Here is a 50,607-nt window from a genome sequence, read left to right as displayed (position 1 = left end):
GTTGATTTGTTCACTTAAACCAATATTCATTTTGTTTAGTTACGGGCGCAAGTTTCGTTGTTTTTAACGGAGCTCTGAAAACGTCCTCAGGATTTCTTGCAAAGTCCAGTATAGTAGAAGGTATGTATATGGTTTAAACGTGTATCATTTCACATGACTTTGCCTTCTTGTAATTGAGTTAGATTACAATTCATTACAATGAACCTCGTACTAAAATAACAAGTCACTGAGGCGTTTAATGACCTTATAATATACAAGACCCATTAATAATCTGTATATACATATATAATATACATTATACTTTACATTATACATATTGTATATACATATATAAGTCACAAATTATGCCACTTGTATATTTAGAAAAATATCATATGCCCTGTTGTAAAATATAAGGATATTAGACATCATTTTAGAATTTCATGACCTGTATAAAATCAATTTTCCTGAAGTTTTGTGCCTTTATATAGTCACGGAACCCCACTGTATACACCTGTGTATATTTTAATGTAGAGGTTATGTTATTCCATGTATAAAACAGCAGTGACCTTCTTGATAGCTGTAGTGAGCTAGAGGTGATTGTTGATGTTACAGCAGCCCATGAATAAATCTGTGAATAAATAAAGTGTGAGCTTGAGTGCACCCATGATTTATTTTATTGATCCAGTGGCTGGGAGGAATTAGCAGGCAGATGTGGTATATATTGGTAATTGGTTTTGGCATGTCCATGAATGGCCTGTAGAACTTTTCCTGCAAAACTGTGAAAATGTGTGCGGTTATTTCTACAAAATACCTCTGCAATTCCTTTACTGGCCACAATTATATTTAGACCCTGCCAGCTTTTTGTAAGGAGATTCTAATACTACACGAGGGGACATTAGGAAGTTTGTGTGACAATAATAGAACCCTAAACAACACTATGAGGCTTATTTATCAAAGTCCGAATTTATTTTAATTATTTTCTGAAAACTGCTTAACAAAATCTGTACGGGTTTTTTCCCGTTATTTATCAATACATTTTCACGAAAATTTCCTGTGGGGGGGAAGAAACACAAAAAATTCGGACCGTATGGATTTTTTGGATTTTCTGCACAAAAACTCAAGACTTTTTCGCATTTTTTCCTAAGAATCATGAAATCTTCTGATTACTACAACTAACCCAGCTCAGATCAGATTTTAAATGGGCTTTTTCCAATTCAGACTTTAATAAATAACCCCAGTTCAACCAGTTTCCAAAAAAAAAAACACCTTACCCCCCACCCCAACTTTATAGAGGCCCTGTACAAGGTTTCTCTATGCAGAACCATATTAGCCATTCTTTGCAGTGTGAAGCACTTCGGGTGAACAAGTCTCGCAAAGCTTAAAGCATTCAAAGGACAACAGTATTAGCCTGTAATTAGTTCTTTTAACTTATTAGACGGCCTTATGTTACAAATAATGCCAGACATGATGGAATCGTTGAGGCAAGCACTCAGAGACAAGAAGGATTTCCGAATTGCATGTGGAAAGATTGATTCTACAGACTCGACGGAAGAGGTTACTATTTGTTGGGTGGAGACTGAAGAAAAGCAAAACAAAGGGTAAAAATCAAAACTTCCTTGAGATGTGATGACACTTGCACTTTTTGCTGATATTGTTTCTTTGGCTTTACTGGGCATCCTATTTCTATTTAGTGAGCTTCTAACTTTGTACACTCTGTATGTGTGCCTTATAAATGACTGTTTTTTTTGTTTTTTTGTGATCCATAAAAACACAGCCCTCAATGTGTCTGGTCAATCAGTTACGGTGGCCATACATGTGCTGATAAAAGCTCCACAGGCTATGGGAATAAAAAAACAAATAACAGAACCTAGTGCAATATTGTTAATATTCAGTGCAGTCACCAAAGTGTTACAGCACTGATCTGTGTGTCCAAAAATTATATATGGATCAGCGCCTATGACCACAGAAAAAAACCCAAAAATAGTGCAGTATTGCGGCAGTGCCAGGATCTATTTCTAGGTGTAGTTCCCCTTTAATCTTTCACTATTAATTGTGACATGCAAGATTCCTTTACATCCAATCTTTTTCCACCACCATATGGCTAAATTGCCTACTCACAAGACGATAACTCAATATGATGCCCGTAGAATTAGCAGATCTCCGTTCCCTTCTGGGTCGGCTCACGTGTTCCAATATGGAAAATACAAATCCAGGATAGTGTAATACCATTTATTTAAAAAAGATTTTTAAAAACAAATTTAACACTCACATTAGCTTGAAGTAAATCACACATGTAATGTACAGGAACTAATATGTGTGTGTCTTGAACCATAATAAGTCTATACACAGATTTTTCTTGTGTGAAAAAGATCGGCCAAGGAAAAAAGGGTTACTTTTCCTATCTTGCAAATTTAGTTTTTTTTTTCAATTTTAACTCTGTTATGCCGATAAAAGCTGCCTACACACTGAATCTGCATCTTATTGTTCCTTGCATGAAGCCCTCCGTCAGGATTCCCCGATCAATATCTTGCTGATAATTTGCTAGATATCAATTGCACAGGTTTAATAATCCCATCAACATTAGTTTGTTGATGAGGTCCTTAATCTGGCAGCCTGTATACCTGTAGTATTGATCTGATCATTGGCCAATATTGCCCGATATTGGGCATTTCAGGGAGAGATTGCCGAACAAGTATATGTATGGCCAGCTCTTCAGTGCAGATTAAGGAATTTGTATCTAATCTGTCACAATAATTCACCTTGCATTGCATGTTCTGTGCTGTTAAACTGCATCTTTTTTGCAGAATTACAAGCCCTATTGATGGTCAATCTATGGAAGGAATTCCAAGTGAGAGAATTTATCAGGAAACAGACTTTGAAGTCAATGATAAAACTGTGAAATGTACAGAGGTAAGATGATTAAGGAATAATGGATCATTGGTATGTCTTTTTATTTCTTGAAACTATAAGACTGCTGTGGGGCCTTTTTCAAATGGCAGCCATTGCATATTAAAGGGATACTGTCATCTCATAATTAGGGATACACCGAATCCAGCCAGGGATTCAGCCAGGATTTGGCCTTTTTCTGCACGATTCGGATTCGGCCGAATCATTTTGCCTGGCCGAACCAAATCCTAATTTGCATATGCAAATTAGGGGCAGTGACGGAAATCACGTGACTTTTTGTCACAAACAAGGAAGTAAAAAATGTTTTCCCCTTCCCACCCCTAATTTGCATATGCAAATTAGGATTCGGTTCGGTATTTGGCCGAATCTCTCGCGAAGGATTCGAGGGGTTCGGCCGAATCCAAAATAGTGTATTCGGTGCATCCCTACTCATAATTACCCCCTTTATAATAATAAAAAATTTTCACACAAGCCTTTATGTGGGCTCAACAACATTGTCTGCTTTTTGTAAACATGTATTTTAGGATAAGCACCAATATTTCTTCCCTCTGCACAGCCATTTTACATAAGCTGCAAAAGCCATGGTGTGTGTAGTGACCATAGAGGTGGTGCTTTTTGTTCCCGGAATTTTAGGAACAAATTATATCTTAGCTCTTGCTCATATGCCTAATCTCACTTTACTTTTATTACGGTGTGTTCTATGAGCATATCGAAAGGACAAACCTAAAGACTAGACCCTGATGAAGATACATGGAATATAGATCTTTTTCCTGTGTTTTTAGGTGTTTTATCTGTTAAGAGAACGAGAGCCAAACAGTGGGGCGGGTCATTCTCAGTTTGCCAAGGAGATAGCCACAGCCTGTGCTGCTGCTCTTTGTCCTCACATCAAGACGTTGAAGAACAGTGGAATGAATAGGATTGGCCTGAGAGTCTCTATGGATATTGACATGGTAAGCCCCATTCATTATGACTACTGACTAGGTAGCAGTTTGGAATGCATTTCTGTGATTGTTTTGTTTATTCCCAAAAGATATTGGCTTGTCTTTTGTTTGTCTCGCTGTATTTTTGTGCCCTTAAATAAAATTAAATACAATTTTGCCTGATGAAAGCAAATGTCTTTGTAAGCAACTTTTCATTAAAGGGGAACTCCACAAAAACATAACTTAAACTTTTTGAAAAGTAAACATAATTTCAAGCAACTTTGCAATATACATCATTTAAAAAAATATGCAGACTTTTCATGATTTTTAATGGTTTCTGACCGCTCCCTAAGCCTAGCCTCCTGCTCTCCTGCTGATCTTTCTGACTACTTTGCTGAGCTGGCTGACTACTGTTACTTTGTATCAACAGCCAGCTGTCCTTAGCCTGCATCCTCCAAACCCCACAATTCCCTGCACACATGATTTCAATAAGGAGCGGAACATCACAGTGCAATGCATTGTGGGTTATGTAGTTCCTGCATGCTGTCTGTAAGCTGTGGAGAAGTTGTTACAATTTGTATCAGTGTTTAGTCCCTCCTTCCCTGCCAGGATTCCAAATGATGCAGAAAGAGAAGAACTGTTAAACAGCTGGATTTCAGCATAGAAATGGCATTTATTCATACTTTTTGAAGAAACGGGTAACTGTGATGGGTATATTAGGGGTTTCTGTGTTATGTGGGCCTCTTTATCAAATTTTGGTTTGTAAGTCAGGGTTCCCCTTTAAAAAAGTTCAGTGGTTTTAAAGGAAAACTTTACCCCCAAAATTAATACTTTAGCAACATATTATATCATAATCAGTGGCATATTAAAGAATCTTACCAAACTGGAATATATATTTAAGTAAATATTGCCCTTTTACATCTCTTGCCTTGAACCCCAATTTCGTTATGGTCTGTGTGCTGCCTCAGAGATCACCTGTCCAGACATACTACAACTCTAAAGGTCGCCATAGACGCAAAGATCCGCTCGTTTTGCGACATTGCCAAACGAGCGGAGCTTTCCCCGATATGCCATTAACAAGCATGGCTATATTGGGGGTATTCTGAACGTTCGGCCGTATTGGCCGAACGATACGATTTCGATGCGCAATGGGCTCCGCCGGACGAAAGATGTCAGCACTCTCCACACACAATCCGAAAATCATACGAATCCTCGATTCGTACGATAGGATCTGTGCGTCTATGGCCAGCTTAACTGTAACAGGAAGAAGTGTGGAAGCAAAAGACACAACTCTGTCTGTCAATTGTCTCATGTGACCTAATATGTATAGTTTGTTTGGTTTGTTTCTGTGCACAGTGAATTCTAGGATCCCAGGGGACGACCCTTATTTTTTAAAATGGCAATTTTCTATTTATGATTACCCAATAGCACATACTACTAACAAAGTATATTATTATGAAAATGGTTTATTTGCATGAAGCAGGGTTTTACATATGAGCTGTTTTATGCAATATATTTTTATAGAGACCTACATTGTTTGGGGGGTATAGTTTTCCTTTAAAGTTATTTGTGAAAGTAATTGCTATTGAATGCAGTAGCTCTTTGGCCCTTGTTTTTCTCTGTTCTGCCGCCTCTGAAAATTAAAAAATATTTGGCAGAAATCTGCGAAAAAGAATGCAAGGCAGCGTGAGAAATTGTTGCAGCAGTATAACTTAGATGGCGCACAGGAGGCAGGCTACATAAAAATCACTTTTGTTTCCTTTTTAAAAATATATGAATATGTGTGGGGTATAGAAGAACCAACACTTTACACGTTTCATGGCGTTTTGCTACTTTCAGAACTACTTGCTTCTAGGAATGCACCGCATCCACTATTTGGGATTTGCCCGAATCCTTAGTGAAAGATTTGGCCAAAAACCAAACCGAATCGGAATCCTAATTTGCATATGCAAATTAGGGATAGGAAAGGAAAAATTGGAAAAAATTCTTTTTGTGATGAAAAATCACGTAATTTTCCATACCCGTCGCTAATTTACATATGCAAATTAGGATTCAGATTTGTTTGGGCCAGGCACAAGGATTTGCGGCGAATAGGCTGGTTTTGCTTCCAATAAGGATTAATTATCTTAGTTGGGATCAAGTAGAAGCTACTGTTTTATTATTACAATGAAAAAGGTAATTCTTTTTAAAAAGTTGGATTGTTTGATTATAGTGGAGTCTATGGTAGACTTCAGTATTACGGGTTTCCGGAAAATGGATCCCATACCTGTACCTTTCATAATATCATTAAAATGTCCATTTTTGACAGTTCTTCCGACCAGACTTGCATTTCTCTAAAACAGAGCCAGCAACTGATCGGTCTGTATCATGCTGTACAAGCAGCAGTTGCAACTACCACAGTATATTTCTTTTATAGTTAGAATAATACTAAGAATGGGGACCTTATACTGCCTGCTTCCTGCAGTCTTCCTGAAGGGATATTTCTGGGTGTATTATTGCCGTAGGTCAGCATTTTATTTTTTTTTAGAAGTGACCCTCTATTTGTAATTGATCTGCTAGCCCTGGCTTGGACAGAATGTAAACATTTTGCTGCTTTACTACAGTGAGGTCCTTAGTGAACCAAAGACATTCGTAACTTCCCCAGACCTTTATTGATAGTAAACATTTTACCTGATCTGAATGCTTGGAAATGGAAAGCATTGAGTTAGACAGATACATTTGGGTTCAGTGTATTTATTTCTTTACTGTGTAGCTTGTGCTTGTGAGCTCAGATTTGCTCCGGCAGTTTGACCGATTTTGACCAGACTGCCCAAAAATCTGGGCAGGGGGTCCTTTGGATGGGTGAAAATCTGTCCTGATGAAAACTATCTGTTGACCACTGCTCTTCAGTTCCTTCTCTTCCGATCATTTGGGTAGTCCGCTACGAAAAAAAGGATGGAACAGTTGCTAAGTGGCCATGCACATATGCAGCCCCTCATACAGTATTCATCTTGGGCTCTTTCATCAGAATATCGTAAGGGTCCACTCTTTAGACTAATAATCCTACATTTCTGGTTGATCAAAATCATCTCTCCTGATGGAAAATTTCCATTGGCCAAAATGAAGTGAAGTTTCCCGCTATTCTTTTATTATTATTATTATTATTATTATTATTATTATTTAGTGGTCTATTCAGATGGATGCAAAAGAGGTGGTGCATGTGTATGGCCCCTTGGCCCTCGGGGGCCAGTGAACCTCATGGAGAAGCCCGTGTATGGCCACCTTTAGGGTTATTGTTGTGCCATGTTTGTATTCTGAGTGTAGCTTTGTAATCCTCTGTTTTCTTCCAATATTGTCTATTACTAGGTTGAATATCGAGCAGGATCAAGAGGGCAGCTTCTTCCTCAGCTCTACTTGAATGATCTAGACTGCGCCCTCATTCCAGTCATCCACAACAGAACATCAGACACAAGCATTTTACCTCTGGTGATGGAGCTGATCTTTTTCTTAATTGAAAACCTGAATTAACCTAGATCAAGGAATTCAGTGTATTGCCTGTGTGAAACAAGGGTCGCTTTTCCCCAGGCTTTCAAGCTCTCCATCTGTATCTTTCTGAGGAACATGGCAAACTAAACCAGCTTCAGTGTTTTATTTAGTTTAGTTATAAATAACTAATATAATGTTCTCCTATGTTACCCATCCGATCATTCTTATTGTTTTCTATACTTTGTGTTGCGTCACTTTTTCCTTCTTCTTTTCATTCTTTGTCACTATATTTATGTAGGGAAGGCTAACACTATAGATAACTGTCTGTTATTGGCTGAAAGCTGACTTGGTGAGTGTTTTATAGCAGCATTTACACACAAGGTCACTATTGATTGATATACTTGGTGACTAAGCAATATTTATATGAATATATGATATGGAATTTCTAGACACATATGTAAAGCATTAATATAGCAAATGGTCATGTGGTGGGTATATTAAATCACATAGGGTAAGTCTGATAATATGAGGTTTATATAGTTAAACAGGCATCATCTTGAAACCTATAACCAACAGCCAATCAGATGTTTACTTTCCTAACTCTTAGAGGTGCATTTATAAAAGGTTGAATTTCGAGTTCATGTGATTTTTTACAAACTTCCATAAATTCTAAATTCGACAAATTGAAATTTATTAAAAATAAATACATTTTTTAAACTCGGATGAATGCAATCGACCTGAAAACTGGAATTGAATTGGATTTGAATTTTAAAAACTCGATTCAAGGTTTTTTTCTCCGACAAAAAATGTGAATGTCGGGAAGGCTGCAAACAACTCAAAATCGATCCCTAGACGTCTCCCATTGACTTAAACAGCAATTCGACAGGTTTTAGGTGGCAAATAGTCAAATTTGAGTTCAGAGGCCAGAGTATGATAAATCTCGAAAATCAAATGCGAATTTTTTAAAAAACTTAAATCGAATTTCATTAACTCCCTAGTCGAATTTGACAGTTTTGACCATAAGAAAATACGAATTTTCAATTCGACCCTTGATAAATCTGCCCCTTAGAGTACACTGGTCCAGTAAAAGTTCACCAATTATTGGATGCTTTTGGTTACAAATCATTGCCCATTTTTCTTTATGAACCACAATATGATAAGTGGATTCATGGCATATTAGCTGGTATATAGTAGCTATAGCAAGAAGATGCCTGGTGCCAAACATTCTGTCTGCAGCTTCACTACCTGGGAGTAACAAGGCAGGTGATTATTCATACTTTATTCCACAGAATAAAAATAATTGCATATACCATTTAACTAAAACAATGCTTAAAGGGGGACTCCACACAAACTTAATTTAAGCTTTTTGAAAAGTACATAATTTCAAGCAACTTTGCAATATACATGAATTAAAAAATATGCAGACTTTTCATGATTTTTAATAGTTTCTGACAGCTCCCTAAGCCTAGCCCCCTGCTCTCCTGCTGATCTGTCTGACTACTTTGCTGAGCTGGCTGACTACTGTTACTTTGTATCAGCAGCCAGCTGTCCTCAGCCTGCATCCTCCAAACCCCACAATTCCCTGCACACGTGATTTCAATAAGGAACGGAACATCGCAGTGCAATGCATTGTGGGTTATGTAGTTCCTGCATGCGGTCTGTAAGCTGTGGAAAAGTTGTTACAGTTTGTAACATCAGTGTTTAGTCCCTCCTTCCCTGCCAGGAATTCAAATGATGCAGAAAGAGAAGAATTGTTAAACAGCTGGATTTCAGCATAGAAAATGGCATTTATTCATACTTTTTGAAGAAACCGTAACTGTGATGGGTATGTTAGGGGTTTCTGTGTTATGTGGGCCTCTTTATCAAATTTTGGTTTGGAAGCTGGAGTTCCCCTTTAAGTAAAAATGAAAAACCAAAATTAGAGTACAGTATTATATTATTATTCCAGTAACTGTACAGAGAGTCCTAAAGATGGCAGTAGAGTACAAACATACTGAAATTATTGCTAGGGTCACACTCCTTATAATATGTCACCAAAGCTCAGTAAGGTAACACTTGCTTTGTTCCTAGTGAAAATGATGTTGGAACACATAAGAGGACTGTATTTTGATAAATTAGGTATGAGAGAATACAAAGGACTTTATTTGCTCCCATGTTGTGTTCTTCACCTCTACCACATTGTGCTAATATATCTGCTGTATACTTGTACCTGATAAGGCAAGGTATTTAGCCGGAATTCTTTTTTTTTTTTTTTTTTTTTTTTTTTTTTGCCAAGACATTTATGTGTAGCAGACTTTTGCTTTCCTCTCCTTACATCAGTTAATAAGTTTAGCGTGTTATTCTTTGTCCAGTTAGTCACAGTGTGTTGTGTGGTATTGGCCATTTACCAAGGGGATATTGGTGATACAAGTGTGTTAAGGCCAGGACAAGGGAGGGCGAGACTGGGTTTCTAAAGGGCAAGTCAACCCCAAAGTAAAAAATTGCCTAATAAAGAAAATAAGAAAATATTATTCTAAGCAACTTTGCAGTATACATTCATTACACATTTTCTATGGTTTTTAATTTATTTGTATATGTATTGCTACTGAAAGCAGCGTTTGTCTGTCCCTTTCTATTCTCTGCCTTGATGGCTAAGACTGCTGATACAATGTAAGACAAGGCAGCTGATCACCTTCCAGCACTTTTTTTAGTTCAGTTGGTTTCAGATTGTTCACCAGAAATAAAGACTTTTTCCAATTACTTTCTATGTGTGACTGTTTTTCCAATATTCAAGTGTTTTGTCCTTTTTTACTTTCTAAAGCAGCTCTGAGAGGGGGGGTCGCCGACCCTGTAAACTGTTCTGAATTGATACATTTAGCCGAAACATTTCTTATCTTTGTCCCTGCTGAGCAGAATCCCTGAGTTTCATTACAGGCAGCTGTTAGAATTGATACAATAGTTACTAATATTCCACAGATGCTGCTGAGAAATGTATCAACTCAATGTTACAAAAGTGTAACAGTTCAGAATCTGCACCTGAATTACTGAGCTGCCAGACTCAAACACCAGAGACAGGAACATTCAACTTTAAACTTAGATTTTGTAAAAACTGTAAAAAATAAAAAAAGAATATAGAAAGCAATTGAAAAAAGTCTTTATTTCTGGAGAACAATCTGAAATCAAATCAACTGAAAGATGTGTTTGGAATATGAACAACCCCTTTAACAGACCTGACTTTGTTGGGGAACCAAGGCTTTTCCATCATTGTTTAACAAGTAACAAGCAGGTTAAACAAATGCTGCTTTTAATAGCAAATGTTTTCACAAATAATTATAAAAGCACTGGAATTTTTTTTAATAAATGTATATTGGAAAGTTGCATAGAATTGTAGAATAATTTTCTTTTATTAGACAAATTTTTATTTTGGGGTTGACTTGCCCTTTAATTGTCCATTTGTTTGTGAAATAGCAGGAAGGTGGTCTGTCTGTATGCCAACTTTATTCATTATACTAATGTGATGCAGGAACAGCAGCAGAGCAAATAAACTGTGTGCCTGGGACACATTTAGGGGCCCAATTTTTCATGCTGTGCAAAAAGTATTGTGAAGCTTTACCGGTGATGTTGCCCAGAGCAACCAATCAGCATTTCAGGTTAGAAACAAAAGCAAATAACTGATTGGTTGCTATGAGCTCCACTTTTTACACAGCATGATAAATAGACCACTAGATGTGCTTTAAGGCCCAGGGTAGCTACTGATCTAGGCAATAAAATGGAGTGTCACCTGTTTATTCTTATAGTGCTATTGTATTGTGGTCAGGCCTAGGAGCAGATCTAGCACTGACTTCTATTGTATTCTGGTCAGGCATAGGAGCAGATCTAACACTGACTTCAAACCTTGAAGTTATGAACTGAAAGGAAAATCTGTTTTAATTCTATATTTTCAGGTTTCTTGTTAAATTTCATATGCTCACAAATAATGCTAATTCTGCAGTTTCTTCTAAATTGTAAACATTCTTCTCCAGCCTCTTTACTTGGACACTAACTAAGGGTAAGGCAGCCCCTCTGTGGTGCTTAGGGCGTTGCAATATTAAGCTTGACCAAACTGATCTTCCTTATTCTTTTCTGTCTGACGAGTTGTTGAATTGAGGGGCTACAACTGTCAGTTTTGAATGCACTTTTTATTTCTCTATTCCTAATCATTTGGCAGCAAATTAGCAGAAATCAGTGGCAAGACATTATAAAAAACATAGAAAATCTGTAAATTAGAACCTAAATAGGTAATTATCCAGCTAGTGAGCTAAAGGCCTCACTGACTATTACTTGCTCAGAATTAAAAATAAATTAAAAATGAATTAAAAATGAAAAGATCACTATTGACACCCTGTGAACTGAAAGATAAAATCAATATACAGGAACGGTGACATCCAGTTTGCAGTCTATGTAAATGTGTGCTGTAACATTTTACATTAATCTTAAATTGTAATTGTATACTGTATATATACATATATCGTGCTGTGTGATAATAATCCCGTCAATACCAGAGACAAGTATCCGCCTCTGCAGAGCCAAAGGGTTCATTTTAAACAAGTTTATATGCAAAAGAAATCTATTTAGGTATAGCACTGCTGTATAGAATAGACGACATTGTTACTTTATATTTATAATTGTTAAAGCAATAATCATAAATGCACATATATATTTTTGTATAAGAATAAAACTGTGACATCGTTTCCGACAGGTCAGTTTCTCGTTTTGATGTTGTAAGGCAAAATATCACAGCTGGCAGTTTTCCAACAAATAAGGTAACTCGTGATTGGTGGAAATATAGATGTATGGTGGGGGTGGCTGCTGGAGGTAGCAGCACCATACACTGGATCCCACAGATAAATAAGTATGGGTTTATGTTTAAAAAAAAAAAAAAAAAAAATATATATATATATATATATATATATACACTTTATATACAAATTTGTGCAATTTTTTCCTCAAATTTGAATATGCAATTAGACTTTGGATTTGGTTAGGACCAAATCACTTGTTGAGGATTGGTCTATATTTATAGATTTACACTTTTTCAAGTCTGTTGTAGAATATGTTTTGCCTATTACTTAGAACCCCATAAATATATATAGTACGTGAGGGCATCTTTCAGGGGCAGATTTATCAAGGGTCAAATCCCCCTATTGAAATGTAAATTAGAATGTGAGATTTATCACACCTCGACCATGGAAAAAATCCTAATTCTCCACCTAAAACCTGCCGAGTTCATGGACAAATCAATGGCAGAGGTCTGTTGATCCATTTGGAGGTGTTAATAGCCTTCCTGACATTCAGGTTTTCTTTCGGGAGAGAAACTCGATTTGATTCGAATTTTCAGGTTGGAACCATCAATAGAATATTAGTCTTTAAAAACTTTTCTTAAATAACCTCCCAGTCGAATTGGGAGTATATTTGAAAAACAAACAAACGGTATCTATTTTTTTTTTTTAATATACCGTATATACTCGAGTATAAGCCGTCCCGAGTATAAGCCGAGGAACCTAATTTTACCTCCAAAAACTGGGAAAGCTTATTGACTCGAGTATAAGCCGAGGGTGAGAAATGCAGCAGCTTCTGGTAAATTTCAATCAAAAAATTGAGGGTTTCTGCTCCCATTGGAGGTGCCGGCGTCTCATTTTTGGATGCTGGCAATCATTCTTGGACGCCGGTGAATATTCTTGGAGACTATTCTTGGACGCCGGCGACTATTCTTAGGCACGGCGACTATTCTTAGACGCCGGCGACCGTTTTTGCGCTTGACCCGAGTATAAGCCGAGGTAGCGTTTTTCAGCATATTTTGGGGGCTGAAAAACTCGGCTTATACTCGAGTATATACGGTATTTATTTGTCACGGTTTTGGCTGTTTTCTGCATTAAAGGAGAAGGAAAGTCATTTCACACTTGGGGGTGCCTAACATTTGGCACAAAGTGAATGTACCGGCCCAGGGTTATCCCAGTGAGCACCACAATGACAGTTTTACCCGAAATTCATTGGGGGGTTATTTATTAAAAGAATCGAATATCTAAAACTCGGACCAATTTTACTGACCCGAAAAATCAAATCGAATCGAATTAAGTTTTCCTCTCCGAAAAAAATGTCAGGAAGGCTACTAACTAGGCTTGGGCGAATTTGACCCGTTTTGGTTCGTCAAAAATTCACCATCGGCGAAATGACGCTGACACCCATTAAAGTCTATTTTTCGAGGTGCGTCTTTTTTTTTGACGAGCGACGTCATACAAGTCTATGGGCGTCCTTTCCGCAGCGAAACAATTTGCCCATCCCTACTACTAACATCTTCAAATTGTTCACTGGATCCCTCTCCCATTGACTTATACATGAATTTGGCAGGTTTTAGGTGGCGAATAGTTGAATTCTTAAATGGGCAGAGTTTGATAAATCTCGAAAACTAAATTAAAATTTTTTAAGAAATTCGAAATCGAGTTTGGATAATTCACTAGTCGAATTTGACAGTTTAGACCATAAAAAAAAAAGAATTTTCAATTCGACCCTTAATAAATCTGCCCCTAGGTGCCCACTGACTGCCCGTATGGTTACTAAATAACCCAACTGCTTTGTGGATTTTCCATGGGACCTGACGTGACGCAGGACTTTACTCCAGATAATTCTTCACTTGCCTGTTGGTCCTGTTGTGTATCACTATTTACATCAGACATTCAAGCTGTATTTCATGCAAGAGCTTCCTAATCGTCTGTAATTAAAAAAGGCCTTGATCGCTCTAATTTATTAATCTCTCCTGAGCAGAGTGCCATGCTCATTTGTATGTCATTAAGAGCTGTCATCTGCAGTTAACGGACATTTCATCCCTAGAATTCTGTTTAACCCAAGCTCTGCCACACTGTTGTCTTCTCCAATGCAGAATAGGTTTTATTAATCAGATAGCTGGTTTTAAAATTCCTTTCTATAGATCCTACATATGTACCATAAAAATCATTTATAATCACAAATGGTGAAAAACATACCATCTTTAATAGAAAAACCTATTTTCAAAAATATATGTAAAAATTGTATCAAATAAAAATAATGTTGAACACCCTCTTGGCTAAAGCTTCTAATGATAATGTGGCTAGAAATGCTTAATTTGATACACTTGACTAGCAGTGACTGCGCTATTCATCCGACAGCTACGCCCCAATTCCTCATTTTGTGAGACCGTCACATGTGTGTCGGTGGCACTGCACATGCTCAGTGTGCTCTGGGCTGCTGTTGAGAGTCTTATCACATGGGTAGTTGGAAATCATCAAACTATTCGCAGTAACTGAGGCCATAGAAGCTACAGGGCTGGTTATTAGGATGCAGAATGCACTGGCTTTTATGCTGTCATGTAATCTCCATTAATTACTAATTAGCTACGCCTAGTGAATTTGATTTAATGTAAATATATATTTATACTGTATAGTGTTTGTTTGGCAGTCCATACTGTGGTTTTATTATACTGCAGTTGAAATGGCTGAACTAAAGTTTCATTGGCAGGTAAGAAAGTAGAGCTAGCCATACACTAATAGATCAAAAGATTTCTCATATTTTGGCCGTATATGTACTAGGCCAAATTAGCTGATCTATGGTCCCCAGGCCAAATATTGGATCATAATATTATCATATTAGCCAATGTAGACCCATTCATAGAGGACAACATTAACAGGCCAGATATCAGTGTGACAGTTGAAAGGCCCTTAGGCACAGGCCAATAAGCTGCCACCCAGTCCGCAGCTTTTATCACCTATGGCTTCTTTTTATATTCTGTCAGATGAAACCGCCGCATTTGGCCCGTGTTTTGTGGGTCATACAATATCCATCCATTTAGCCAAAAAGAAGATTGTTTGGTATTAGCCAATGTATGACCACCTTTAATTTCATGAGAGAGGCATCAGACAGTCAAAAGTGTATATAAAAGAATAGACTGGTTATGTACAAAGGACCCAAATGCAAGTACTAGAACACTAGGGGGGGAGGGGCAGAATTGCCAGGCCTTGTTTCACTTGTGCTGGATTCAAAATCTGATGCTTGGTGCGAAAAGCCTGAATTCCAAACATTTTATTTTTTTAGCTTTGGCTTTCAGGGGGTTACTAAAACTTGAATTTATCTGGTTGGGCTTTTTGGGGCAAAGATTTATTATAACCCAATGATGAAAAAAGCCTGAATCCGAAAATCCACCCTCTCAGACCTGTCAAGGTCTTGTATAAGTTAGTGGGTGATGTCCCTATCCCATTTTGAAGATATCATGGTTTGCGCTGGGTTTAGTCCGATAATCCAATAAATACTGGGGTTTCTGTCAAAAACACGGAGAAAAAAATCGAGAAATTAAGGAAAAAAGTCCCAAAAAAAATTTGGGTTTTTACCAATCTGATTTATTCTAGTTATTTTATTAATAAATAAGGCAAAATCCGACATGGCAGTTTGGTCAAGCTTTTTTTTATAAAACAATGAGATAAGTTAGGATTTTAGTTAAATAACCCCCTTAAAGTATGGTTCATCTTCAAGTTAGCTTGTAGTATGTTCTAATTTTAAGGAACGTTTCAATTGGTCCTCAGTTTTAAATTGTTAGTTTTTTTTAATTGTTTGCCTCCTTCTGACTCTATCAAATGGGGTCGCTGACCCCATCTAAAAAAAACCAAATGCTTGTTATTACTACTAATTAGTCATCTTTCTCTCCTATTCATGTTCCAGTCTCTTATTCACATCTATGCATGGTTATTAGGGAAATTTGGACCCTCACAACCAGATTGCTGGAACTGCAGACCTGAATAAATCTAAATAACTCAAAAACCACAAATAATTGAAAAAAAATGAAAAGCAATTGCAAATTGTCTCAGAATATCACTCTCTACATCATACTAAAAAGTTAAAGGAGAAGGAAAGGCATTTTCTACTTGGGGGGTTCGACACCCTCAAGTGATTGTTTTTATATACCTTATTTAAGACCCCGGCCCGGGATTGTTCCAGTGAGCACCATGGAGTGATCCTATTAATGTTTCTTCTTTTTTCTCACGGCTGCACATGAGCAGTAGAGCGAAATGCAGAACTTTAACGCAAAAGCCGCTATTTTGTTCTACTGCGCATGCGTCTGCCCCTGGAAATTTAAAGAAAGAAGGAGAGTTCCTAACATTTGGCACCGCCAAGTAAAAACACCTTTTCTCCTCCTTCAATTTATAGGTGAGCAGCCCCTTTAACATGTTCCCTCGTTCTTTTTCCTTTGTAGAGTGAACGTAACTGGTGCTGTATTGGGTATGGGTATTTTTAAGGTTATTCTAAAGCAGGGGTGCCCAGACTTTGTTACACTGGGATCTACTCTCGACACTTGGCCCCCATCAGAAGATCTACCTTGATAAAGCGCAGCGAAATTATTGGCCATGCCCATTTTTGTGACCACACACCCTAATTACCCTGTTGATTTTACAAAATTTGTCAGGTTATGAAAGATTGAACACAATTCCCTTCCCTGTGCTTGCTGCTCTCAGCCCTTCCTTCCCCTCCGTGTCCGTGCCTACAGCCCTTTCATAGTTATGTAAAACGATTTCATTTAAGCGAGTCTTCAGTATTCCTTGGTTTGTTGTATAATCTCTGATTATTTTGTGCAATTTTTGTTAAACTAAATATTGAGTTAAGAAGAAGATGAATTATAGCCCATAAACCTCTCCTAGTTCCCAAGGGCTAATCTTCTTCTTCTTCTTGTATCCTGAGCCTCCATTGTGTCCTTATTTTGGAGGAGAAGTGGTCTGTGTTCCACTTTTCATGGATGGAGTATGAAAGCTGGTGTATCTGAAATACTAACTGTACTGCTTGTTTTCAGGGATCTTCAATCCATGCCTTTCCATTGCTGAACTGCAACCCTCCCACCTGCCCCCCTTTGGGTTGGCTAGAGATGCACGGGGTTGTTCTTCAGCAATAGCTGGAGGTCCTCAGGCTAAAATTCCTGGTAAAATGATATGTAAACTAATTATTTATGAATATGGTACATTTCAATACTGATAAAAATGCACATTTCATGATCTCTGTGGCTGATTTATATTATTGTCTATTTGATTAACCTCTCAGTTTTAAGGGAGGCCGACATGTAAAATAAAACCAATGTACAATAAAGAACTTTGTATTCATTAAAAGTGATGTTTTCTGGTATTTTTTCTGGTTCCTTTGTTTTACCTTTTGCAGAATTCCTACATACAGTACATATTAGGGATGCACCGAATCCACTATTTTGGATTCGGCCGAACCCCCGAATACTTGGTGAAGGATTCGGCCGAATACCGAACCGAATCCGAACCCTAATTTGCATATGCAAATGGGAAGGGGGAAAACATTTTTTACTTCCTTGTTTTGTGACAAAAAGTCACGCACTTTCCCTTCCCACCCCTAATTTGCATATGCAAATTAGGATTTTGATTCGGTTTGGTCAGGCAGAAGAATTCGGCCGAATCCTGAACCGAATCCTGGATTCGGTGCATCCCTAGTACATATAAGGGTCAGGGCACACAGGCAGGTTCAGGGAGAATGATGAGGAAACTTCAAGCGACTTTGGGAAAAAAAGTGCTAAAATGTAAATCGCAACAGGGGAGGCAGTTTGGGGAAATAAGTCGCCCTGAATAAGAGGAGATGTGTCGCCGGACGAATAATCTCCCCGAATCTGCCTGTGTGCCCAGACCCTTATACATATATTTAATAAACCAATAAAAATAATGCCGGCTACTCCCAGCAGCAGTGTATGCTAAATACACTCGTTCCTGTCAAAATGAGCCTTATAAAGGCTTTCTGTTATACTGTTTTTAATCAACATTTCTGTTCAGTTAATTCAGTGAATCAATTCTTTGTTTTGGAAAACTGTGTACCCAAAAATTGCTCACGAGTAGGGATGGGCGAATTTTTTTGCCTCGTTTCGCCAAAAAAATTACGCCCATAGACTTGTATGGCGGCGTGCATAAAAAAAAAAAAAGACGTGCATCAAACCAATTTCGCCGTGCGACAATTTTTTTAACACCCATAGACTTTAATGGGCGTCTGCGACATTTCGCCGGCAGCTAATTTTTGGCGAAACGAAACGGGTCAAATTCGCCCATCCATACTCACGAGTTTCGCTCATCTTCAATAAATCCAAAATCACTATCACACTTACCTTTCAATATAGTGAATGCTGGGATACTCCTCAGTAATATATATCCCAGAGAATAGATGGTGACTATAAGAATAGGCAGGTGAAATGTAAGCTGATTATATTTTATTCTTTAAAGTGCTGCGATCCTTGACTTTAATGTGGCCACATTTATACAGTAAGTGCACTTTATTTTCATGAAGTGAGTCAATTCTAATAATTAGGGATGCACCGAATCCACTAATTTTGATCCCGCCGAACCCCCGAATCCTTCTTGAAAGATTCAGCCAAATACCGAACCCTAATCTGCATATGCAAATTAGGGGTGGGAAGGGGAAAAGATTTTTAACTTCCTTGTTTTGTGACAAAAAGTCACACGATTTCCTTTCCCGTATGCAAATTAGGATTTGCTTCGGCCGGGCAGAAGGATTTGGCCGAATCCTATTGAAAATGCCCAAATCCAGAATCGAATCCTGGATTCAGTGCATCCCTAATAATAATACTGGGAAATGTGCAATGGAGAACTAATAGTGATTGTAAGGTGATACTGGATGAATTGTATGTAGTTTTAAGGATTATTCATTTGATAGAGAGTGAGACTAAGTTGGTTTAAATCTAACACCAAGAGGCCGAGTTATTAAGGGTCGATTTGAAAATTCTAATTCTCTTTTTTTTTTTATGGTCAAAACTGTTAAATCTGGCTAGGGAATTATCCAAACTCAATTCAAGTTTTTTTAAAAAAAAATATATATAAATTCAGTTTTCAAGATTTATCACTCTGGCCCTTTAAGACTTCGACTATTCGACACCAAAACCTGCCGAATTACTGTATAAGTCGATGGGAGAGGTGTAGTGACCAATTTGGAGTTGTTTTCAGAGAAGAAACTCAAATCGAGTTTAGTCTAATTCGATTCGAGCTTTCGAATCGGTAAAATTTGTCCAAGTTTAAGATATGATTTTTTTTTATGAATAACCCCCCCCACCCCAGTTGAATAGTATATTCAAATTTAAGGGAGTTTAAAAAAAACTCACATGAATTTGAAAGAATGGGGCTAAATGAGAGAGAATACAATTCTGTGTATGCACATGCCCTCCCCCCAGATGACTTGGGGATGGATTCTGTTCTCCAGCTGGCTTGGTCATAGTACCTTGACCTTGAGAAAGAACCATCTCATTGGTTATATGAGCAGTTCTTTGTTTTTCTGTTCTGTGAAAAGACATCTCTCTGCTCTCCCATCGGTAATGCCCTTTTTATCCTGTAAGTTCTTATGTCATATGTTCCCAAGTTTATAAAAACTCTGTGATTTCTTTGTTCTGGGTTCCGACTTTTGGTGAGTTCAAAATCCACGAAGCTCGTGTCAAATAAACTTTACCTCAAGTGGTCTCCGGTTCCACAACTTGCTAATCGTGATCATGGAGAGGTGAGGTCATTGTCAAGCGCAAAACAGGCTCAAGGGCAACGCTTACACTCTGACTTCCATGTTATCAGTTAAAAAAATAGAATGCTGCAATGTTCAAGATCATAAATAAAAAAAAAACAGGTGAGATTTTGATGGACAGAGGCATTTATGCTGGGCCGAACTTGCAGACTGTGGATTCTGGGAAAAGCCAGAGGCTGTAAGATGCCATATACCATCACTATTTAGTGGGCTGTTTCAGGTATTGGAGTTCACAGGCGCCATCTTCAGCCACTTCGGTGTTTGGGCCTCTGTGTACTTGAAATGCCAGAGCCTCTTTTGAATCCCATTCCAGGCCTGCATTTAGGGTTCTGCATATGGTGCTTAGTATTCGGGAAGAAACCGTAGCCTCAGTCAGCCCAGGTGCAAACGGGTCATACTTCAGGGGATAGAGCAGTGGTCCCCAACCAGTAGCTCGTGAGCATCATGTTGCTCTCCAACCCCTTGGATGTTGCTCTCAGTGGCCTCAAAGCAGGTGCTTATTTTTGAATTCCAGGCTTGGAGGCAAGTTTTGGTTGTATAAAAAACAGGTGCACTGTCAAACAAAGCCTCAATGTAGGTTGACAATCCACATAAGGGCTACTAAATGGCCAATCACAGCCCTTATTTGGCATCCCAAGAACATTTTTCATGCTAGTGTTGCTCCCCAACTCCTTTTACTTCTGAATGTTGCTCACCGGTTCAAAAGGTTGGGGATCCCTGGGATAGAGAGACGGACTTCACCGGACACCATGATAACCACGTGGAAACCAACTTCATAAAATTAAATATGCTTTATTGAAACTCAGTTAAAATCACATGCGGGCAGGGGATGTGTGCTTGACGTGTTTCGTGACCTCTATGTCACTTCATCAGAAGCATGGGTGCCCTCTACTGGGCTCACATTAAAATAGCAGTTGCCATTAAAATCAATAGAAAAAACCTGATTCAAAAGATCACAAGAAACGTGCACTAGCACAGAGTAAAGAGATTTTAAATGTCAAATGGTATAAACTTATAATAGAGCTATTAAACAGTCTATATAAGCAGAAAATGTATCCAAGTGTCCATCAAGCAAAAATATGTTACAACGTCAAAGACTATGTTGCAATATCAAAATCAAAGTAAAACATTTTAACACATTGGACAAATTGGACACTGTAGCTGGGAGAACAAGAACAAGCCAGATGAATGAATACACAAATGAAACAAAAATATATATAAATATACATAGTAAGTAATATAATACAAAAAATCATTCAGATATCTATATAATTTGAAAAATGTGAAGAAAATGAAAAATATTCCTTGTATCAGCCCTCCTGCACAGTGGCGGAACTACCGGGGGAGCAGGGGGTGCGAACGGGCCAGGGCCCGCACCCCCTCAGGGCCCCCCGGCAGTCCGCGCGCCGCTTTGCGGCACATATTCCCGGCCAGTTCCGGGTGTACAGAGGGGGGCCCGGCTGCGCGTCCTGCGCCAGGGCCCGCCCCCCTCTAGTTACGTTTCTGCTCCTGCAGCAGGTGCATTCCGCTTAAAGGAGAATTCAACCCTAACGTTAAAAACCCCCTACCCTACATAGACCCCCCCTCCCCCCAGGGCAAATGCCCCTAACGTTTTACTTACCCCTCGGTGCAGATTCATAGTTACATAGTTAAATTGGGTTGAAAAAAGTCAACCCCTCTAAATGAAAACCCAGCATCCATACACACACCCCTCCCTACTTTTAATTAAATTCTATATACCCATACCTATACTAACTTTAGAGCTTATTATCACAATAGCCTTTGATATTATGGCTGTCCAAAAAATCATCCAAGCCATTCTTAAAGGCATTAACTGAATCAGCCATCACAACATCACCCGGCAGTGCATTCCACAACCTCACTGTGGAATGGCTGATTCAGGCATCGGAGTTCACGGGCGCCAGCTTCTTATCTTCGGAATTCTTTGGAATGAGACCGGCGTGGTGGTGCATGCGCAGTTGGAGCAATTTTCTGTCTTGCGACAACTCACAAAAATCTGATTCCGAAGATTACCGAAGTGGCTGAAGATGGCGCCTGTGAACTCCAATACCTGAATCTGCACTGAGGAGTAAGTGAAACGTTAGGGGCATTTGCCCAGGGGGGTCTATGTAGGGTAGGGGTTTTTTACGTTAGGGCTGAATTCTCTTTTAAGGAGTGGGGTTTGGGTTGGTTGGGCAGATCAGAGGTGTGGCGAAGTATACATATTGTTGACAGCAAAGCTGGGTACAGTAGAGATAACAGGTATACCAACTTGTTCCCCACTTGTTCTCCCACATCCACCAACACTAACGATGGCAATACACAAACAGATTTTGTCGGTACTCTGTGAATAACCTTATCAGCACATATAGTAACCGATAACTGTCTGTCCCTTTGTTTACTTTCGCAAAAGGCATGGCCAGTGATGAGCAAAATATTTTGTCACGTTCCACTGAGAAAAAAACACCTGTGGACTCTAATGTATAGTAATAAATACATTTTATCGAATTGGTCGTTTCACAGAACGAAATCTGCCCATGTACTGCCACTTTAAATGGGTGGTTCACCTTAAAATAAACTTTTAGTATGTTTTAGAATGGCGACTTTTCAATTGGTCTTAATTTTTTATAGGTTTTGATTTTATTTGCCTTTTTCACTTTCCAGCTTTCAAATGGGGGTCACTCACCCCATTTAAAAAACAAATGCTCTGTAAGGCTACACATTTATTGTTATTGCTACTTTTTATTCCTCATCTTTCTATTCAGGCCTCTCCTATTCATATTTCAGTTTCTTATTCAAATCAATGCATGGTTGCTAGGGTAATTTGGACCCTAACAACCAGATTGCAAACTGGAGAGCTGCTGAATAAAAAGCTTTTGTGTATTGTTGCCTCTTGTTTATCATTAATGTGATGTTGCTGCAATCAAGTGATGTTGCTGCAACCCGGAAGTGACGTCATCAAAAGTGGGCGCGGACAGTAACAAGTTTTGTAAAACTTTAAAAGGAGTAAAATAGAGACAATATTACATAAGATAAGAAATTTAGATGAGACCTGCAACCCAACCCGTGACCCGCATCTAAAAATCCTCCGCCCGACATGTAGGTATTGGGCTGGCCCACACATCACAAAAGTCCCCTGATTTAGGCTTAGATTTATGGCCAAACACCATATTGTCCTCTTTAATGAGGATCATAGTTGCTGGACTCCCATTTTATGTTTTTCAGGGGACCAGAAAAAATGGTGTAAAATCCCAAGAAAATGGTAATCAGGTAAATGTAGTATGCATTATATATTGGTGAGACCACAAATATGGTGTAAAATAAGGGAAAACTTAAAGTACAGTATGTAAAATTGAGGCTTCTCCATACCTGCTAACTGTCCCGTTTTTAGTGGGACAGTCCCAATTTTGAGATAAAAGGGCATTTCACTTGTAATAGCTGTGCAGTTATCTATTTGATAAAATGCCCTATGTGAGGCAGACAACCAGGAATATTAAAATGAATGAACATAAAAGTAATATAGGAAATTATAATCCAGAGAAAGAAAAGATGAAACATGAGGAATCAAATATGTAACCGTTATCGGTTGCCAAAATTTTTACTATGCGAAACATAAAGCAGCCCAAGTGAGAGGGGCAATATTGGAACAAGTTCATTTACCCAGAGTAGGGAACCTCAGCCAACAATTATTAAGGAGAGAGGCAGCCTGGATTAAAAAAAAGTAGATTCTCTTTTAATAGCGATATTTTACATCTATTGCTACATTTTTACCGATATGGATACATGAGGACTCCTATGAATTTGGACTGTTCCAATCCTCTAATATGGAATTGTGTGAAACTAAAACTCTTCCCCATTTGCAGCATGCCAACCCAACTTCACCTGAAAATGTCAGAGTACACAAAAAAAATCAACTATCCCCACAAAAAAAACACTCACAACTCATCAATACCCTTACCCCAAAAATTAAAAACACGGCACATATAAAAGCAGGCTCCAATAACCCCGTAATAGTAAAGGGGTTGTAGTAGTTCACATTTAGTATGATGTACAGAGTGATATTCTGAGACAATTTGAAATTGCTTTTCATTTTTTCATCATTTGTATTTTTTTTTTAGTTATTTAGCTTTTTATTCAGCAGCTCTCCAGTTTGCAATTTCAGCCATCTGGTTGCTAGGGTCCACATTACCCTAGCAACCATGCATTGATCTGATTAAGAGACTGGAATATGAATAGGAGAGGCCTGAAATAGAGAGATTTGTGATAAAAAGCACAAATAGCAAAACATTTGCAGCTTTACAGAACATTTTTTTTTTAGAAGGGGTCACTGACCCCCCCCCATTTGAAAGCTGGAAAGAGCCAAAAGATAAAAGCAAATAATTGAAAAACTATATATATATATATATATATATATATATATATATATATATATATATATATATATATAAATAATGAGAGGACCAATTGAAAAGTTGCTTAGAATTAGCCATTCTATAACATAGTAAAAGTTACACTAAAGTTGAACTACCCCTTTAAGGCTACAAACACACCTTACAGAGAACGAGCAAGCGTGTAAAAGATTCGCAGCCTCCACTGAACAGCAAGAACCATATAAAATCCTGCCCAAAGAAAAAAAACCTAATGCGAGTCGACCCAGTGCAACCCAATTGTCACTTAGTGTGGCACTGCGACTGCGCTCTTCTCCAGCCAATCCCTGAGTACCACTATTTGAAGAAAGCGCCGAATGTCACGTGACGGAGACATTCACGTGCTCGTGACGTCACCCACGGCTTTCTAGGTTTGGTTGTGTTTAGTGATTGTATTGCAGCTGGACTGAGTGGGCCTTGCACGCGCAGCTATGGAGAGGAGTCCGGGTAAGGCAGAAATACGCACATTTATTGTGTGAGGACAGTAGGGCACGACGTGTGGAAGAAAAGTGAGGGAATTCTCTTCTCTGCAATGTTAAAAGTTATGTGCAATATGCCCAACAGAGTCAGACTGCCTTTCATAAATATACCTGGACGATTCTTCTGCAGCGCTGCCATTGGAGGTCTGCAACATGTGACTCCGCAGCAGTTACTATAGTAACCAATCAGCACTCTCATTAGCAGTTCTGGACTGATGGTAATTGCAAACATGTTGTCACCCAAGAGTTTTGCAACTTGGTGGGAAGAAGACAAATGAACAAAGTAAATAGGAATCCCAGCCAAGTGCACTCATTAAAAAAATCATTAGTGGGGGTTGTGCTGTAGTCCCACTCATTAGTCTCTTCTCATGGTGATTTGCATTTTGATATTAGAAAAAAGAGGGAAGATGCCGTTGACTCCCTACTTATAGCTGAGGTCTGAATAAAGTCAGTATATCACAGTTTTTTTTAAACAAAATGTACAGCGCATATATCACTTTACAGTGGAACCTCAATTTTACATCCCACGGTTTTAAGTTTCCCCTCATTTTACATTGCTGTTTTGTGGTCCCACCTATATATGATGCGTAATACATTTCCCTCATTTTACATTTTCCTGGATTTTACACCGTTTTTTTTTTCTGGTCCCCTGAGAAACTTAAATTGGTGTCTTGTATAGTTAAATAACTTATTTTGAAACTGCCCATTGTCATTGTATTCAAATAGAAACACAATAGTTTAAAAGTGACCAGTTTGAAGTTAAAACTTGATATAGGCGGGGTACTTTTTCTTTCATTTCTCAAATCTTTGCATTTTGTGGCCCCAAGCGTTTTTCAGAAAGACAGGCAGACAACCGGATACTCAGAACAACCCCCTCAGTTTATTTCTATGCCGATCGATTATGCCGTACAGTTTTGGTCTCCAGCGCTCAAATAGGACATTATTGTATTAGAGAGGGTACAGAGAAGGGCAACTAAGCTGGTAAAATGTATGGAAAATCTTAGCTATGAGGAAAGACTGACCAAATTGGGGATGTTCACACTGGAGAGGAGGCGTTTAAAGGAGAAGGAAAGGGACCGAAGTCAATAGATTAGCCACAATTGTGTAAACTATAACACTATTTATTCTGTAGAATGCTTTACCATACCTGAGTAAACAGCTCTAGACGTTCTCTCTGTTTGTTTAGGATAGCAGCTGCCATATTCACTTGGTGTGACTTCACATCCGGCGTGAGTTTCCCTGCTCACTCATAGCTCTGGGCTCAGATTACAGCAGGGAGGGAGAGAGGAGCAAACTGAGCATGCCCAAGCCCTAGCCCCGGAGGTTTAAGCTGAAAACAGGAAGTCTGATACAGAAGCCCATGTGTACACAATAGAAGGAAAGAAATTCTATGTTTCGTTTGACAGAGGACTCAGAGCAGCATTACTTTGAGGGTTTACTGGTGTATTTAAATAGACCTTTCTGATAAGGCTTATTTAATTTTAGCTTTCCTTCTCCTTTAAGGGGTGACATGATAACTATGTATAAAGATGTAAGGGGATCATATAATAATCTCTCTAATGCTTTATTTACCAGTAGGTCTTTCCAGCTGACACAAGGTCACCCATTCCGATTAGAAGAAAAGAGGTTCCGCCTAAATATTCGGAGGGGTTTTTTCTATACCTTATTAATCATTTGCCTTCCTGCTTTCATGTGAGAGTCACTGACCTTGGCAGACTTTTTAGTCTATTCAGTCCCTCTCACATTCAAACCACTGTCTGGTTGCTAGGGTAAATACGACCCTAACAACCAGTTGAAAAATCACATAGAATAAAAAATGAAAACCAATAGCAAGTTACCTTAGATAGACTATTACTGCCTGCATCAAAGGTGAACTAGCCCTTAAATGTAATGATGTCAGGAGCAGATGTTGGTTGTATATGAGGTCTGTTCTGTGGCATTCAGGGGCTATTTTTGCAGCATGAGCCCTTTCATCAGCTTTACAGTTACAACTATTTTAGCCTTCGTGAAAAAGCTCTAGTATCCCTGTTAGGGCTCATATCTGATTTTATATGTGAGCAGTAAAATGCATTCAAGGGGTGCTGCCGATTGAGTGCACTCTAAATCACTATCATATGTGGGGCCCGTATATAGTAATCATTTTTTCTCCATCTTTGTACTACTACAATGGGCAGAAGTCAAACATGTTGTAGAGCCAGAAAAAATGCTGCATCTCCATCAGGGTTTCTACAATCAGAATATGGCCATAGACATGTTTTCCTTGAATATATTTGAATATATTTTACAAGTGCCCTGTAACACTTCAGTGTATATTTATCCTAAGATTTACTTATCAAATGGAAGCTGGCCTATTGCTTCAGTGTCTGGGCCACGCCAGTATACCCCTGCAGTTTTTGTGGTTGGTTCCTTCCTACAATGTCCTGAGAGGGACCTCTTAATTTATTGTAAAACATTCTGAAGAAGAATATAAAAAGACTCTTGTTGTCAAGTTTAATTGTTGTAGAGTAAATGGCAGATATGTATAGCAGTTCCTTTACTACACTCATATAAACTGTTTATTTACTCTTTAAGGCTCCTGGAATAAAAACATTTTGGATTATTTACTGGAGAAAAACCGAATAAAATCCAGAGATGGAGCGGAAGTCACATGGTGCCATGCAGTTAACAGCAAGAGCAAGCTAAATGAAGCTATACAGAGTAAGTATATAGGTAAAATCTAGCAACCTTTTCAGCGTAGTTAATACATTTGTAAGTAGCCTAGTTTGTAATACAGGTATGGGACCTGTTATTCAGAATGCTCGGGCCTGGGATTTTCAGTAATTTGGATCTTCATACCATAAGTCTGCTAAAAAATCATGTAAACATTAAATAAACCCAATAGGCTGGTTTGCCTCCTATAAGGATTAATTATATTTTAGTTGGGATCAAGTACACACTACTGTTTTATTATTACAGAGAAAAAAGGGAATCATTTTTAAAAATTTAGATTATTTGGAGAAAATGTCTATAGGAGACGGCCATTCCGTAATTCTGAGCTTTCTGGATAGCGGGTTTCTGGATAACGGATCCCATACCTGTATTCCAAGAAGGTAGTGGTTGAATTTATCACACAAATTGAAAACATTTCAGCTTTTCCCAGTTACCCACTTTCTCAATAAATTTCAGTTGAAGATTACAGCTTTTTTGCTTTTTCCTAGGCTTTTGCTACTATGCGATTCATTTATTTTAGTTTGTTACATTATCAGAACTGTTACTGTACAACTGCCACCTATTTTCAGTCGTGCAACTGAAATGCAGATCTCATTTTAACTTAAAGGGGTGGTTCACTTTTAAGTTAACTTTTTAGTAGGATAAAGTGACCATTTCTAAGCAACTTTTCAGTTGGTCTTCATTATTTTATTTTTATCCTTTTTGAATTTTTGCCTTCTTCTGAATCTTATGAGCTTTCATATGGGGGTCACTGACTCCATCTAAAAAAAACAAATGCCTGTAAGGCTACCAGTTTTTTTGTTATTGCTACTTTTTATTAATCATCTTTCTATTAAGGCCTCTCTTATTCAAACTAACACTTAATTGCTTGGGAAATTTTGACCCTAGAAATGCTGAAATGGCAAACTGGAGAGCTACTGAATAAAAAGCTAAATCGCTCACCGCTCTAAAATAATAAAACAGTAATAGTATCCTGTTAAAAGTCTCAAAAGCAGAACATTATATTTGTTGTTGTTAATTTGCTGCATGTTCATAAATGTATTATTCCACAACTACAGTATATAACTCCTTTTCACATTTACCTGCACAGGTGAAGCTCACATGATAGAGGCTGATGTTCTGCTCCGAGAAAGCAAAGGACCAATAATGGCACACCCCCCTGAAACAGACAGTGACATAACTCTGCAAGAGTGGTTGAATGATGTCTCTTCATGTGAAAAAGGCATCAAGCTCGATTTCAAATGGTATATTGTTAAAACATGCATTATGTTTTTAGAAAAAATAGTTTGCATGAGTCTGAATGAACAGCTTACTTTTTAGTGTGATAAAATAGCATTTATAAAGTTTTCATATTCATCTTAAAGTGATTATGAATTTCCTGTTACAGTGCATATCGGATAATGGGATAAGACTAGACTGATATTATCTTAAAGGAGTTGTTCATCTTTAAAGGAGAACTAAACCCTAACAATGAATTTGGTGAAAATGTCATATTTTATATACTGAACTTATTGCACCAGCGTAAAGTTTTAGCTTGTCAATAGCAGCAATGATCCAGGACTTCAAACTTGTCACAGGGGGTCGCCATCTTGGAAAGTGTCTGTGACACTCACATGCTCAGTGGACTCTGAGCAGCTGTTGAGAAGCTTAGCTAAGGGGGTCGTCACAAATTATCAAGCAGAAAATGAGGTTTGTCTGTAATATAAGCTGATGCTACAGGGCTGATTATTAAATTTGAACGCTTGTTGCACTGGTTTCTGTGCTGCCATGTAATTATCTGTATTAATTACTAATCAGCCTTATATTGTGACATTTAAACTCTGTATATACAGTATATTGTGAGTAGGTCCCTAAGCTCAGTAAGTGACAGCAATACAGAGCATGTGCAGTGAATCAGCAGAAAAGAAGATGGGGAGCTACTGGGGCATCTTTTGGGGCACATATCTTAAGGCTGTTATTGCCTTGGGCTGGCACAGAAGCCCAAAATATAATGTACAAAATTTCTAGTTACTTCTTTAGTTAAGCTTTAATACTCCTTTAACATAACCTTTAGCTCAGGGGTGTCCAAACTTTTTTCATCGAGGGCCAGATTTAGTGAGGTGAAAATGTGTGGGGCCGACCATTCAGCCTGACATTCTTTGAACCATTAACATCATTTAACTCATTTAAACAAGGAATCGCATAGCTGTAGCAGTAATATATGGGTACATTAGTAAAATGATCTGCCACTTACTGATGATCTGCCACTACTGCTGCCTGTGTGCTGAAGGTGTTAGCAATAGACACGTACTGGAATTTAGTGACGCCAAACTTTCGTTTACTATACTGGCACGTCAGTACGTCTATTGACACCTTTAGCCCTAAAGTATGTGAAGCGGCACGTCACTATGGGGCACATTTACTTAGCTCGAGTGAAGGAATAGAAGAAAAGATACTTCGAATTTCAATGTTTTTTTGGGCTACTTCGACCATCTAATTGGCTACTTTGACCTTCGACTTCAAATCGAACGTTTCAAACTAAAAATCGTTCTACCATTCGATAGTCAAAGTACTGTCTCTTTAAAAAAAACTTCGACCCCCTACTTCGCCAAGTAAAACCTACCAAACCTCAATGATAGCCTATGGGGAAGGTCCCCATAGGCTTTCTAAGCTTTTTTTGATCAAAGGAATTTCGTTCGATCGATGGATTAAAATCCTTCGAATCGTTTGATTCGAAAGGATTTAATCATTTGATGGAACGATTATTCCTTCGATCGTTCGATCAAACGAATAGCGCTAAATCCTTCGACTTCGAAGGATTTAACTTCGACAGTCGAATATCAAGGGTTAATTAACCATAAGTAAATCTGCCCCTATGTGTCTATTGCTAACACCTTCAGCACACAGGTAGCAGTATAGACCAAGTGGCAGATCATTTAACTAATGTGCCCAAATATTACTACTTCGGATAGGCAATTCCTGATCACACTGTGCTGGGGGACCTCATTATTATAAATTTCATGATGGAGGCTGAGGGCCGGTGTAAATTTGAAAATGGGCTGCATTTGGCCCTCGGCCCTGATTTTGGACATGTCTGGTTTAGTATGATGTAGAGAGTGATTTTCTGAGACAATATACAATTGGTTTTAATTTTTGATTTCAAGTTATTTAGCTTTTTACTCCGTAGCTCTCAAGTTTGCAATTTCAGCAATCTGTTTGCTAAGGTCCAAATTACCCTAGCAACCATGCACTGATTTGTATAAGAGACTGGAATATGAATAGCAAAGACCTGAATAGAAACCGGAGTAATACAAAGTAGCAACAAGAATAAATCTGTAGCCTTTCGGAGTATTTGTTTTTAGATGCTCTCAGTGACCCCAGCCGGAAAGAGTCAGAAGAAGAAGGCAAATAATTCAAAAGTTATTTAAAGGAGACGTTCACCATTACATTAAATTTTAGTATGTTCTAGAATGGCTAATTCTAAGCAACTTTTTTTCCATTATTTTTTTATTTATTTTGTATAGTTTGAATTATTTGCCTTCATCTGACTCGTTCCATCATTGATATTGGGGTGCTCTGTAAGGCTTCAGATTTATAGTTAATGGTAAAAAATTAAAACCAATTGTAAAACGAATTGTCTCTAAATCCTACTAAAAGGCAAACAACCGCTTAAAAAAAAAAAAAAAAACATAACTGTGAATTCCCCCTGTATCTTTCTCTCTTTATTTCTATGCATGGATTAATGTAGTAACAGCCAGTCACAATAGTCATAGTCTCTATCAAAAGGATGAAGATTGTGTTACTAACTTTATTAGCAGGCAAGGGGAATTTGCTTTTTGGCTAATTGCCGTGCTGAAACAAAATCTGGGATTTAAGAGAGCATGCCCTGTGATGATAATCCTTTTATAAGCGCTAACAGAATGCAGCTGAAAAAGTTTCATGAAGCCACCTACAACTCATGGTACTACACGTGTTTCTTAGCTATTATTCAATTAAAAGGGTATTTCACCCAAAGAATGGGGTGCATGATAAAAAAAAAAATCTAATTCTAAGATTTTTCTAGCCTACATCAAATATTTTCCGTTATTTTAAAATGTAAGGGGCAGATTTATTAAGGGTCGAAGTGAAAATTAGAATTTTCAAAATTTTATTTTGGTCAAAACTCTTACATTTGAATTGTGAAATATCCAAGCTCGATTTGAGTTTTAATCTGAATTAGAATTTCAAGCTTTATCATACTTTGGACCTTTAAGACCTCGAATTAGACTATTCGCCACATAAAACCTGCCGAATTATTGTACAGGTATCAGACCTGTTATCCAGAGTGCTCAGGACCTGGGGTTTTCTGCATAACAGATCTTTCTGTAATTTGGGTCTTCATACCTTAAGTCTACTAGAAAATCATTTAAACATTAAAACAAAAAATATAGGCTGGTTTTGCTTCCAATAAGGATTCATTATATCTTAGTTTGGATCAAGTACAATGTATTGTTTTATTAATACAGAGAAAAAGGAAATCATTTTAAAAAAAAATTGTATTATTTGATTATAATGGAGTCTATGGGAGACGCCCTTTCCTTAATTCGGAACTTTCTGGATAATGGATTTCCGGATAACAGATCAAACAGACAACAAAGTAGCCAAGGACAGACAGATGCTGTTTTCACTTGCAATTACATTTACAAATAACTTTAAACCATTTCATATTTTTCAATTTAATGTACAGGTATGGGACCAGCTTGGGATCTGGGGTTTTCCTGTACATTGGAAATGAGCTTCTAGATATACTTTCTTTCATTAAGCAATTTCTTTGGGTGACTGCCCCTTTAAGTGCTATGGAAGATATAGGAGAAATACTGTATGTAATACATGTCACACAGTTTGCAGTAACCAGTCAGCAGGTAGCCTTTACTGGTCACTATTTGAAAGCATACTACTGGTATGGGATCTATTATCCAGAATACTTGGGACCTTTCCTTCCTTGTAATGGATCTTCCCATAATTTGGATCTTCATACCATAAGTCTACTATAAAATAATTCAAATATTATATAAACCCAATAGGCTGGTTTTGCCTCCAGTAATGATTAATTGTTATATGGTTTTGCCTCCAGTAATGATTAAATATATTTCAGTTTGGATCAAGTACAAGGTACTGTTTTATTATTACAGAGAAAATGGAGTCTATGAGAGTTGGCCTTTCCGTAATTCTGAGCTTTCTGGATGACAGGTTTCAGCATAACGGATCCTATACAACTGTCCCATATTTGGAGCTTTTTGGATATTGGGTTTCCGGGTAACCAGACCTGGGGTTTTCCAGATAACCGATCTTTCCATAATTTGGATCTTCATACCTTACGGCTACAAGAAAATCATGTAAACATTAAATAAACCCAATAGGCTGGTTTTGCTTCCAATAAGGATTATTATATCTTGGTTTGGATCAAGTACAAGCTACTGTTTTATTATTACAGAGAAAAATTTGGATTATTTGGATAAAAGGGAGACAGCCTTTCCGTAATTCCGAGCTTTCTGAATAACAGGTTTTCCGGGTAAAGGATCCTATACCTGTATCACTTTACAGACACTATTGTTTCACTCTTTGTAGAAGATTATTGAGTAGTGTAATAATAAAAAATAGTATTTGACAATAAGCAGGAATGGCATTATAGTAGGGGTTTCCTATGAAGTTATTCCTCCCCCGCCTCATGAAATCCCAGTGCTGCCAAGTGAGTGATGCCAGTGTAGCTGCTCTTAGCATTCCGCTTCCCCCGGTAGCACTGGGGTCGTGTGATTTAGTACAGGCTGAAGCAGCCATGACAGCCTAACAATTCTTCTTCAATTACTCTTGAAAATGAGCTTTCAAGCTGTCAGCTCTTTAATGCTGCAATTTAGATGAGTTGAATATGCAATCTCCACCAATTACGGCTGCTTTGAATTTCTAAAACACAGCCAATAGACTATTTATCCACTTTCCTGCGAGCATGATGAGGTCAAGGATTCACTAACCTCTGATATTTCCCTGCATAGCTACCAACCCAACCTCAACCAAAACGCCACCCTTTTGCTGCAAATGACTGAACCCATTTACATAATGGCTTTGAGATGAGAAGGTCATATGTCTAGCACTGCGGGTAATCTTTATTGGGTTAATAGTAACGTCGGTGCACAAACGGAATAGATGCACTTAAAAATGCCAATTAGCAATTTCTATCTTAAATTAGGGGTTGCTAAGCAGTCTGCATAGGAGAATTCATTGCAATGACACCAGGGCTAAAATTGGAACAATATGTGCATGTATTTGTAACCATTAGAGTTGCCATCTGGCCGGTATTTTACTGCCATAGCCGGTAAAACACCTGCCGGGGCCAGTATTACAAATTTACCAGCAATGTAGTTGCCGGTAATTTGTAATACACTTAAAAAAAAAAAAAAAGCCGTTGGCCCGCCCACAATTCACTCAGAACTTACCCTTTTTTTTCATGTTTCTGGCCATCGTGCGTGTTGCTCGGCCCCTTTTGCGGCACAGTGTGTGACTCCGCCCTTTTGCATCATGGGCTGTCCCCTTTTGTTCCCGCCCCCCCCCACCGGCTGGTAACATTTTTTAGAAAAGGTGGCAACCCTAGTAACCATTCAAATCCATATTGTAGCATAATTATTTATATGTGTATTGTCCTACCGGCCCTACTTCCATTGTGCAGGGTTTTTGGGGGGATCATTAATGTCATGGGGCAGATGTAAATTAAGTCTCTGTTTTAGAGCAGATGTGATTATTTCATGCAGCCAATACAATATGTTGGCGCTCTAAAAATACATGTTAACGGGGTAGTTCACCTTTCCATTGACTTTTAGAGGCATATTTATCAAGGGTCGAATTTCAATTGTGTATTTAAAACTCCCATGAATTCGAAATTCGACTGGTTAAAATTTATTCATGAAATTAATTTTTTTTTTTTTTTTTTTACTCGGACGAATTTAAAAAACCTGAAAATTCGATTAGAATTCAATCAAACTCGAGAAAAACTGATTGATCCAAATTGATCCCTGGGCCTCTCCCATTGACTTAAACAGTAATTTGGCAGGTTTTAGGTGGCGAATAGTCAAATTCTTCAAGATAAATCTTGAAAATCAAATTCAAATTTTTTTTAAAAAAAACTTGAATCCAATTTGGATAATTCCCTAGTCGAATTTGACAGTTTTGACCATAACATTTTTTTAGAGAATTCAAATTTTTAATTTGATCCTTAATAAATCTGACCCATTAGTATGTTATAGAGGGGCAAATTCTAAGCAAAATTTCAATTGGTTTTCTTTCTTTTTTTACGTTTTTTAATTTTTTGTCTTCTTATGACTCCGGTTTTCAAAGGGGCTCACTTACCCCATCTAAGAAACAAATGCTCTGTAATGCTACACATTTATTGATATTGCTACTTTTTATTACTCATCTTTCTATTCGGGTCTCTCCGATTCATATTCCAGTCTCTTATTTAAATCAATGCATGGTTGCTAGGGTAATTTGGACCCTCACAACCAGATTTCTGGAGAGCTGCTGAATAAAAAGTTAAATAACTCAAAAAACACAGATAATAAAAAAATTAAAACCAATTACAAATTGTCTCAGAATCACTCTCTACATCATACTAAAAGTTAATTTAAAGGTAAACAACCCCTTTAATAATAATAATAATATCAGTCCCTCCTAGAGAGGGGGAATATAAATGCCCATAATCCTGCAGTATGAAGCCTTTGGCTTGGCTGCATGAATGTCATTAATAGGCACAATCCTGCGCCCATTTTAGCATCTAGTGTTTTGCCTAGTTATTATTGTAAATGGGACCTATTATCTAGAATGCTCGGGACATAGGGTTTTCCGGATAATGGATCTTTCCATAGTTTGGACCTTAAGTCTATTAAAAAAAACAATGAAACATTAAATAAAGCCAATAGGCTGGTTTTGCTTCCATTAAGGATTAATTATATCTTAGTTGGGATCAATAACAAGCTACTGTTTTATTATTACAGAGAAAAAGGAAATCATTTTTACAAATGTAGATTATTTGAGTCTGTGGGAGACAATCTCTCTATAATTTGGAGCTTTCTGGATAACAGGTTTCCGCATAACGGATCCCATACAGGTATGGGACCTGTTATCCAGAATGCTCGGAACCTGGGGTTTTCCGGATAAGGGATCTTTCTGTAATTTGGGTCTTCGTGCCTTAAGTCTACTAGAAATTCATGTAAACATTAAATAAACCCAATAGGCTGGTTTTGCTTCCAATAAGGATTAATTATATCGTAGTTTGGATCAAGTACAAGCTACTGTTTTATTATTTCAGAGAAAAAGGAAATCATTTTTAAAGATTTGGATTATTTGGATAACATGGAGTCTATGGGAGACAGCCATTCCGTAATTCGGAGCTTTCTGGATATCGAGTTTCCGGATAAGGGATCCTATACCTGTACCTGTATAGCATTTTGTACAGTGAGCTATGTAATACATAGGCTTTTAGCCTGCTGTGTTTTCTGGTGCAGTTTAGCAAGGCAAGTTATGCAACTTGTGGTACTGTTTAAGGGGCTTCTTTTTTTTTTAAAATTGTGGTGCTGTTGTGGGGACACTGTGATATGTATATGCAATAATTTAATAATTCTGGGGAAGATTTTTCATTCACTTTTGAAGGCACTGCTGCTGCTGTCCACCTCACAACCCCAAGAAAATTTGATATAGATATGCTACATGTTGGGCAAACTGACTTTTTAAATGTACCAATGTGTTACCTCTCCACAGTTTATTGTTCTGCTCTCTTTCTGAACAGTAATCATGGAGTTTGACAGAGAAAAGAAACATAATTCTGTACACATTAGTCCATTTGTGCTGCTAAGCAGAGTCCACTGTGTGCTTGGAAGCCTTCCTGAAGACTGCAGATGGAGGGTTCTAGTTTTTGCTGAAAAAAGACCCAGTTACAGTTATATAGCTTGTCAAGTGGAAAGATCATGGGCTCTGAGCCCAGTGTTTAAACTTCAGTTTTCCAAGATCCCGACACAGGCTTGTGCATTCCAAGCAGTACAATACATTGTATTCCTAGTTTAAAGCGGACCTGTCACCCAGACATAAAAAGCAGTATTATAAAAGTCCTTTAAAATTAAACATGAAATCCAAATTCTTTTTTTATTAAAGCATTCATAGCTGTTGTAAACTCATTTAAAAATCTCAGCTGTCAATCAAATATTGCCTGCCCCTCCTCTATGCCTTAGGCAGATCCAACGCGATGAGAGGAAGTGGGGGGGGGGGGCAAATCGGATGCGCCAAATATAATGCAAGTAATACAAATGTCGCATATACAAACTTATTGCTTCCGTCATAACACGACTTTCGGAAGAAGACGCAACGTTCGCATACGACAGTCGTGTTGTGTCGGATACATGCAGTTTGTAGATGCAACATTTGTATTACTTGCATTATATTTAGAGCATCCGCCTGTGCTTCCTCTCAGTACGCCAGAACTGAAGAACGTGCAGTTCAGCTCTTACTGGCTGGGCCAGTCATATACTGGCCAGGTGGTGATATTACTTAGTAGTATGTGCCATTGGGTAATCCTAAATAGAAAACTATTTTCTAACGCCCCCCCCCCCCCGGAAATATACGATTCCCGGTGTGCATATACGTTCGGTGATATCAGTCAGTTAAAGGAAAACTATACCCCCAAAATGAATAATAAAGCAACAATCAAATTAAGTAGCATATTAAAGAATCTTATCAAACTGGAATTGTCAATCGGCTCATGTGACCTTACGTATAGTTTGTTTGTTATGTTTGTGTGCGACCCCTATGTTTTAAAATGGCAATTTTAGATTTATGATTACCCAATGGCACATACTGCTAAAAAAAATGTATATTATGAAAATGGTTTATTTACACGAAGCAGGGTTTTACATATGAACTTTTTTTTTGCAATATCTTTTTATAAGGACCTACATTGTTTGAGGGGTGATCTCTGAGGGAGCACACAACCCATCAAAAAAGTGGGTTTAAGGGAAAAGATTTAAAAGGATAAACATTTACTAATATCTGTTAGATAAGTATTTATTCTGGGGATGTCGTTTTCCTTGAAATGAAAACTATAACCCCAGACTGAATATGTCACCAATAGATAGTCTATATAATATTAAGTGGCCTATTGAAGAATATTACTAAACCGAAATATAGATATTAGTTGTTCTTTTACATCTTTTATCTTGTCACCATTTAATGTTATTCTCTGTGCTGCCTCGGAGATCACCTGACCAGAAATACTGCAGCTGTAAGCGTAGAACTCCATGGGTGATTTCGGCGTGATCCGACGCGATACGCAAAAACGCAGGTGTCATGACGGATGTGACGGAAATGAGGTAGGAGAAGGAATTTTCTGATGAAGTCGCAGCGTTCTTCCGACGCGACACTACTATCGGATGTAGATGCAGCGTCTGTATCTGACAGTCGTGTCTCGTTGGACGAATGATGCACCATCCGACGTTCCTGTTGCTTACCTTATTTCCGTTGCATCCGACTTGACGCCTGGGTTTTTGCGCAGCACGTCGGATCGCGCCGAAATCGCCCGTGGAGTTCTACCCTAACTGTAACAGGAAGAAGTGTGGGAGTAAAAGACAGAACTATGTCCATTAATTGGCTCATGTGACCTAATATGGTTCATTCAAGTTCATTTGAGGCATAAAAATTCGACCTTTGATAAATAACCCCCTAAATATATAAGCAAAATTCACTCAAGTATTTTCTCAATCCTTTCCATTCATAAGATGTACTGTGTAAAGATTCAAGTCAATAATCTTATGGGAAATATACTCTATACGTCTGTGTTTTTCTAATGTACATCAATGTACTGACAAGTTCCTTAAGTTAAGAATATGTGGGCTGAAGAACATCATTTTACAGAAAGATTCAGATACCGTAGGTGTTTGCAAAAGGCTTTAGTCTAAAAGAAAATGTCAGTTCTGAAATGAATCTGTTTAAAAATTGCCTGGAACTCTGAATAGACATTATGCAACATTAAATTACATGGCGTGTTAAATTGGGAACAAAATGGCACACTTCATTCGTCACACGCTTGCAGTTTAAAGTGAAATTACAACTATTGCATTAAGTGCTATTAAATCTATGAACAAGCTGCTGTGTAGCCATGGGGGCAGCCATTCAAAGCTAGAAAATGAGAAAATGCACAGTATACACAGCAGGTAACAGATAAGATCTGTAGTATACAATGGGATTCTTCAGAAGTTATCTGTTATCAACTGTGTATCCTGTGCCTTTTTCGGCTTTGAATGTCTGCCCCCATGGTACACAGCAGCTTGTTTATATAAACAATAGTAGTGTTTCTGAAGCAAACACTTCAGTTTTACCAGTGCAGGGCAACAGTTCATTTTTTTGTCATTCCTTTAAAGGAGAAGGAAAGGCTTGCAGCACTTGGGGGTGCCAAATGTTAGGCACCCCCAAGTGATTGTAGTTACTTACCTAAACCCCCGGGCCGGTGCTTCTATCAGCAGAAAACTGCACCGGCCCGGGGTTATACCAGTGAGCACCACAGAGCGATCTTCTTCCGTATGCCTCCTTCTTCACGCGGCTGCAAATGCGCAGTAGAGCGAAAAGCCGAACTTTAACTATACAGTCCGCTATTTCGTTCAACTGCGCATTGCGCTTGCCCAGATAAATCTGAAGAAAGAAGAAGCCAGAAGAGGAGCACTCTGTGGTGCTCACTGGTATAACCCTGGCCGGTGCAGTTCTTTGCTGATAGGAGCACCGGCCTGGGTTAAGTGGGTAAGTGAATACAATCACTTGGGGTGCCTGACATTTGGCACCCCCAAGTGCTGCAAGCCTTTCCTTCTCCTTAAAAACATTTTCCTTTAAATATACAACATATCTATTCTACATCTTCCTCCCATCCTCTCTTCTTAGCATCCTTAACCTGCACCTAATTCATTGATGAATTAGATTGCTGCTTTGCCAGTTAAAGGGATACTGTCATGGGAAAAAAAATTTTTTTTCAAAATGAATCAGTTAATAGTGCTGCTCCAGCAGAATTCTGCACTGAAATCCATTTCTCAAAAGAGCAAACAGCTTTTTTTATATTCAATTTTAAAATCTGACATGGGGCTAGACATTTTGTCTATTTCCCAGCTGCCCCCAGTCATGTGACTTGTGCCTGCACTTTAGGAGAGAAATGCTTTCTGGCAGGCTGCTGTTTTTCCTTCTCAATGTAACTGAATGTGTCTCAGTGGGACATGGGTTTTTACTATTGAGTGTTGTTCTTAGATCTACCAGGCAGCTGTTATCTTGTGTTAGGGAGCTGCTATCTGGTTACCTTCCCATTGTTCTTTTGTTTGACTGCTGGGGGGAAAAGGGAGGGGGGTGATATCACTCCAACTTGCAGTACAGCAGTAAAGAGTGATTGAAGTTTATCAGAGCACAAGTCACATGACCAGAGGCAGCTGGGAAATTGACAATATGTCTAGCCCCATGTCAGATTTCATAATTGAATATAAAAAAATCTGTTTGCTCTTTTGAGAAATGGATTTCAGTGCAGAATTCTGCTGGAGCAGCACTATTAACTGATTCATTTTGAAAACAATTTTTTTCCCATGACAGTATCCCTTTAAGCAGGAATGCACAAATTACATTGGAAACTGATCACATTCCTCTCTCTATTGCTTTAAGCCTGCTGTAATCCTGTGACCATTGTGCTTTGTTCTCTGCATTTGGCCCACTGCAGCTGTAAAGTGAATACTCAGAAGTCATTAACAAACACTTTCCCAGATGAATCAAAAGAAGACCAATCTACCGGTATATATAAATTTGGATCCGGTAAATGTTAATACATTATATTAAAGTTGCATTTGTCTTGAGCTTGAATGTATTCTCTTTCAGTATAGAAGCTGTCCTGCCATCATTGCAGATCCTGGCAGCTATGAAGGCCACAGTTAAACAACCTGTTTGGATTAATGCCGACATACTTCCAGGACCTGGTGGAAAGGCCAAAGCAGTGGACGCAAAGGAGTTTATACGCACAGTAATGTTGTATTTCCCTGATGTTACATTATCTTTGGGCTGGACCACTGGATGGAATCCTGGGCAAGACAATGAAGGTAAAAAGTGTAGAAAAAAACGAATGTAAGCAAGCTCATACTGAAGCCTTCCCTAATGGAGCATCATAGTCTTGACATAACCTTTATTCCTTCTGCTGGTAAAATAACTTACAGCAAGTCTATTCCTAAATTTTCAAATAAACAATGGGTAACACTCTGCACACTGACAGACAATAATCTGTCAAAATGAAAGCTGACCTTTCCTTTTTTATCTTATATTTCTAATCCTCTATCCTTGCTTTGCTGCCCATTAAGAGGGTTATTTAATTAACCTTAAAGGAAAACTATAGCCCCAAAATTAATACTTAAGCAACAGATAGTTTATATCAAATTGAATGACATATTAAAGAATCTTACGAAACTGGAATATATATTTACAAAATATTGCCCTTTTACGTCTCTTGCCTTGAACCACCATTTTGTGACTCTATCTGTGCTGCCTCAGAGATCACCTGACCAGAAATACTACAACTCTAACTGTAACAGGAAGAAGTGAGGAAGCAAAAGGCAGAACTCTGTCTGTTAATTGGCTCATGTGACCTTACATGTGGTTTGTATGTGTGCACAGTGAATCGTACGATCTCAGGGGGCGGCCCTTATTTTTTAAAATGGCAATTTTCTATTTATGATTACCCAATGGCACATACTACTAGAAAAGTATATTATTATGATAATGGTTCATTTACATGAAGCAGGGTTTTACACATGAGCTGTTTTACTCAGTATCTTTTAATAGAGACCTACATTGTTTGAGGGGTATAGTTTTCCTTTAAATTTATCTGGTCCGGCTTTGGGGAAAAAACTGGATTTTTTGTGGGAAAAAAAACCCCTTGATTTATTATACCCCCGGTGCTACAAAAAGCCAGAATCCGAAAATCTGCCATCTCAGACCTGTCGCGGTTCTGTATGGGAGCAAATATTGTGGTTTCTGCTGATGTTAGCCTGAAAATCAAAAAAATTCAGGGTTTTCGGACAAAAAAACGAAATAATCAAGCAATTTGAGAAATAAGATTTATAAAAATCAGACAATTTGAGTTTTCGCTCGATTTTATTGAGTTTTTTTCTAGGGATTTGGATTAGGCCAAACCCCTGAATCCTTCGAGAAAGATTCAGCCAAATACCGAACCTATTCTGAATCCTAATTAGCATATGCAAATTAGGGTTTGGAAGGGGAAAACATTTTTTACTTCCTTGTTTTGTGACAAAAGTCACTCGCTCTCCCGCCCCTAATTTGCATACGCACATTCGGATTCGGTTCGGCCGGGCAGAATCCTGGATTCGGTGCATCCCTAGTTTTTTTCATGATCCAATAAAAAAAAATGTATTAATAAATAAGGTCAAATTGGGCATGGGAGTTTGGTCAAGTTTTTTTTTTTTTTTTTTTTCTTTCTTGCAACTATTCAGGGTGAGCAGTAGAATTGATTTCCTTAGGCTTGTGGATAACAGTGCGTGCAGTATCTGCTGTCTTATTTCCCTAAACTATATACCCAACAGCACACTCTGCAACTCTATAAGGGATTTATTGCTTTTATCAGTCTAAAGTAAGAGATGGTACTCAAGTCCCATTCCATCTAGCAGAAGCCGCTTCTTCACATTACTGTAGATTAATCATTTCCGCTGTATCTGAACAGGACTGAAGGTGATGTTATGTACTGCAAAGCACTTATTGATTGAATGCTTATGCATATGTGCTTCTTTTCTACACGACAAAAGGCTGTCCTTGATGTGAATATTGTAAAAGTCGTAACTGCAGGTCCTGACGTGATTGATAGAAAATGTGTGTATTGAACATTGTGTAAAGGACAAATATTTTTCCCATTCTGTCTGTTTTTCTCTTGTCAGTGAAAGCAATTCAGATTTCAATCTATAAATCATGTGTGTGGGCTGTGTGATGTTAACGCAATGTTTTGGCAGTAGGTTTTCATATACATGGGTATGGGTTGCGAGTTTTCCATATTTTTTAAGTGGTTGAGGGTCTGGCTACCTTTTTAACCCACTTTATTTAAGCAAAGTAGATCTACTACACAGTGTTGGGGCCCTAAAAATATTTGCTGTAAGAATTTCTTTTTGTGTGCTACAGGTAAATACAGGTATGGGACCCTTTAACCAGAATGTTCAGTGCGTGAGGTTTTCCATAATTTGGATCACCATTACTTTGTTTGCCAAAAAAATAAATAATTGAAGCATTACTTAAAGGGGAACTCTGGCTTCCAAACCAAAATTTGCTAAAGAGGTCCACATAACACAGAAACCCCTAATATACCCATCACAGTTACCTGTTTCTTCAAAAAGTATTAATGAATGCCATTTTCTATGCTGAAATCCAGCTGTTTAACAGTTCTTCTCTTTCTGCATCATGTGGAATCCTGGCAGGGAAAAGACTAAACACTGATGTTACAAATTGTAACAACTTCTCCAAAGTTTACAGACAACATGCAGGAACTACATAACCCATAATGCATTGCACTGTGATGTTCTGTTCCTTATTGAAATCACGTGTGCAGGGAATTGTGGGGTTTGGAGGACGCAGGCTGTGGACAGCTGGCTGTTGATACAAAGTAACAGTAGTTAGCCAGCTCCGCAAAGTAGTCAGACAGATCAGCAGGAGAGCAGGGGGCTAGGCTTAGGGAATTGTTCCAAATCATTAAACATCATGAAAAGTCTGCATATTTGTATATTACAAAGTTGCTTGAAATTAGGTTTACTTTTCAAAAAGCTTGTTATGTTTATGTGGAGTTCCCCTTTAATAATTTTGCCTCCAATAAGGATACATTATATTTCAGTTGGGCTCAGTTACAAGGTACTTATCTTATTCTTAAAATGGAGTCTATAGGAGATGGATTATGAATCCAATACCTACAACTTTTGCATGAAAACCTGTAACTCTACTCAGTGTTATTTACCCTTTAATGTCTATGCAGTAGTTCTGAAGTAAGTTAATAAAGAAACAGTACACCAAGTACAAATTCTACAGTTGCACATGCATAATATTGTAGCCTGTAGTTATTAGGCCCAATAGTTGGATTGTATATTACTGTCCGGATTTTCTCCAGGTTTTTTTTTAGCTTCCTTTCAGTAACCTCTACTTCAAAAGTTAATTTTATAAGAACAATAGCTTTGTTAACCAGGTTTCTTCCAGGTATTAATGGTTGGGCAGACAGTGTTAATCCAGTGGTTAATGATATTTCTCCTGATTTTAATATGTATCCTAGCTAGTTGTGTAGATAGTTGTCTAGGTCCCTTAAGGGTCTGGTCACACGATCAGATTCAGGGAGATTAGTCGCGCCCAACACCAAATCTCCTCTTCTTCGGGCGACAATCTCCCCAAAATGCCTTCCACCTGCACACGGCCAGCTAAAATGAAAATCACCTGGGGGAAGGCACACGCGTCGCTTCGTTTTCTGAAGTTGCCCAAAGTTTCTTGTGAGGCAACTTCCGGCGACATCGGAAAATGAAGCGCCAGGGGGAAGGCAGTTCGGGGAGATTGTTGCCCTGAAGAAGAGGAGATTTGTCACTCGGGCGACTAATCTCCCCGAATCTACTAGTGTGTCCTTAAACAAGTAGGATCTTTGGGAAGCCCCAGTTATTTTTCAGCACCTGGTAATCTAAGTACAAGACAATCTGCCCCATAAACTAGGAACTATAAACTGGGGTCATTCATTCATCCACCCGTTCTCTTAGTTTTAGGGGGAACAAGGGACCTTTAATAGTTTTGAATGACTACCTCCCAGTAATCTTTGGTGAGAATAGTAATGCTGAATACCCAAAATGGCAGTAAAATCTCTTATAGTTTTGATATTATCCTGAAGTAATTCTGTTGATAGAATTATGCTTCAACTGTCATGTGACATTTTGGGTTGTGAAGTAAACCTGCAATGTATTTCTGGGATGGATGGATATATTAAAAACAAGAGTTTGGCCCAATATATGAAGTTATCATGGTTCCTAAGGTGAGTCAAAAGGAATTCCCCCATAATGGCAATTTGGATCTTGTATTCTTACCAGAAGGTCAAATAAATTGTCTTAACTTTTAAATGCTTTCAGTCCTTTGGACCATATATAATGATGTTGGATGAGAAATTCGATTTTGTCCAGACAGAAATTGTATCTTGGGCACATGGGCAACATAATCATGAATTATATAAGGTGTATATGTTGATGAAATAAACAAGACTTATTCCTAACTGCTGCTCTGGGAAACATTGTTCAGTGTAATCAGTAATGCTTAGCAACAGTTAGAGCTATAACATTGACCCCTCTCCTAACAATAATATGTTTTATTAAACATGACGTCCGCAATATGAAAGAAGCCTATGCTCAAGGCCAGTTCCCAACTCCTCCTTTCCTTTGGCTAGTACAAATATTATACTTGAAAAACAGATGAAACATCTGCAGGAGCACTGCACTATTAAAGGGCCACTATACCATGTTTGTATCTGTGGACATTTTAAATGGCAAATGTCTAGTTATTTGCCTTGTGTTTTATTTTTCTTTAAGTTATATGATGCTACTAATGGCAATTTCATAGCATTACAGAAGAGCCCATTGTTCTCTTTCTGTCAACTTTTTGTTCTCTTGATCTGCTTTGTGTGTAAATACCAGATGCAGCCTCTTGGGGAGCAATTTGCATGGTTGTAAACGGGAGGTAGAACAGTGTGGGATGACACTTATCCAATGGGGTATAAGATGTTTTCTTGTCCTTTAAAATACAACTAGATGGATTAACAGAGGTGAAAGTGCATCTGCTGGCTCTTGATGCTACAAGGAGCAAATGTGGTCATTTAGAAAAAATAAGCCCTCTGCAGGACCAGGCCAGGATCTGAATATTTTGGCAAATGGCAGAAAGACTGCTATGCAGTGCAGTAGACCAGCACCTTTAACTGGGCATTTTGGGGAATGGTGTAGTTTTGGCTGAGTGCACTTAAAAACAACATGGCATCTTTTGAATCTCAGTCTGTCCCTGTTCAGAACATTGTTTCTTGGGTATGACCTAAAAGTGCCAGTATCCCTTTAAATTAATGCATTTCTCTCTTTGTTGGATAGGCCTCTGTTCCTCTGTTCCTTTCCCTGATCTATCTTAGGGATATTGCCATCATTTGAGTTTTTACAAGTTGTGATATTATTTCTGTATTTTTGACATATTGTATGGTCTCCTTCTTGACACTTTACTTTTTTCGACGTTAAGCTGTTTTGAGCTGTTTTGTTTTTTACACTGTGCAATCTCTCTACAGTGTGTAAATGTATTGTGTCTGTATTCATGATATGCAGGTATATCTGATACCTGCAGTTTAACCCACAGGTCTGGGGGTTTGGGTCATAAAGTGGGGTTGCTGGTGCAGGTTCAGGCACGTGTAGGTCTGGCTTCCTTGAGTCCGTCCTGTTGGTGACATCAGGGATAGGTCCCTACCCCTCTGTGACATCACCAACCAAATTTGGCTCCAGTTCAGAGTAAGGATCTTCTGGCTCAGCCAAATGCAGGTTCCCTGGGAGGTTGGTTTGGTTTTGGAGTATGCCATAGTCTGTGACATGTGTGCACATCACTGGTTGATATTTCAGTAGAGAAATAATGGATGAGGAGATTTCCGTTGTAAAACATATATTAGGTTGAACAAAAAGATACAGGTCAGTCAAGTTCAACAAGCCAGGCTGAGATTGTAATGCCTTTTTAAATATAGGAATTATGTCCGCTTTCCTGCAATCTATAGTTACCATACCAGATGAAACCGAGTCTGAGAAAATCAGAAATAGATGCTGGTCTCTTAGTACACGAGGGAATATTCCATCTGGCCCTGGTGCCTTGTTCACATTTGATTTTGAGTAAACCTTTATTTACCGTATCCTGAGTCAGCCACTGACTAGATTAAGCTAAACCAACAGTGTAGCTATGAGGTGGGTCTGGAAACTCTGCCTCCTCTATTGTATACACTGAAGAAAATAACTGATTTAGCACATTTGCCTTTTCAGTATCTGTTACAACCATACTGGTGCCATTATTTAAAGGAACCATACTCTCAACCCTCATCTTTTTACTATTAATAAACTTTAAAAACTTGTTGGGGTTAGTCTTAGCCTCTGCTGCACTGTGCTCCTCATTTTCTATCTTTGCCGTCACAATAGCTTTTTTACAGCATTTATTAAGTGTTTATATTTATTAAATGCAGTTTCTGTCCCCACAAACATTTTCAAATGCCTTTATCTTCATTCCTATTAAAGGGGACCCGTCACCCAAAAAAATTATTCAAAATCCTATTTTATCACATTAGTCAAGCAAAATGAACTTTAATTACAGTGTATAAATTATTTGAATTGTGTTTCCTTCAGTCTGGGAATTCAAAATGATAGCAAGCAGGCAGCAGCCATTTTGTGGACACTGTTTTTAAGGAAAGCCTTGCATCATCTCAGAATCTTGTTTGTACACCAGAATGGGGGACCCGATGTCCATTCCCATGCCCTGGCTACACAATTAAATGGTAAAGAGAGAGGGGGAATGTGTGGAGAGCAGTGACATCTAGGAAGTGCTGAATGGAAAGTGAAAGTAATTGTCTGCCCCGCCTCTATGCCCATGGCATAGAGGAGGGGCAGACAATATTTGATTGACATCTGAGATTTTTAAATGAGCTTACAGCAGCTATGAATGCTTTAATAAAAAATAGAAATTGGATTTTATGTTTAATTTTAAAAGGACTTTTCTTATACAGATTTTTGTGTCTGGGTGACAGGTCCTCTTTAACTTTACTACATAGGGTGGTTCTTAACACTTTTACATCACGTCTTAAGGGAATAAATTGAGAACAGTAATGATTTAATATTATTTTAAATGACAACCATTTCTGTTTCATGTTTTTATCAGAAAGCACAATGCCCCACTCTATGAAAAGTGATTTAAATTTCTGAGTGATTTACATTTTGGTTTGTAGGCTATTCATGGGAGATGGTGCAGGAAATGGAGAAAATCTGTAAAGGGCTGAGCCAACCTGTGACATTCCCTGTGCGGGCAGCACTGCTTCGTCAGTCTTGGCCTCAGTTTCAGTGGCTGTTAAAGACAGCAGACAGGTACGTGAAAACAAATGTGTAATCTCATTTAGTAACGTTGGAGTGGCTGTTCAGTAATGCCAGAGTTAGATATTATTATAGACTTTTTGGTCTGTCCCATTAGTTTATCATATTGTGAGGTGGATTCTAGGAAACCATGGTAACCAAATACTCTTTCTTGTCATGTTGCTTTCTATGCACTCAGCAATCTCATTCCATGGGCTTTTCTACTTTGCTAGAGCAGGAGTGCCCATACTTTGCTAATGCAAGGTCTACTTTTAGTGATGCTGTCCCATTAGGATCTACATCCATAAAATCATTCTTGGCATTCTGTTCCATGGAAAATATAACTTAAATATTGTTTCATAAGAAAACGTATATTGTTATATTTAATAAAAAACTACTTCTTATGTAACCTAAACATAAATATTTGAATGAAAAGCATGAAACAGGAGGGTGATTTAAACAAGTGTTTGTTGACAGTGTCTTGAGATCTACTGCTCACCAGCTAAAGTTCTACTGGTAGATCCTGATCTACCTTTTGGACACCCCTTTGCTAGAGGTACAGTGGTACCACCTTGTTTCCGGTGCCTGAGGGTTTTTTCCACAACCCCCGTGCCTTCTATTCTTGCTCTGTAGGGCCCAACATAATGTTTAGGGCCCATGTCAACCTCTTTCTCTTATGGTCCTTTCTGTATCCACTTCTCTGCTTTTTAGTATTCATTGATTAAGAAAGAAAGAAATGCAATCAGTTTTGCATCAGAAGAGTTATTTCTTTTCTACCTGACCTGTTTTAAAAAAACGAAAACCTCACTATTTATCGTCTAATGTGTAATCAAGAGTACATGCCACATTCAGAAATTAAGCTGTATTGAGCAGTAATTCTTTTTAGAGGTCAGTGAAATTGCTGCTCGACCTGTCAACAGTTTACCATCAGAATAAGGGTTTGTGATCAATAACTTTGTTTCCTCTGCAGGTTTAGCCTGACAGTCTGGGCTGGAAAAGATGACACGTATCCTGTGGAAGACTTGCTGTTTATCAGAGATAATTCTGAAAAGTGCAGAATTTACTATGATCTCTTTGAGCCACAAAACAGCCAATTTAAACGTGCTATAGACTAATCAAGGGGGTAGCAAATTACCTTGGATTAGGTATGAACCTTCTAAATTGTGTCTTAGTTACTTTATCTTTATAATATTTGTCTATGTATAGGTATGTGCCAATAGTAGGGGTGCATGAATTCGGGATTCGTCCTTTTTCAGCAGGATTCAGATTCGGCCAAATCCAATTAACTGGCCGAACCTAATCTGTATCCTTAAGATCACGTGACTTTTCATCACGCAAACAAGGAAGTGACGATTTTTTTACAGTGTGGTTGTTTTTAACCCTGTCAGGCACAAATTTGCATATGCAAATTAGGGTTTGGCTTCAGTTTGGGAATTGGACAAATCTTTCATGGTGGATATGGGATTCGGCAGAATCCCCAAATAGTCGATTCAGTGCACCCCTGGCCGATAGTTCTGCTTGTTCTTATTTATGTTATACTGAGCGGGAGAAACAAGGAAGTTAAACACTACCTAACAAGCAAGACTTAAAAATAAACATAGTACTTTAAAATGTCAGTAAAAAATTATTTCACATGGAAAGGAGTTTTTTTTTTATAGTAAACACTGTTTTACATATTGGCTGTTTAATGTAATTTTTTTATAGAAACCTGCAATGTTCAAGGGTGCAGTTTTACCTTAATACAACATGCTTTTGCAAATGGCAACTGCAGTTAGATCCAGTTTTAAGGTGTGGAAGAGAGGATGTTTGTCTCCAGAGGGAGATGCAGATAAAAAACTTAGGGGCCTTCACATATCCGACATCCCTGTTCAAGTAGAGATGGAACAAATTGGAAAAAGTTCACAGGTTAACCAAATCGAGGGGATATGATTAATATGCACAATTATTGCAAATCAACAACATAATTCATAGTTATTGGGAATAATTATGCAGCCACCTAAACTTTCCGAACCCCTCCAAGCCCCCCATCCTGGAAGTTACAGAGCCTGCTTTGTCCGTCATCACAACCCTAGTGCAAACTCCTTCAACCTCAGGGAGATGATTTGCCCTCTGGTGGAAGCCAGGTAAGATAAAGTCATAGACATCACCAAAGTGTTGTGCAAATGCTGGTGCTAACCCAACATGGCTCCTTATGTGAAAAGAACGTTTATCAATGTTTAGTTTCCTTATTGAGCCATAGATTGTGACAATATATGAATGTGATGTTAAACAATGCCATTAATTCAGAATTGTTTAGAAAAGAACATTTTTTATTGGAAAGGACACAGGAGGAAACAAAAGGCAGCTAGATATTCACCAAGAAGCCTATTGTCTGCTGCAGACAAAAGTCAGAATAACCTTGGCAATAGAACATGCTCAGAAGCTGGGAGTAGGCTTTGCTATTGACATTCAGAAACATTACATTCTTACCAGATTCATTTCAATAATGAACATTACTTTAAAGGGTTTTTTTTAATCTGGTTTTTTTCATAAAGCACTGACAACTAAAATCGATGAACATATTATAAAGGAATATGTCATGGCAACTGGATTATGAAATAAGTCCTTGCCACCAAGATTATTTTTTTTACCTTATCTGGTGACTAATAGGAAAACCTCAGAGTGATAAGGTTTGTCTAATCAAAACTGCAAGAACAATAAATAATTAGCTACATTTATTCTTTCTTTAAAGACAAAAACTCAAAAAGTTTGCTGGTTGTTCCATTTATTTACTTTTTTTAAAATTTAAATAATTTCCATTTTTATACTGTTCCAGCAGCTTAATGTTTTAGGTGGCAGACAAATATGCTGTTACCCTGATTTGTTGATTAAAATGCAGCTTTTCAGTCACAAGCAATTCTGTTGCATAGAAACTAATCTTTAAAAAACAATTATCCATAGGCTATTCAAATATCCCCCAACCAGCTGTCTCCATCCCAAGTTTCTCTGAGCTGTTTGAATGAATTTGTCTCTC

General features: G+C 38.1%; 2 protein-coding genes across 5 annotated transcripts in view; both read left to right on the top strand.

Annotated features, from left to right (window-relative positions):
- zfyve16.L (zinc finger FYVE-type containing 16 L homeolog) overlaps positions 1 to 7,521 on the top strand; it is a 43,431-nt gene extending 35,910 nt beyond the window's left edge. For both annotated transcript variants that reach the window (XM_018264890.2, XM_018264896.2), the window contains 5 exons: positions 40 to 120; positions 1,418 to 1,580; positions 2,787 to 2,892; positions 3,672 to 3,839; positions 7,155 to 7,521. In XM_018264890.2, coding sequence (XP_018120379.1) covers positions 40 to 120; positions 1,418 to 1,580; positions 2,787 to 2,892; positions 3,672 to 3,839; positions 7,155 to 7,316 — 680 coding nt within the window. In that variant the 3' untranslated portion in view covers positions 7,317 to 7,521. The remainder of the gene's footprint in view (positions 1 to 39; positions 121 to 1,417; positions 1,581 to 2,786; positions 2,893 to 3,671; positions 3,840 to 7,154) is intronic.
- A 17,027-nt stretch (positions 7,522 to 24,548) lies between these two features.
- On the top strand, positions 24,549 to 49,270 carry fam151b.L (family with sequence similarity 151 member B L homeolog). 3 transcript variants are annotated; one of them, XM_018246278.2, is made up of 7 exons: positions 24,549 to 24,706; positions 27,310 to 27,435; positions 28,538 to 28,691; positions 40,184 to 40,254; positions 40,344 to 40,556; positions 47,474 to 47,609; positions 48,565 to 49,270. In XM_018246278.2, the coding sequence occupies exons 1-7, from the start codon at positions 24,691 to 24,693 to the stop codon at positions 48,707 to 48,709; spliced, it is 861 nt and encodes a 286-aa protein (XP_018101767.1). In that variant the 5' UTR covers positions 24,549 to 24,690; the 3' UTR covers positions 48,710 to 49,270.
- The last annotated feature ends 1,337 nt before the right edge of the window (positions 49,271 to 50,607 follow it).

Source organism: Xenopus laevis, chromosome 1L (genome assembly GCF_017654675.1).
Source record: "Xenopus laevis strain J_2021 chromosome 1L, Xenopus_laevis_v10.1, whole genome shotgun sequence".
Taxonomy (NCBI): Eukaryota; Metazoa; Chordata; class Amphibia; order Anura; family Pipidae; genus Xenopus; species Xenopus laevis.
Note: the sequence above shows the minus strand (reverse complement) of the source record. Positions and strands in the feature narration are given on the sequence as shown.

What these genes read in the sequence shown, in the direction of transcription:
- fam151b.L (XM_018246278.2), top strand. An exon ending in GCTAAATGAAGCTATACAGA is followed by an intron (nt 27,436 to 28,537) that starts GTAAGTATATAG and finishes TTACCTGCACAG; the next exon opens with GTGAAGCTCACATGATAGAG. An exon ending in TCCTGGGCAAGACAATGAAG is followed by an intron (nt 40,557 to 47,473) that starts GTAAAAAGTGTA and finishes TTTGGTTTGTAG; the next exon opens with GCTATTCATGGGAGATGGTG.